General features: G+C 36.2%; 1 protein-coding gene and 1 pseudogene across 2 annotated transcripts; one reads left to right on the forward strand and one right to left on the reverse strand.

Moving 5' to 3' along the window:
- Nucleotides 1-38,045: 38,045 nt before the first annotated feature.
- LOC115966794 lies at nucleotides 38,046-38,630 on the reverse strand. The gene has a single exon (XM_031085951.1). The coding sequence runs from the start codon at nucleotides 38,628-38,630 to the stop codon at nucleotides 38,046-38,048; it is 585 nt and encodes a 194-aa protein (XP_030941811.1).
- Nucleotides 38,631-47,272: 8,642 nt separating this feature from the next.
- LOC115966795 lies at nucleotides 47,273-48,358 on the forward strand (annotated as a pseudogene). Its single transcript, XR_004086398.1, has one exon. The product of XR_004086398.1 is annotated as a probable long-chain-alcohol O-fatty-acyltransferase 1 (transcript).
- Nucleotides 48,359-72,089: the final 23,731 nt, after the last annotated feature.

Here is a 72,089-nt window from a genome sequence, read left to right on the forward strand (position 1 = left end):
TCAAAAATGCTTTAAAAATGATTGTAAGCGTGTATTCTAGAAGATGTAAGAGTTATAGGATGTACCTTGAAGGTAATAGTCCCCATCAAGCAGTTATAATTGTGTGTGAGTTAAAGTGATTTTCTTATATCTCAAATGGTCATAACATGTATACACTTTTGTAATCTTGCGATATTTTTCACACACAACATGCAATATTCTTTGCTATTCTTGATACATATGTAGGTATAATGTGATTTGGCCATCACAATGTTTACATGTGTTAATGTATGCTCACTAAACTGTTTTGACTTGTTTTAAAATATAAAATTGGTTAGACTTGTTTAGTGTGTGTGTGTGTTTTTAAAGATCCATGTGCTTAAAATTGTTATTGAGAGATGATTTTGAGAGCTTAATATGTTGATTGGATCATTGGTTGAGTTGCATGTTGGATTGCATTCATGTTTGTGTTTTTCACATCTCGAAAAACTGTTTTTAAAAGCTGGCTCGACACCTCCTCGATACCTCCTCGATACCTTGCTGTCTGTCAAGCTTCTTTAGCTTTTTCTTATCGCAATCCCGACAGCTTCTTGATACTTGGTGGATTGATCGAGAATGGGTCTGCATCCTCGATAGCTTTTTGACACCTGGTGGATCGATCGAGCTTCTGTTCTTGATTCTGTTGGGTTGTTCCTCAACACCTCCTTGATACCTCAACTGTCGATGACCTTTTTCTCGACACCTTCCTCGACAGATATCTCGATATCTCTTGACACCTACATCTGTCGAGATTTATTGCTAGCACTATTTAAGCTCCCTGTACGATTCGTAACTCATTTCACTCGATCTCTCTCTCGATACTTCTCTCTTTTCTCCCCCAAATGTTCTCATCTCACTCCAATCTTTGTTCCTCAAGGATTCTTCAAGCTTTTTCAAGAATTTCTTCACTTGGTAAGTTTCTAATCCTTTCACATTCATGCATTTCATGTTTTAAAACCTACATTTTGGGGTTTTTGAAAAATTTTGGGGTTTTTCAAAATTGATGAGTTATTATTGAAATTTTGGGATGGGTTTTCACTTAAATGAGTTTAAAACCTCATACATTGCATCACATTAGCATTATAATAGTATTGTCATGCATTTAGATGTATGCTATCTGTTTATATGCTGATAAGTTTGGATTGGGCTAAGCCCATGATGCAATTTCCTTTGCATGTCACATGTTTATGCATTTCCCATGCACATGTACTCTCTTTTCAATATACATGTTATATTTGAAATTGCTTGGGACTTTTTTGATTGTCTTTCTTTCTCTCCCTCTCTTTCTATTTACATTAGTCGTGTCTATGACACCTAAGCGTAAATCCACTCCAACCTGGAACCCTCTTCGTTCCGGAGCTTTTTCGTCCTTTGATCCTACACTATCTCATATTTGGTTTCGTGATGATGATGCCTTTAAGGCATTCTCGGAGAACTTTTCTAGATGAGGCATTCATTCGGAATGCCGACACCGACCTTCCTTCTGTCATTCACAGTAGGGGATGGGAGTCATTGTGTGACGTCTCGGTCACCTATCTTCTCATGCTTATCCAGGAGTTTTACTCCAACATGCACGGGATTGATCGTTCAGTACCTCTATTCTTTAGTTGCGTTCGAGGTACGCGCATTCCTATCACACCGCAACTTGTTGCGGATGTGCTTCGGGTTCCTAGGGTAGAGTTTCTTGACTATTCTAGTTGTGAGTGTCTGAGGACTGTGTCCAGGGATGAGCTCATGTCTGCTTTCTGTGAGCACCCTTCTGTTTGGGGTGAGCATCTATTTACACCATGTCGACCTTTTGCCAAAAGTCCTAGATTCATGAATATGGTAATGACTTTTGTTTTGCATTCACTCTCTCACTATAACTCCATTACAGAGCCTTGTGCTCGATTTTTGTTATCTCTTCTTGAGCATCTTACTATAGATTTCTTTTCTCATTTCATTCTCTCTATTATAGATGTTCATCTAGATTCAGCGTCTCGTGATAAGCTCATTTTTCCTTCCGCTATCACGAGGATCTTACGCCATTTTTCCGTTCCTTTTCCCTCTTCCGACCATTTCACCATCATGTGTGCAATAGATTACGCTACTATTAAACGTAGCGAGGCTCAATTTCGATCGCGGCAATCGGATTCAGTAGCTCCTCCCTCCCGTTTAGCTCTATCCCGTTCTGCTCCATCCACGTCTCCTTCTCCCTTTTCTTTGGGTGATGTGACTTTAGGAGACATCATGATGCAGCTGCAGCTCATGGATGCTCGCCTAGATACACTCTCTATGGAGTTGTATTAGGTGAACGTTCGTGTTGGTCGTATTGCACGATGACAGGCGTCCATGGGTGGTTTTTCTTCTGAAGCTACTCCTTCACCACCTTCTCCCGTGGCTTCTGATTCTGAGGATAAGGATGACGATGATGGTGATGACGATGATGCTTCGGATGATGCTGATGGAGATGCTAGTTCTATCGATGAGATGTCTACTTTACACTCTTACCCTTTGTCACTCGTGACAAAAAAGGGGGAATAGTTTTGGATATGAGAGTAGTCATTCTTAGGGGAAGAGTTAGTATAGGACCATTTTGTTAGGGGGAGTGTTCATATGTTCATTTGAGGGATGTAGTGAGGATATTATGTATCTTTTCTTTTCTTTCTTTTTAGATACATTATTCTTGTACATGAGGTCTTGTGACCATTTATTGACATACATTTTACTTATCTCCTTATTTATATTGATGTATGTTTTTCTTTCACCTACCCCTTCTTGTGTTGTTTCTTTTCTTTCTTAATACACATGTTTCTTAAACTTGTATGCAATCTATTATTTCTGTTTCACACAAAGATGCCTTGATGAGTTTTGTTTAAAGTGTTTCAGAAATACAGGTTGTCAAAGTCTACTTGCCATAAACTCTCTTCTTGTAAAATTTTTTAAGAGTTTGTGTTAGGATAGATTTTATTGTATTCAACAAGTGAATATGAGTTGAGTGATTTATGACTTCTCTCATATGCTCATTTGATTGTTGTAGTTTTGTCACGGATTGCCAAATGGGGAAATTGTTAGGACATATGTGTTTCACATGTTAAGAACATATGTCATGATTTTATGTAATTGGCTTATTCTTTGACAAAACGCACTTTACTTGTATTTGGATAGATTTAGGATGTGTTTAAATACTTCAAGAAACCATATTTCAAGATCAAGTGTTGAAACCTTCAAGTCTGTCCAAGAAAACAAGTTGATAGTGCAATTTCATTAAAACTTGACAGTTGGCTCGATAGCTGCATCTATCAAGTTTAAGAAAGCTGTTAAAAGTCTGGTGTGCTCGACATCTTCTCGACAGCTTCTCGACACCTCCTATCTGTCGAGGTTTAAGAATTTCAGAATTCTAATTTGATTTTCTTGGGATCCATGAATATGTCTTTGGGCTTTCTTTTCTCCTAACCCTACACATATAAAAGGATTGTTTTAAGAGCCGTCAAAAAATTCACAAGTTGCACAAGTTTTGAGTAAGCTCTGTTCAAGCAAATTGTGATCGGAGACGAAGTTCTTGCCCTAGTTCATCTCTTTCTCTTGAAGAAGTTGCTGTGTATGTGCATCGTAGGGTTTTGTGACCAAGCATCTTCTTGATCTTCATCGTGTGGATGAACTGAAGAACTTTGCAACCAACAATCTTCTTAGTTGGTGATTGAAGTTGCGTACTGGGATCCGTGCAATTGGTTAGTCACGTACTTTGGAGTCGTAAATCAGAAAGGGGAACTGTCACTATAGAACAAGTCCAATTGGGTATTGGGATAAAGGTTCAATTGTAGGTTGGTAAGGTACTTGGGATTCCTTTACTTGTAACCGCTTGTTGTGATAATAGTGGAGTTTTGGGAGTGATGACCTGAAAATCACCCGGTGGGGTTTTTGCCGTTAGGTTTTCCCCATTCGTAAACAAATCATCGTATTATTTATTTTCCGTTGCTTAATTAGTTTATTGGTGATTTGTTTGTGCTACTACGCGTTTGCATGATAAATTGATTAATTAATAACTTGACTAATTAATTAATTAATTTCTATCACAAGGGGTCATTCAGTTTGTGGCCTATCACTTTATCTTAATATATGTCTTAAAAAATGATGGACGAATGATTAAAATTTGAAAAACAATATGATACGTTACTTTTGTAGAGGATTTCAAATCCATGGACAATTGAAAGCAGTTAGTGAGCTCTTTTCTACCATTGATGGCTGATTATGTGGTCAATTTATTTCCTAAAAACCCCCGCTGATCCCGTGAGTTCTCACATGTAACTCCTATTACAAGTTTCAACCAATAATGGTTAAAAAGCTAGTTCTACTCAAACATATTATTGGGTCATTCTTGCCTAATCTGATTGGTCTATAAAAAGAAACTTATACTTAGAAAATCAAGCATGAAAAAGAGGCATGCGCATCCTAGCTTTTTGCTACCTAATTTGATTGGTCAATTAAAAGAAGAATAATGTTAGAGATACAAATTTTATAAAAATATTATAAAATAGTTTGTGTTTATAGCATTACTCTAAAAGAATTAGAGTAATGTTAGAGATACAAATTTTTTTACAAATTGTTGACGTAGTAAGTGGTTATTGATAAAAGTCTAATGCCAGACTTACTTTATTGGTAAATGAAAAAGTGATGTTAATGATGAATATAGATGAAAACCAATAAAAATTGATCAGATCTACGGTTTGTAAAAATATTGTAAAATATTTTGTGTTTGTAAAATATACTTTTAAATCAAGCAAAGCAAAAGATGCATGTCCCAGGCAAAATGATTGGGATTAAATAAAAAATTACGGATGGTTTGTTTTAATTAAGAGACTGTCCAAAGTTAACGGAAACCATTTGGATTGAATGGGTTTGACCATACCGTATTACCATATACTACATTTCTTTCTTTTTTTTTTGGTTTTTCCTTTCTGAGATGTTGTGTCATTTACTTCTTTCTTTCTTTCTTTTTTTTCTTATTTATTTATTTATTTATTTAGAGAGTTTCAATTTATGGCGTCTCCTCCTGATAATAGAACTTTATCATCAGACTAAAATGTGTCTTAAATTTACTTTTTTTTAAAAAAATTCTAATTAATGATCCAAATCAGTCTAGTAACAGATCATGACCAATCCGAATTTAATAACCATTCTCTTATCTTATGTTTAGCATGTAAATTACGGTTTTCCAAACATGCACCAATATACCATTTTCATTGTATTATTATTACAATTATTGTGTATTATTTATTAATAATTTATTTTTTGTCATTATTTATTTATTTTTGGATAAGGACCATGAAGGTTATGTTATTGATATAGATTCCATAATTTTTTCTACTTATTGTAGGACACTGACTCATTTTTCATATTTTTAGCTAACAACTTTTCGAAAAACCCATATTAGATTATCTATTTTAAACTTTATTTCATTTAGATATGAAAAGTACTACATTCACAATATTTTTTATTATATTTTCATAACAAATCCTAGTGGTAAATTGTTATTGGTTCTAACTTGAATTTACCACTGAAATTATTTTTTTACCTATTAATAACAATTACCACTAATGATTTGTTATCAGAATGTGGTGTACACATAATATTTATTTTTAAAGCAATATTGTAGCATTCTACTATAATGGAGAACTAATAGGAAGTCTAATGTGAGGAATTTACCACTGAAATTATTTTTTTACCTATTAATAACAATTACCACTAATGATTTGTTATCAGAATGTGGTGTACACATAATATTTATTTTTAAAGCAATATTGTAGCATTCTACTATAATGGAGAACTAATAGGAAGTCTAATGTGAGAGTACTATTTTGGGCTTCTATCCCTAAATTGGGATATTATCCTAAATTAGGGAACCTGATAAGATGCTCATGTATGTACGCATCCCACTTGAGCCATAACGACCACCGCTCTCTTGCCTATAAATATAACTAGCATATAGAACTTGTAAACACTGGATTCCATATATATTACTATATGGGTTTATGCATGGTCGAGCCTATATGGGTTTATGCATGGTCGAGCTTTTCTTTTGTAGTACGAAAAGAAGATAGGAAAATTTAAGATTAAAAAAAATAATGCATTATGTTCATGATCACGTGAATCAATAATGACAATATTGAGATATTAATTCCATTTCTAAGAGCATCTGTTCTCGGCAAATCTTGCCATTTACAACAATGTATGTCTTATTCTTTCTATACGAACTTTGCCATTGGTTCAGTCAGCCGCTGTCCAATATGGTAGAATTTTATGGAGCCATTTCCATGTTCATGGTTGATCAGCAAATTCAGCACTACTGTGAGCACATATATTATTGTCCACGTTACAAATAATTTGTTTCACATTTTGTGTTTCATTTTATGGTTTACCAATCATAACTTGTTATGTATTTGTGTTGATTTTTTTATTATAAAATAACCAAAGTTTAAAATACAAAAAATAAAAAATAAAAATCCAACACGTGGTAAGTTGTGATTTGTGTTCGTGTAGTTTCCCAACCCACTACAAGTCAAATAAGTGCATCAAAACTAGGGCTAGCCCAAGGCCTAGGCCTAAGGCCCCCACCACAAAAATATTTTACCCTTTACCAAAAAGGCCCCATATCATTGTAAAAGATCCAAAATTTTATAAAAAATATGAACTTTTTTAAATTGTTGTGCACTAGCTTTTTATTATTAGTGATGTTAAGGATATTATAAATTTTATTATAAATTTTCAAACTGACATGTTACCAATCATAAAAATGTATTTTAAATATTCATTAATTACACTATTGAATCTCATATTTCACTATTATTGTCATATTATATTGTGAACATTTTGTAGTACCTTTAGTATTTTCCTTTTTTTATTTCTAACAAGGCTTTAAAAAGAATTTTGCAAATGTATTAGATCATCAATGATGATTAATCTCCCCTAATAGTTTGAAACTTTAATATTAGTAAACTAATCTACTACAAAGCCACATATCAATTAATATCATAGATTATAAATGTAATTAACTATGTATCGTTATATATCCAAGATAAATTAATTTTCTTTTAAAAAAAATTCTTTTTGTTAAATTAATTTTTCAACTATGATATTCAATTCTCTATATGAAATTAACCTTAATTTTAGTTAGTATTATTCATTATATTATGTATTTAATACATCAAATTAACCTCAATTTGATTAATATTAAATAATTTTATTTAATTAATATTTATATATAAAATGTCCCATATATATATATATATATATTTTGCCTTAGGCCCCAAATTAGGTTGGGCCGGCCCTAAAAAAAACCATCTTTATTTTATTTTAATGGTCGGATTTGAATCACATTTGTAATTGCAAATAGGTGAGATTACGTCTAACATAAATGTGGTATAATCGAAGACTAGTTTAGGCTAGCCTTTCAGTTAACCTTAAACGTACTAAGAAAATCAATTCAAGCTCAAGCTCCTGCTTGATATATGATTCGTCCAAGGTTTTGAATTGGAATATAATGCACAGCCTATAAACTTTGGTTTGACAAGCATTGCCTTAGCTAATTGACTTGCTTCTTATCCTATGGTAATGTCGTTGCTAGAGTTTATTAGGTTAGCCCAAATTCTTAAAGCAATGTTAAAAAAAAAAGGGTTACATTGAACCTTTGAAGAGTGGGGGAAGAGGGGACAACAGAGTACTTTTAATTTTTTAGATTTAGAGGGCAGAGAAAATCGGTTAAACAATCAGTTATAGACTTATATATAGTCAGCTCTCAATCAAGCAAAGTGATATACTAGAAATTGTTTCTTTGAGCAATTACCTTATCCTATAAACGCCACAGGGAGTACAGTTGTTTAACTTAATTTTTTAGAATATATATAGCTTGATTGTTTCAGCAGCAAATTGCATTAAGGTTTGAACCACAGTTCTTAAAAAGTGGATGAGAGACTACACGTATAAAAATTTTAACAAAAATTTATAAGAAGCCTGTTTGGATATTATAATTTGGATTGTTTGGAAAGGCAAAAGAAGAAGCTCTCAAAGTTGTGGACGGCAAGGAATTTCCCTAATGGGACAAGGTAGTTCCATCCCTCTCCCTGAACAAGGTCATATAAACTGTTGCTAAAGATTGATTAACATATATGAATGACCTCGGCATTAGAGACTAGGAAGGGCGTAGTAAATGACAAACCATTTTGGAGAGTTGAAAATAAGCGTAAATTTGATGATTCTCGATTATGTGAACCCTTTGAACTATGGGATTATGGGCTTACTAGTCTTGATCGGTGTCCTCAAGATATATCAATTACAACCTGTCTTTGCTCAATGGATACAAAACACCTATGCTTTAGTACATTGGCGCAATGACTTACAAGCACTGGTTAGAAGTATTTAACATTTCCTAACCAAATTGATGTTATTAATTAAATCTTTGGTAGTTGAAACACATGCATCTTGACGCAATAGCAAGTTACTATTGATATGACACCGAGACAAAGTATAAAAATTTTGGGAAAAACTGACTTTTCACATTCCATCTCACCCTACTATATATATACCCTTATACCCACGATATTTAGAGAGTTTTCAAAGAGAATTTTGAGAGAGAAACCCTAGAGAAAACAAGATTAATTCATCCACAATCTTCACATTGAGACTCTTCAAATTCCTTTACTCTCTTCCTCTCCATTGTCAAATCCTTGAAAGGTACATTATCAAAACCTTTTCATACCATACCCATATCTCTGAAGAGGCCATTTGGTGTTTGGGAAGCAGTTAAGAAGAGACCAATTTCATATTGGTTGATACTATGGTCAAGTAGCAGAATCTGGCAAGTTAAAGAAGAAATAGGTTCGGCGTAACCTTGTTGGAGTAAGAGCTTGGAGGGCTTAGGTACATTGGATAGATTAGACTTGAAGGGTCTTCTACTGTTTATGTATCCCGACTACATTCTTTAGTGGATTGTTTACTGCTTGGAGGACGGCAGAGAGGTTTTATGCCAAGGGTTTCGGTTTCCTCTTCGATAACACATCGAGTGTTGTCCTTGTGTTTGCATCTCTCTTCTCTTAATCTTTTCCATTTAATTTCTGCTGTGGATATGATTTTATTTGGTTTAGATTGTTTATCAATTCTATATTAAGTTTATGTTCATTTTCCACACATTAATTGTTTGATATTAAGCTTGAATTGGTAATGTGTAAATTGAGGGTCTAAACGTTCAAGGTGTTTTATACACTTATTGAACTTTCAATAAATAATACCAAAAAGTACAGTGAGACCCATGAATAGTACCAAAAATAAGCTGAATAGTAAAATAAGTTGGTAAAAATAATCTTTGCCAAACGAACCCCCAGGATTAAATAGGGCTCGAATCCCCAGGAAAAAACAAATTAGTAGTTATATGCATCAAATTAGATATTTATGTGCAACTTTAGCCCTCCCTTTCTAAAACATTTTGACCCTTCTTCATTAAAATATAATCTTGGCCCCCCTTCATCAAATCAACCCAAACTTATTACCATAGTGCCGTAACAAGAATATCCTTTAGATGAAACAAAATTTCAGTTTAAACAAAAGAGCATACACTATGATGAAGCCAAATTCGTTAGTTGATAGATTCGTCTAGATGGAGTATGACCAAGCGATTCTAGATTCTTGCACAAGATCAAAGAGTTGTATTTCTCTCAGAATAGTCACTGGCGTGGTGTCAGCCAATAAGCCTCAAATAGTAAAGTCAAACACTGGGAGAGAAAGTGATAAAGGATTAATCGAGTTATAAACTGTGTCCGTACCTTTGCTTGAGGTTTGATGTAGTTTATATAGGACTTTGTCTTTCTAGCCGTTGGAAGCTTTCAATGGTGGCTTAAATGCCTTCTTGTAATGTCTCTGGTGATTTAATGAGGTGATATAAATATTCCTCCAACGGTCATATCTCTGTGTTCATCTATATGTAACGGCTCATGCATTAAATGCTCTTTTATGGTGCTTTGGTCATCCAGTGGCTTCCATGGATGATGGGAATTTCTTGGTTCACTACACCATATAATCACAAACCTAAAGTAAGTTTACAAAACAAAAATTACAAATCCCCAATTTTACCAATTTAAATCTCTCCCTCAATTTTACTCTTAGCAGCATAAGCGATGTTGTTTCATGTTTGAATCACAGAAATCCTCCTCTATTTTCTTCTTCTTCTTTGGCTTCAATTTCTCCACCAGCTCACTAAAATCCTCCTTTATTATTTTCTTCTTTCTTCTGCTTTGATTACTCCACCAGCTCGCTATCTCTTTGTTTTCTTGAGAGGCTCTTTACTTTCCCCTATATTTACTTTTAAGCTTTTAGTTAAAAAAATGTCACTATTGTGTTTTGTCCATGAGTCATCTACTCTACACGTGGAACTCACTTCTCCACATCTTTCTTTTTACTACCTTTTATGTATTTTGTTCTTTATATTAATGAGGTGTGAGTGTGATAGGAATTTAAGAATAATACTAGAAATACAAACTATTTTACAAAAAAAATTTACAAACTGCTGATGTGGTGAGTGATTATTGGTAAATGAAAAAGTGATATTAATGGTGGGCCTAAATGAAAACCAATAAGAGGTTGGCCGCATCAACATTTTGTAAAAATGTTGTAAAATAGTTTGTGACTGTAACATTACTCGGAATTTAAATGGGTCTTGTGCAATATATTATTATGTTAGATATATGAATTAATGGCTTCAAAATAGATATATGAATTTGAATTTTCTTAAAGCTCATATAAAAGTGGGGTTCTATAATATATATATATATATATATATATATAGTGATACAATGGGATTGACCAATATTGAAATATATCAGTTCTTTAAGACTTTAATTAAATTGAAATACCTTAGTACAAAATTGACTCATTTGCTTTTGGCCCCCTTAAGCTTGAATCCTAATTCTGCCCTGAATAGGAAAGAAAGAGTAAATTAAAAATTAATTAACATGTCGTCATTACTAATTGCTAAAGAGGTACGATGGGAACTTGCTTGCAATAATAATAAGTATGAAAAGCGCAAAAACTAAAGACTTAGGAAATAGAAGGAAAAGTTCATTCATTTATTCCAAAGAAGATGTGTTACAAGCAATGAAATAAGTCTTAGGAAAAGAGAACATAAGAAAGTAAAAAAAATCATACAACTACTTTTTTGTTGGTTGAGGATCCTCCTTAGTAGCAACAGTCTTGGACCTAGCATCCCCATCTTTAGGCTTCTTAGCTACCTTAGCTTGGGAGATTACATCCCTAATAGTGAGGGTGTCCTCAGACTGAGCATTATTGGCTAAAGAAAGGCCCTCTTTACCCGTACCTACTCTGGTAGAAGTCCCAGCATCAAGAGTAAGATCTTGAATGCTAGGAACCTACTCAGGAGGGGGCAAGGGCAGAGCGGTTGAGGAAGGATCGGCTGGAATCTCTCTTATGTGTTTAGGAAAGTACATGTTTTCTGCCTTTCTCAGCTCAGAGTCTGCAGAGACCCCTGCATTGTTAAGGGCCTCATTCTAGGTTACAGTGCAGTAGTCCCTGTACACTTCGGCTACCTCCTTGGCCAGCCTCTGCTCCGTTCCGAGCATCCCCGCTCTTAGGCTGCTATCTCCGCAGCTTTAGCAGCTTCTTTGACCGCCTGGGTTTTAGCTTTGGCCTTTTGCAGTTCAGCCTTCAGACTTAGAATCGTCGCCTTCTCTGTGGCTAGATTTAGCTCAGTTGTATAGAGAAGCTTGCGCTGGTCCTCAGCCTGGGTCTTAGCAGTTTTAAGCCGTGCCAAAGCGCTCAAACGCTTATGCTCGGAGGTCTTGAGCTTCTTGGCCAGTTGAGTTTTTTCCTCCTTCACAATCCCGAGCGCTTTCTCTACTTTGCGCCAGGAATGGGACTCAGCTTCAAATTTGTTATGGGCATTTCTAACACATTCCTTGGCCACATAGACTTGTTAAATGACCTGCATAAAGGCACCAAAGGGGTTACACACAAAAAATATATGCGAATGGAAAAGGGGAATGAATTAAGGTACTAATAAAATCGTACTCACCATTGCGAGGTCTCTTTTTAGAGACATAAACAAGTCAGGTTGCCTCATTCACCTAAGGGCTTCCATATCCTTCAGAAGGAGGAGAGGCTGCTCTAGCCAGATGCGTAGAATGCCCTCTACTAGATTCCCTTATCGTAGAATCACAAGGGATAAGGGATTTGTCCATATCTATTATGAGAGCCCATGTACGCTGCTGTCAGCGTACCTCAGCGTCATCTCAGCTATCCACAGATTTAGCCTTCTTGTCTTGAGGGTCTTTGGTCTTTTGTTGTTTGGTGCCCCTTTGCAGGAGCATCTCCCCTCTTCCAGCTCCTGAGGTGGTCTCTTCTTTTTCGGATCAAGATTGACGCGCGGACCTAGATCAGCAGGAGGAGGAGAAGGAGGAGGAGGAGGAAGAGGAAGGTTAGCAGAAGTCTGGGCCTTGGGAACTTCGGGTGAAGTTGCTCCGTTGTTCCTATTGGCAATCAAACCCCTCAAGCTTGGCCTCTTCTTTAGGTCCATGCTCTCTGCTTCTTCGGAACTTGTTTCAACTAGAGCAATGGTCTGTTTTGGCTGATGAGCTGTGGAAAGCCTGTTGGATTCGGTCTCAAAATCCGAAAGCTCTACAGGCTTCTCGGGGGTTCTCTCTTCCTCTACAAAACGAAATCTATCTATCTCTTCCTTAAGTGACAAACGTGAGGAGGAGGCTATCTCTTCCGCTACTGCTACTGCTATGAACGGAACTTGTTGGAGCGGTATCGCAAACTGTGGGGGGTTTTGTTGAGTAGGAAATACCATAGGTGGGAGATCCCGCTTCGCTAGGAACCCCGATTTGGAGACATCTATTCGAGCGAGCGAGGGGTTACCTGCTCTTAATGCTTGGCCTGCGTCCTGGTATATGTGCAACAAGGGCTCGTAACCTAGGATGAGGTGAGCAACCCACAACTGATTATCTTCACTCACGAATATCTTCGACCTCAGCAAAAAGTTAAGCCCGAGAACGTTGACCAAACTAAGCTTCGGAGATACGTGATCTTTATCAGCAAAAACATCCAAGAAGATAATTATGGTTAATCCAATAATGAACATTATCCGAGAAGACAAATTACCAAAAATAAATAAAGGAGAGCTCAGAAAACTAAGGTCTCGACCGAGAGACCTGATCCTAGGGTACCCCACCTAGTGTTCCTACCCTAACTGGGTAGTGAAGACCGTCGTGCCATTCCCCGGAGACGACTAGATAATCGTCCTTCAAGCCTTTGTTGGACTTAGGGAGGCAAGATATTAGTCTCACCTCATTGGACCAAGATTTGAGGTAATATCCCCCTAAAAGGGAATGACACTTGTACAAATGAGCAACGTTGTGCCATATAAGACTGAGGTTCATTTGGTCATTTAGAGCGTCTACACATCCTAAGACTCTAAACATATTGGCGGCGCACTGATGTGGACATAACCTATGGTTGAGCAAATAGTCCCTAGTTATCCTACCCATGGGAAGCGTCATTCCTTCCTTTATAAAGGCGATCATTGGAATGACAACTTCGCCTACCTCTCTATCCGTGAGTACACGGTCTGGGGGACAGTATTGTAGGCCTACTCCTTGGGGGATATGGTACTTAGCCCTAAAGCTCTGCATACTAGCCAGAGAGTCTACCAAATACTTGAATCTACCCATTTAAGTGAACGGAAATTATGCAGGAAGAAGTTTCTAAAAAAAAAGGAAAGAAGGCCGAGGAGGAAGGCCGAGAATAAAAAGGAGAATATAAAGAAACAAGGACTTACGAGAGTGAATATGTTTATTTCTGTTGCTTTTAAAAGATTTTCGAAGAAATCTTGAGGAAAAGGTTTGGGAAGCTTTGTAATTTGGGGAGTTCTGTGAGTTGGAGTGCTTGAAATCACTAAAGAGCTTGAAGATTGGTTAAGTAAAAAGAAAACAAGTTCCCTTGAGGCTTTATATAGGAAATGGAAATGAGTGGGAATTATCCCGCTCAAATTTCCAAGAAGGGCTCAATCGTTGGATCTGAGCTTCGCCATTGGATTTGGGGAACAACATGCCGCCTGGAGCAATTAATGATGCTTTGTGGGCTGCGAAACGTCAGAGATAATCATGAGGCATATAAAATGGAACTTCCATTCGTGCGAACAACAAAATCAAATGGTGTTAGCTTTTAAAAAATCAAAACCCAACCTTTCTCCTCAGATGGGAGGAAAAAACCGGGATTTTGAAGGGCTATTGTAGAGGTATGGGCTCAAGATCGTATATTAGGTCTTGGACTTTATCCAAGGACATAGATAGGTCCGAGGAGGAGCAAATAATTATTAGATATTCCCAGTTCAGGTTCCATAAGTAGGGAGCAAATGAAAAGTTGTCCGAGGAGTAGCTCCTCCTCAGACTTGATGAATATAGTTCAAAGTATGTAATCCAGCAATTAGAGTGATCTTCCAAGAAGCTCCAATGATAGGGACATGCCTCATGAACATACGAGAAGGAAGGAGACCTAGAAATATCTTAGGGAAAGCTGTCACCACCGCATTAAATGCACTGCAGCTACTTTTCTGGACGCATTTATGTGGAAAAGACCTCTGAACAGTGCTACCTTGGCTATCACAACTCACAGAGAACCAGAAAGGGTGTCTGATGGGACAAGTACTCAAGTAAAGGCTCGAATGATCAATACGTGTAGGATGAGGATGATTCGGAGAAGGATATATAATGTGAAGGACTCTTCATGAGAGGGGGGATGGGAAAGAGAGAGAGAGAGAGAACACTTTAGCAATCTAAATTGTCTCTGTATCCAATTGCGATCAATATATATAATTGTGACCTTCTCGTACTAAAAGTCCATTGATATCAATACCTCTTATCTGTGCTTGATTGTATTTAATTTAATACTAGCCGTTGTTCAACTCATTAGAGCCTAGTTCTTTGACCCACTCTCTACAAATTTATTGTATTGGGCTCATTGGGCCAAGATCCCATACAGTTTGGGCTTGGACCACAAATCGAGACTCTACAGTAAGTTTAATACATGTTTTTGAAACTTGAATGGTCTTAAACTTATTATTTTAATTCAAAAAATATGTGTGTGATAGTGTATGTGTATTAGACTGTGTGTAACAAAAACTACCTTTTTAAAAAATATGTATATATTTTTCCTTTCTTAGCACTCATTCTCTTTCACAATCTATTCAATGTTACAAAATTCTTCTTCTTTCTTTTTCTTCTTTGTTTTCGGTTCTATTTCAGTTTTAATTTCTATTTATTTATCTTATGATTTATTTATTTTTACTTAGTTGTCTAATCTAGTTGAATTTAAATTCTATTTAGTTTATGGTTAGTTATAGTGATTTTATTATATTTAATTTCTACGAATATTATTTATTGTAATTGTATATAAGTCTAGTTTTGTTATATACTGATATTTAATTTCTACGAATGTTATAGATTTATAATTTTTCATAAGAATTAAAGAAACACTTGATAAAAAATGACTGTAAGATGCTCAATTAGGTGTTTAGCTTGTTAGTATTTTTAAGTGTGGATAAAAATTACATTAATAAAATAACAACAATCTTGCGTATTATATATGAGTTATGACTAACTTAGGAATAAATTTTTTATTTTAAAACTAATGCACGAAGACATGTAATATGTATGTATATAGGTATATGACGGTTTGAGTTTTTCTTGAATTACAAATCAATATGATAGTTTTACTTCAGCCTCTCAACAAAATTTCCTAGTTGCGCCCTGACTACTACCCATTACTAGGGCTAAGCACAAACCCGACCTGACCCTAAGGATTTTGGGCAGGTTGGATTGAAACACGGGTTGAGTTCCGGTCTACTATATTCGGGTTTTTTTGGGTTTAGGGTCCAACTTGACCTGCCTATTATAAAAAAAAAATAGCATGGATCTTTTAAGCAAATCTAAAAACTTGAACATTGAGTAATACATTTTTGAGTTAGAGTTGATCAGAGGAGTCAGAGAGATAGAGAGTTGTTAAGGAAAAAAGCACAAGGTGGAACAAATGGTCCTTGTTCTTCTCCTTCTTCCTTCTCCAATTCCTATGTTTTACTTTGCTTTCTCATGAAAGTTTGATTTTTTTTTTTTTTTTTTTTGAGATAAACCTGAAAGTTTGATTGAGTAAAGCAAATGGATTCTGAGAATGAGTGGAAGATGAAGAGGTAGAATCATGGTATGTAAATGTCAGGAAATAATATTAATTAAAACTCTTAAAATTCATAAACAAGCAATTAAAAAGAGAGTATTTTGATATAGAAATAAGTGAAATTTGTAAATTCATTAATTGGTTTACAGTAGCATAAATTCCTAAACGGAAAATTAAAAAGAGAGCAATTTGATATAAAAATAAATTAAAATAATATCTATATTTGAGCTATTCCTTATTCTTTGATTCTCCCAAAAAAAAAAAAAAAGTCTACTATTCTTCAAGCAATTAAAATATTAAACAATTGTTTTAAAATGGAAAAAAAAATGTATTTAAGGATATATGATATTTGTTTTAAACATAAAACATGGCAATCAGTTAAAGAGTGGTAAAGATGGCAAGAGTAAGTTAATTAGTAATATTGCTCATTTATGGACATATATTTAAGGTTATCTATACTTTATAAGAGGATTCTCCTTTTTAAACTAGACTTTTATGTAATTTAAAAATACTCCTAAATCTTAAGTTTAATAGGGAAAATATTTTAGGACAGCTTGATAAAAATATATCTCCAATTCCAGTTAAAATGCTTAAAAAAATATGTCAAGAGGTACTCATCTTTGTACCTATATAATCTTCCACACAACATAAAAATGGTTTCATATTGTATTGATGGAAACATTGTTGCCTTTTTGAATTTATTGTATATGGCAGGAAAATAAGACTTGTCAGATTATTCAGAGGATGGTGTAGAACTTATTAGGAACTTCTGTTCATGCCCTACAACCGAATACTTTGTTGCCTGTATGGCAGAATCGATCCTTGAACAATGTGTTCTTGGTAATATCATCTTCCCCTAATTTTTCTATATATAAATTAGCCTTAATTTCTTTTTTTCTGCACATTTCTTCATCAATCTTATTCATGTCCTTTTACATCCTTTTGTTGGAAACATTTTTTGAGAATGCAGAGATTCTTTGGCATAGAAGTTTTTTTTAATCCAAAAATTTAACCTTAAAATAGAAACTTAAAGCTAAGTTTAAGAACAATCTCACCAAAATTAAGTTATAAAATGACATAAAAGTGCTGCACTTGAAGGTTAATTTGTGCCACCAAGAGTAGAACTCGGCGTAAAACAATTCCTTGGTTGAACAACCTCTTAGGATCAAACTATAGCATCAACCTTTGTGTTAGACACACCTCCACACACAAAAGTTCAATAACAACCACAAATATATCCTTTCCTTTCCACACAAAAGAGTATCGGTTCTAATGAGTGTATCTTACTGAATGCATTCCTCTTGCTAGCTCAATATCTAGTTAAGGAAATTACTGAGTAACCTTTAGGCCTAAATATGACATTTATTACATAGTAACTATAGCATAGATAGCAACTGAAAGCTCGAAAATGTGTTGAAAACACAAGAGCTTGTTTAGACCCCCAATTCAAATTACAGCTTGGTTGATTTTATACTAACTTAATACTAAGTGTGGAATAGTGTAAACACAAGCATACAAACACGAGAGCTACTCTACTTCATAATTAAAGCAACATAGCAATAAAATGAAATGAACAAGAGTAGGGAAGAGAGATGCAAACACAGATAACACCGAGATGTGTTATCGAAGAGGAAACTGAAGAACTCGGCGAAAAACCTCTCCGCCGCCCTCCAAGCGGAAATCGATCCACTAGACAATCAGTTGGGATACATGGGTAAGCAAGAGACCCTCCAAGCCTAATCTACCCTCTGTACCTAAGTCTTCCAAGCTCCTACTCCAACAAGGCTTCTCGGAACTGTGTCTTGTCTAGCTCTCCGGATCTCGCAACAAGCTTCATGTTGCATCCGTCAACCTTGGCATCTTCCAATGCTTCCCAACAACACCAAAAATACTCACTATACTCTGAAAATGTGTGATTGTGTTTGAGTACAAATCTGATAATGGGAGAGGGAAGGAGAAGAGGCTACAATTAATTCTCACTAAGGATGGATAGCTCTCTCTCAAAAAGATGGATGTGTGTGTTGTAGAAAACCTATCTATGATTTTTTTTCTCTCTGAATGGCCTCTCTTACATTTGTGAGTAATGAGGGTATATATAGTATGTGTTAATTTTTAGACCCCTTAAAACCACAATCAGATTAACCTAGGTAATTAGCCAAGTGATTATTTAGTCAAATTAACAAATCTAGGTTAACACAAATATATCATATCAATGTATTGCAGCGGAAAATAAAAACACAACGATATGATAAACTAGGAAAACCAAACCGGTAAAAAACCTGGGGAGGATTTAATCTAGCTATCCTCAAGGTAAAAAGCAAATTCACTAGAAAGAATCAAAGTTCATACAATAAGATTTACAAGCCCCCACACTCGACTTCTTATTGCTACCAACCAGTAGAACTTACTGACACGACCACGTGCAAACTCCGAATCCACGGACTCCTTCTTTCTTTGGCCTTTGCAAAACACAAACACCCCTGTTTGTGACTTTGAGATCCCACTCAAAGGTTTAGCAACACAAACTCTCCTGTTTGTGACTCCAAGACCACCCTTGAAGGTTTAGATCATCAACACCTTTGATGACTAGAGAAGGCAGCAACGTCAACAATATCGGATCTTGAGATTCTTCAAGGAATAGTACCGGTAGAAGACATAAGAGAGCTTTTTAGGAACAAAACCCTAAATACAAAAGAGGTACACTCTTTTCTCTCTGAAAAGCCACACAAAAACGTGCTTAGGGTTTCCTTTATATGCTGGGAGAAGTAGATTAGAAACCCTAATCTTAAATGGGCTTGAACTGCTGTTTGGGCTTAATTAAAATTTTGCAGATACGACTTTCGATCGATCGAGCCTGTCTTTCGATCGATCGAACCAGACAGATTGTGAAATCTTCTTTTGCAGCTTGTATGTTCTTGAATCTTGACTTGAATTACCTTGAGCATTGTCTAATAATACCTATAGACTCTAAGATCTATATCTAGACAAGTTTGTGTTCACGAGTTGCCAATTGTTCTAAATATTTAGAACCTAACAAACTCCCCCTTTGGCAATTCGTGACAAAACTTTCATACAAAATGAAATGCTCAAATACAAGAACAACCTAATACAATAAAATGTTCAATTACATCACAAATCCCAATCTAAGACTCCTAACCTAGAAGTTGCAAGAAGAGGTAAAAGGTCTTGATCAGAATGCACCTGTCTTTCCTGAAACACTCAACAAACACATCACCGCATGTGTGGAAAGAAAGACATATAAACAATAATATGAAACAGAATATAAAAAAATAAACTAACTCTCCCCCTAAAAAAGTTTTTTTATATTCTCCTCCTAAACAAAACAAATAGTTCATCTATGTTTCCCCCTTTTTGTCACGTATTGACAAAGTCTACCTAATCAGAAGGTAGACAGAAAACATACGTAACAGAGTAAGAGAAAATAGAGACAACTCCCCCTATGAAGAGCAACAACTCCCCCTAAGAATCACAAAGGTTAAAAAAAATTTCTCCCCTTATAAAAATAGGAAAAACAAAACAAGTTTTGGGAAAAACAGTTTTGGGGAAAAATAAAGGGGATGGGGATAAATAAAAAGACACAAACCAAGTTTAAAAAAAAAACTAAGTTGAAGATACACATGAAGAAAAAATATTATCTCTTTCAATAAAATGCAAACATGGCAGTATGTGACCCATAAACAGTTGCATGAGTAGAGAAAATATTTGCACATTGATTATCCATCATAACTCTTAAGAAAATAATTTTCTACAATTCACACATAAAAATAGCATATACTAGAAAGTACATAACTCAAAAATTAATCAATCAATTTTTAAATCAAGTTGAGTACCCAATTTAGCAAAGTGTATGCATGTTATGTGTGAAAACAATGAGAGATATGACTTGCAAAACTGCAAGATGGATACAAAAACAATGCAATGCATGTGAATCCTAAACACAAATGATGCATGAAAAAAAAATCAAAAATTTGGAAAAACAGAGCAATTTAATGCAGAAACTCCTCAAAGCACAATATTTCATGAATGAAATGCATGAGTATGAGCTTAAAAGTTTTTCAAAAACACTTGAATTCAACCCAGATCTTCCAAAAACAAGTTTTTCAACCAATTGTCCTCAAAAACTCAAACATTAAGCACATTTTGCTTCAAAATCAAGAAACTTTAATCTTGGATGGCCACAACAAGATCACACACAATATAATGTACCAAGTTTAGTAAAGAGTAATTTGTATAGTGTGTGCAACTAGTAAAAGCTTGAGAGACATGTGAGGTGATATGTGAATAGTAATCAGTTACAAAGTCTTCAAAATTCATCACGTTGAATTTAAAAGAGACTATTACCTAAAGAGTTACATCATATAACTCCCACATCTCCTAGATCATAAGCTTGCAATCATATAAGTTTCTTGAATTTATGCCTTATAATATACACATCAATTTTAAGTCATGTGATTTTGGCATCAAACCTGATAGTACACACCAATTTTAAGTATTAAGCAATTAAACCGAGGCTTCACCTTATATTCTTTTTGTGCATGTGCTACACTTTCTCGAGCACAAAATCTTACGATATGCACTAAGGTGTTCATGATTGGTTAGTGAACAATGGTGAGATGGTTATTTATGCTTTTCTCTAAAGGTTCAAGTCTGACAGTTAAAGACATGTGACTTCAAGATCAAAACAAAGTGATCAAAACCATAAACATCTTTCCTACACAACATGCACTACAAAACTTCAACTAGTAAAGTGTAATAAGTAAGCTCATCAAGGCTAAACAAGGTACATAAACTTGTTATGTAAAAATAATATGGCCAATCCTTGATTATAAATCCAAGATGTGAAATACAAAACACAAAAATCTTTTTGGTTTTAAAAAATTTATGACCAAAAACAAAAAGCACACATTATGCTAAATGAACAATGCAAATACAATGCATGACAGTGCTTAACTAAGTTACAGAGGGTACACAAATAAGAAATATCAATTTCTTAATTAACCCTTAAGTATATGTACAAACTAGTACATACACAAACTAGTACATACTCACATGAAATCGAAAATAGCTTAGCACTTATATAACACATACTATTCAAGTTTCTCCACAATGTCAAGCATGTTCTAAATCAAGAGAGAGATATCATAACTCATGTAATCCTCAAGAAAAATAAAACTAGACACAAAATAAAATATTTTTGTCTTTCAATGTTTTTGGATTTTTTTTTTTTTTTTTATAAAAAAAACTAAAAAAATAAAACAACAAAAACAAAACATGTCGACAAAAAATTGAAAGAATTAAATCAGAGACAAGTCAGCAACACTCACCTTAGAGAATTTTTTCTCACCCATATAGCACGAGTCTTCGACTTTGTAGGTGAAAATCCATGAGACACAGAGTGTATTTGAGGAATTACACCAATCTTCTGAGAAAGACTAAAATCTTGCAAATTCCTTTCACAAGCCAACAAGCTTAAATTTTTCAAAATAATATGAAACAATTTATATGGACTTATGGCAGGAGAAATATCATCAAATATCCTAGATTGAAACACTGAATGCTTAAATTTCAATTTATGACAATTAGGACGAATGTGACCACAAACACCACAAAAGTGACAGACATGAACAAATTTAGGAACATTAGTATTTCTAGTGGAGTTTCCGGTCACAGGCTTTGGTTCTTGCCTCAACAAAGAACAATTTGGTCTAATATGACCAACAACACCACAAAGGTGACAGGTAGGCACAAAAACAGATTTATTAAGCTCTCTAACAATAGGTTTAGACATAGATTTAGAAACTTCAGCATCTACATCAGAACTTTTACCTTTGTCTAACCTAGCAAAATAAGCATTCTCTTTATTATTCCTCTTAAAAGGAGGGATATAAACTTTCTTAGTTTTAGGCTTAAGAGAAACAAAAACACTTCTGTTATCAACAGCAGGCTTGGTACTAATCAAATTTTCAATTTTAGCTTTAGATTCAACTAACTCTTGTTCCAAACTTTTCATCTTCTCATCTTGAGAGGAAATTTGATTTCTCAAAAATTTATTCTTTTTATTAGATTCATCTAATCTAACAACCAATTCCTCTTTTTCAAGATTAGCCAATTTTAACTCTTCCTTGAATTTCTTAGCAATTTTCATAGATTTCAATAATTCCTTACGAAGAGTTTCACAAGTATCAATAAAATCAACAAAAGTATGAGTAGAAACATGATCAGAAAGACACTTCAAATTATCCATGACAACATGGGTTAAGGATCAGCTTTTAGATCAAAAGATCTAAAACAAAAGAGCAACCCACTCTGATACCACTTGTTTGTTTTTAGACCCCTTAAAACTACAATCAGATTAACCTAGGTAATTAGCCAAGTGATTACTTAGTCAAATTAACAAATCTAGGTTAACACAAATATATCATATCAATGTATTGCAGCGGAAAATAAAAACACAACCATATGATAACCCAGGAAAACCAAATCGGTAAAAAACCTGAGGAGGATTTAATCTAGCTATCCTCAAGGTAAAAAGCAAATTCACTGGAAAGAATCGAAATTCATACAATAAGACTTACAAGCCCCCACACTCGACTTCTTATTGCTACCAACCAGTAGAACTTACTAACATGACCACGTGCAAGCCTTGAATCCACGGACTCCTTCTTTCTTTGGCCTTTGCAAAACACAAACACCCCCTTTTGTGACTTTGAGATCCCACTCAAAGGTTTAGCAACACAAACTGACTCCAAGACCACCCTTGAAGGTTTAGATCATCAACACCTTTGATGACTAGAGAAGGCAGCAACTTCAACAATACCAGATCTATAGATTCTTCAAGGAATAGCACCGGTAGAAGACATAAGAGAGCTTTTTAGGAACAAAACCCTAAATACAAAAGAGGCACACTCTTTTCTCTCTGAAAAGTCACACAAAAACATGCTTAGGATTTCCTTTATATACTGGGAGAAGTAGATTAGAAACCCTAATCCTAAATGGGCTTGAACTGCTGTTTGGGCTTAATTAAAATTCTGTAGATACGACTTTTGATCGATCGAGCCTGTCTTTCGATCGATTGAATCAGACAGATTGTGAAATCTTCTTCTGCAGCTTGTATGTTCTTGAATCTTGACTTGAATCACCTTGAACATTGTCTAATAATACTTATAGACTCTAAGATCTATATCTAGACAAGTTTGTATTCACAATTTGCCAATTGTTCTAAACATTTAGAACCTAACAGTATGGGTGAAGGGTAAGGAATTCACACATAAAAATCCTCCTGGCAGAATGTTTCGCGAATGTCTTGCGGGAAGGCCTTACCCGCGAGACACTCGCAAAAACGACAGCCTGGCACGACTCTTTAGCTTCTAGTCATGTGCTCCTCACATGCTCTTTCGCGGCTTAGCTTCTCGCGAGCTTCTCGCGAAATCCTCTAATTCTTCATTTAAGCTTGAGTCTTCACCAACTTAATATTAAATCCAATACAATAAAATCCCACAAAATACAAGGAATAAAATTAGAGCAATTACATCACTTTTTGTCATGGAATAAAGCCAACATTAAACATAGTTGTAAATCACAAGTTTACAATCTCTCCCTTTGGCTATTCCGTGACAAAATACCCTATAACAGACTCCAGACTTAAACGTGAGTTTGGGAACAATGGAAAAACTCACTCACACCTAAATCTAGAAGCTGTGTAGCACTTGGAACATATATACCTGTAACCTGAAACACTTGCACAAAACACATTAGACCCTCAAGGTAAATCAAGTGATAAAATGACAAGTATAATGTAACAAGTAAAATGCGATCAAGTAAACATGTTGTGAAACATATGAACAACTTGATCAAACACATGATAGTCATATGGAAATGACCACAATGATCATATAGCAAAGCAAATGATCATCTGAACATGCAATCAAAAAAGCACAATAGCATAAGGATAAATGCATGTCCAACACTCGACCAATGCAAAATACATGAAGTATATGCATCTAGGAATAAGATCCTACCAAGGCACAAGAGTAATATAAACCAAAACAAAAACAAGGAAAATGTCTTCTCCTCCTTAGTATATGCATCTCCCCTATAGCTTTCTCCCCCTACAAATGTGCACGAGATAGAATTACTCCCCCTAAGAGTGTGCACATGAGTCATATAGAAATGACGATACAAACCTGTATACTCTCCGGTATACTCTCCCCCTTTTTGTCATGAATAGACAAAACAATCAAGAGGAATGAGGGAAAGAAAAGAAGATATGAGCAATGGTATGATGCATGAAGGGTGCAAGATGAATGAGAAAATGAAGCTCAAACATAAGACAAAAACATTAAAAAAAAAAAATGCTACAAAGCATAAAGAATATGACATGCTAAGGATGATGGAACATGATGTAAACCTAGGCATGACAAAGACACAAGAACATGTTAAGTGCTAAAAGGTCTAAAAAGACTTGACTAGCATGAGAGAAGTGCAAAACATGTCAAGTATTAAAGTGTGTGCAGCAAAGGTACATCTAGTGTGCATGTGAGATGCATGACCAATGCATGAATAAGCACTCACGGGGCAAAGTGTATAAAACACACCACCAATGATCAAAACATGATAAACATGAATAATTATGGTGATCCCCAAAGTTTGGTACTCGTTGGAATCCAAAACAACGAGAAAATGTCATTTGGGCATTTTATCAAATACTTAGAGTGCACACACTACACATGCATGTTAAACAATGCAAGAACATATGAAAATCTTGCCTAAATACATGTTATTTTTTCCACAAGGGGCCAACATCCAAAGCAAATTATCATTTAAAACAAAACTTAATAAAAAAGATTGACAAAAAATAAGTTTTCCAACTCTCATTTGAGAAAATCCCAACTATGAACATAAAACCCCCAAAAACATAATCTAAGGATCAAAATCAATGAAAAGTGTTAAAAATTACCTTAGAGATGTTAATGGAATGAAAAACACTTGAATTTAGTTGGGTTTTGATGTAGAAACATTAAAACAGAGGTTTGGGAGAAGATGTGAGACGTTTAAAACAAATGACCCACGAAATGACCTTTAAAAAGCTGATCTGGAAATTTTTACTGGTATCTCACTAGTTAGCTTCCCGCGAAAATTTCGCTGGTATCTCGCTGGTAAGCCTTACTCGCGAAACAACCGCGAAACAGTTGCGAAACTCTCTGTGTAAAGCTGAAAAACTTGAGAATTGGACCATTTAACTCCCAGCTAAGCTTACACGTGAAATGAGTCACGAAAACACCCAGAAAACATGTTTTTCACACAAACATAATTTGAAAAACTTTGAAAAACATGGATGATACAAATCACTTCCAAAAGCAAACAAAAAGAATAAAAATCTTTTTGGTTTGATCCACATATGGTTGAGCACACACACATCACATTTGAACATGTACAATCACACAAATGAAATAGACATTCATAGAACATTAGACTTGTGTGTTGTGTGTGTGGATCAAGTGTGGAATAATCCTTAGACTAGAGTGAAGTTTCAATGATCAATTCAATCAAGTCATACACAACTAGTACTAAATCAAGTGGTCTATCTCGATTATAGAAATGAACATATATGACCTCCCACAAAAATGATTACAAAATATTTGAAGCTTTTCATTTGACTTCTTTACAAATCATAACATTTAATCATTTTTGAACAATACATCTCATTTTGAGATTGGTTCTTGAAATTTTTGATATTTCAATATTAAGAATAAGCCTTTGGCTTCTTGAGCACCATACATTTCAATACAAGAGTCACTTTCCCTTTTTCCTAGTCAAATACTAGTATGTGCGATAGGCTTTTGCAGCTCATTATCTCTTTTCATTTTGAGATTTACATTTGGTGAGCTCTTTTGTAAAAACATAAAAATAAAGTGGGAAGAGATATATGTACAAGTCTATGCAAGTATCAAGACCATCAAGATTATTGACCAATCATTCATGCCAAGCTTGAAGATCTATTTACAACAATCACACATAGTTTTCAAGATTTCTCCCACAAAGATATATGTGCATACAAAACAAGCTAAGCTCATAAATGCACTACGCCATTAGTACGAAGGTACTAGGCCAAACTCACATGTGAAATGTGCACAAACATATATGATCAAACTTTTTTGAATTTTTCACGTATTATGTGGTTTTGGATTTTTACACACACAAAACAAAGACATAAAAGTAAGATCAAAACAAAAACAAAACAATGCATATAAAGAGATGCATGATGCACAAATGCATGACAATGAAGCATCTAATGCATGAAGGGTTCTACAAAGATCGAAAGAATTAGATCAAGGAGCAAAGAAGCAAAAGCTCAACCATAGGAACCCTTCCTCACCCAAATAGAACAATTGTTTGGAATGAGTGCCTCATGAGAAGTGAGACGAGTGTTAGAAGAATGAGAACCGAAGATGCACATAGACAAGGAGGTAAGAGCATTAACCACTTTGTTCAACAACTTATCATTTTCCATCCAATCCGGTTTAGCTTTCAAAGCACAACTTCCAAAAAGCTCAAGTTTTTCTTTTCTTTTGATTCTTTTAAAAGCATGAAAATTAGAGCATTGGGGTCTTAGATGACCAAAGGCACCACAATGGTAACAAACAATGTGTTTAGGTCCACTAGGCTTTTTGGGAAGGGATCTAGCAACATGGTTTTGTTCTCTCTTCAACTTATGACATTGAGGTCTTATATGAGCAATCACACCACAATGGTGGTAAGTTGGAACAAACTTAGATCCATCCAAAACCTTAAGTTGAGACTTAAACGGAGGCTTTGACTTAACAGTTTTTCTCTTCACTTTTTGATTTCTTTTGTATGGAGGAATGTACACCGATTTGTCCTTTGAGGTAGAACACACAATAGGCATACAATCGGGTACCACAACATAATTGCAACATATATTTTCTTCCATTTTAACAACAGGTTCAGCAATCAAACACTTGACATGCATATTAAGAGATTCATTTTCAGATTTAAGATCATCAACAAGTTTGTTAGACAAAACAAGTTTAGCATCCAAGTCCATATTCAAATATTTAAACTCTTTCAGCTTTTCAAGAGAAATTTCAGCAAGATTCTTATATTTCTCAATCAATTTGTTGGATTCATTGAGCTTAGCAATCAAATCATCATTTTCACAAACTAACTTGCTCAAATTCTTTTGAAACTTCTTAGCTCCTTTCTTCAAGAGTTTGTCAACAACACCCATAGACTCAAGTAACATGTCATCACAATCATGTGGATAAATACTCATAGAGGCATTTTCACAAACACATGGCATGTTACAATCAACAATATCCATAGAAGCATACAAAGCATTATCCATGGCAAAACACACAAGGGGTCAAGGATCACACTTAGGTAATAAAACCAAAACAAGTGTACCCGTTCTGATACCAATTGAAAGTTCGAAAATGTGTTGAAAACACAAGAGCTTGTTTAGACCCCCAATTCAAATTACAGCTTGATTGATTTTACACTAACTTAATACTAAGTGTGGAATAGTGTAAACACAAGCATACAAACACGAGAGCTACTCTACTTCATAATTAAAGCAACACAGTAGTAAAATGAAATGAACAAGAGTAGGGAAGAGAGATGCAAACACAGATAACACCGAGACGTGTTACCGAAGAGGAAACCGAAGAACTCGGCGAAAAAACCTCTCCGCCGCCCTCCAAGCGGAAATCGATCCACTAGACAATCAGTTGGGATACATGGGTAAGCAAGAGACCCTCCAAGCCTAATCTACCCTATGTATCTAAGCCCTCCAAACTCTTACTCCAACAAGGCTTCTCGGAACCGTGTCTTGTCTAGCTCTCTAGATCCCGTAACAAGCTCCATGTTGCATCCGCCAACCTTGGCATCTTCCAATACTTCCCAACAACACCAAAAACACTCACTACACTCTTAAAATGTGTGGATTGTGTTTGGGTACAAATCTCCTCTCAAAGTATGATAATGGAAGAGGGGAGGATAAGAGGTTACAATTAATTCTCACTAAGGATGGGTAGCTCTCTCTCAAAAAGATGGGTGTGTGTGTTGTAGAAAACCTATATAGGGTTTTTTTTTTTTTTTTTTTTTCTCTCTAAATGGTCTTTCTTACATTTGTGGGTAATGAGGGTATATATAGTATGGGTGAAGGGTAAGGAATTCACACATAAAAATCCTCCAGGCAGAATGTTTCGCAACTGTCTCGTGGGAAGGTCTTACCCATGAGACACTCGCGAAAACGACAGCTTGGCACGACTCTTCAGTTTCGAGTCATGTGCTCCTCACATGCTCTTTTGCGGCTTAGCTTCTCGCGAGCTTCTCGTGAAATCCACTAATTCTTCATTTAAGCTTGAGTCTTCACCAACTTAATACTAAACTCAATACAATAAAATCTCATAAAATACAAGGAACAAAATTAGAGCAATTATAACACTTTTTGTCATGGAATAAAGTCAACATAAAATATAGTTGTAAATCATAACTTTACAGCAACAAACCAACAAAATTCATTACTAAATATTAAATTCAACAAACATGTGAGCATCTGCTCAAAAAAAAAAAAAGAACAAACTAACTAACTAATATGAGAACAACATGGCCGAAAATCTTAAATTTGGTCTAAGTTAAGTTTTCAACTCTCAAAATTAAAATTAAACCAAATTGTCCAACATTTATTCATTATTATTATCAAGCACTAAATTGAGAAATTGTCTTTGTAAACCAATCAACTAGCTCAAACTGCTTTGCTTTGTTCAATATCCGACTGGAATTTAGATCTTAGCCTTCCAGTTTGTTGCAATTCCAAAAATTTCCTATATGTCATTTCAACATATGCAGGTTGATCACTTTCATTGTCAACTAACTCTAGTGCTGGCCTCATAATTGTGTCTAGTGCTGGTCCATGTGCCAGAGCTATGGACATCCTTGTAGCTTTGTTATTCACAAGTGCCCGGTATGCAATACTCTTGTACTTGCCATTGCTCAAAATCTTGCAGGGAAACATTATATTCAGAAAATTTAGATTTTAATTCAAAAAATTGTTCATTTAGTTAAATATTCATATGTCAAGAACATGATAAGTGAAAAACATAAAGCCAATGATATTTTAATAAAAATTTATATAATTACACACACACATATAAAGAAAAAAGAAAACAATCAACTCTCATTCGTGTATTTGCTTCACTGTTATGATCATTTACCTATTTTTAATTTTTTTTTTTTTAATTTATAGGGTTAGTTCTTCATTTTGGCCATTTAGGCTACTTAACACAGTTAACTCTTCCTTTCAGGTATTTAGAAAATTTCTTTATGTCCCAAATGGAAGAAAACTATATAATTTTAATTTTGTGTGTTCATAGTCCTCATTAAAAAAAAAATTAAATTAAATTAAATTCAGAAGGTAGTACAGATTTTGGTAGAAGTAAAAATATCTCTCTCTCTCTCTCTCTCTCTGCAACATTTTTTAACAAATCAACATCAAAGCACTATTTTTCTCTCTTGCCTTTAAACTTATTCACGCATGTCACGTGTCACATTTAACTTAAATAAGTGTTGGGTAATTTCTAATTTCCATTATGAAATTTGGTGTAAGTTTAATCATGTAGTCCTTCAAATTTAAAGGGATTTTATTTAGTCCATGAAGTTATACAAACTGAACAATTATTTATTTATTTTTTATTTTTTTACACAACTAATGGAATGTTGAAGCAACCCATATTTACGAGACTAAAATCGAACCAACCACATGTTTAAGAGTGCACAAATTTAAGTAACAAAATTAAACCAACCTCATAAACAGAAGAACAAAATTACTCCCCCCCACCCCCTCTCTTTTAAAAAAAATTCAAGGATAATATATATATATGTAGGGACAAAGTTTGGAGCCCAAGCCCACACTATATGGAATCCTGGTCCAAAAAGCCCAATACAATGAATTTTGTAGAGTATGGGTCAAATAACTAGGTTTAGATGAGTTAAGCGGTGGCTTGCATGAGATTAAGGAACACACAGACAAGAACAAAAGCTATTATGATTAAATGACCTCCGGTCCGAGGAGACTTAGAATTTTATTTATGAATACAGATCACTACATTAGGGTTCTTTTGCATGCTACAGTATTCTCCCCTCTTTTTCTCGTCCCTTCTTTATGGGGGCTTCTATACATTATATAGGCTCTTCCTAATCATCTGGACTTTACACTTGTTGATCATCTAAGCCCCCACTTGAGCATTTATCCCATCAGACACCCCTTTCAGTCCTTTGTGAGTTGCGGTAGCGAAGGTAACACTGTTCAGGGGTCTTCTCCACATTAATGCGGCTAGGAAAGTAGCTACAGTGCATTTAATGTGGTGGTGGTAGATTTTGCTTAGATATTTTGGGTTTTCTTCCTTTTCATGTGTTTAGGGGGTGCGCTTTAGCGGTTTGAACATACCTCTACTTTGGATTTTCAGTTTCCGAGGAGGAGTTCCTCCTCGGACCCTCTTTCTTTGTCTCCCGTGATAAGGCTTATAACGTAAATCATCTAAGTCACGTTGTCTCCTCGGACTCGCTAGTGTCCTCGGACGGGCCCAAGGCCCAACTCGTTACTTTAGGCTATGGCCCCCACAATAGCCCCTCAAAACTCCGATTTTTATCTCCATCCGAGGAGAAAAGCGGGGTTTTGACTTTTTAAGGGATAAGACCAATTAATTTTTGGTTCACACATGTGGGAGCGGTTGCTTCTAACGCGTTGTAAGTTACGAGGCGCTATTAATTACTCCAAGCGGCTTTATGTTCCCCACATCCAGGGGCGAAGCGCAGATCCAACGGCTAAAATTCCTCCTAGAATTTTGAGCGGGAGTGACCTTCCATGTCCTCTCTTGCTATATAAAGCTTGGGGGAAACGCCCTTTGCTTTTCTTTCTTACTAACATACAAGAACTTCAGAGAACTCTAGCACCAGTCTTCATAAACGTTTCAGACCTTTGAATTTCCATAGCCATTTCCGTGAGGAGTCTTTCCCTGAGAAGATCTTTGAGGGCTTCAGAGATTGTTGTAAGGATACTCGTAAGTTCTCATTCCTCTACACTACTCCCATTTTATCTCGACCTTCCTCCTCAGCCCGTCAGTTCGCCTAGATGGGTAGATTCAAGTATTTAGTAGATACTCCTGCCGCCATGGAGGCCTTTAGAGCAAAGTACCGCATTCCGCTAGGGGTGGTTTTGGAGTATTGCCCTCCAAAACGAGTACTGACCGATAGGGACGTGGGTCAAGTCGTTATTCCAATGATCGCTTTTATAGAGGGAGGAATGACGCTTCCCATACGTAGGATTACCCGAGATTATTTACTTAATCATAGGTTGACACCACATCAGTGCGCCCCCAACTTGTTTAGGATCTTGGGTAGCGTAGATGTTCTGAATAAGCAGATGGGTTTAGGCCTTACATGGCACAACGTAGTTCATATGTACGAGTGCCACCATATTGCCAAAGCGGGGTACTATCTTAAATCTTGGTCCGAGATCGTCAGGCTAATCTCCTGTCTTCCTAAGTCCAATAAGGCTATGAAGGATGACTACCTCATTGTCCCGGGGGAGTGGAGCGACGGTCTTCATTGTCCAACTTGGGCAGGAGATCCATATGCGGTACCTTTAGGATCAGTCCCTTAGGAAGGGGATTTAACCCCTTATTTTTATTTCCTTCACTTGAAGATTCAAAAAAGAGAATTTTTTTTTTGTAATCTAACTACAATTTCCTTCTCGGCTGTTTTGCAGATAGGGCACATGTTTCTCCTCGGCTGAGCCATACAAACGTTCCGGCCTTGAATTACCTCATGAGGTCAGAGATCTTCGTTAATGAGGACGGGCAACTATGTGCTGCTCATTTGATCTTGGGTTACGAACCCTTGTCCCGCGTTTTCTTGGACGCCGGCCAATCCATAAGAGCCGATAACCCAAGGTTGGCTAGGATCGACGTGTCGAAGCCGAGATTTTTGGCTCAAAGGGATCTTTGGCCGGTTGTTTTGCCCGTCCTTTAGAATCCTCAACCAGTTGCACAATCACCTCCACAGGAGGATCCTGGAGTTGTAGAGTTTGTTGAAGGGGAGACTGAATCGTCTCATCTTTCTTTGGAGGGGGAGATAGACGAGTTCTACTTTAAGGAGGACATTCCAAAAGCCCCTCTGATCGAACTCTCGGACGCTGAGGGTGAGCCGGATAGAAACTCTGTAATCAGCGCCCCTCCTCTTGTTATTGCCTGCTCGGATGATTCTTCCGACAAAGAGGTAAACAACATGGCCAAGGTGGGTCCTCGCCAGGGCACTAAACAACAGAAGATGACTCGGGAGCATCGGGATAAAAGGGCTCCATCTGTGGAGAGCCGAGAAGAGCTGGACCGGGCTAAAGTGCACATGCCTCCACGCACTTGGAGCCCTCGGCTTGAAGTGAACGGAGCGGCAATTCCTTATAACGCTTCAGTCTGAGAATACAACAGGGGCCGAGTAGGGTACGTTGCTGCGGCCTTGGAGCAACCTATGCTCTTTCCCAGGGACATGGAAGCTTACAAGCGATTTTAACAGGGTGAACTCTACCTGTCCCTGAAGAGGGATCTTGCAATGGTAAGGCAACTCATTTCTTATCAACAGGATCATTAGGTCATATTATATTCTAACTCTGTCATCTTGTCATTTTTGCGCAGATTACTCAGCAGGTCTTTGTGGCCGAGGAGTGGTGCTGCAACAACCGCAATTTGGCTGACGTCGAAGCCCTTTCTCGCGCCGAGGTAGAGAAGTCTCTCGGAGCTCTCAAGTAGGAGCATCATAAGCTATTTGAAAAGCTCAAGAAGGCAGAGACAAGCCGTAGGAGTGTTGAGGCTAGCTTGAAGACTGCCGAGAAACAAGCTGAAGACCAGCGCCAATTATTGCACGTGACTAAGGTCAACCTTGCTACTGAAAAGCAAGCCGTTTTGGATCTTAAAGCTGCGTTGCAGAAAGCCAAGGACGAGGTCCAGCTAGCCAAGGAAGCAGCCGAGGCCGAGAAGAGGGCTGTCTATCAGCTTGGAGCGGAGGAAACGGAAGCGAGGCTTACCGAAGAGTTGCCAGAAGTATGTAGGGACTACTGCAGTATTTCTTGGGCTCAGGATCTTAACGCTGCTGGGGTCCCTACAGATTCTGCTATGAGGTTGCCCGAGAATGTCTTCTACCCTCCAGAGATTTGGGAGGTCCCTGTTGATGCTCCTGAAGCCTCCAAGCAGCTTGTGGCTATTCCTGATGCCATCCCCTTAACTAAGACTATCGGGGGCTTTGGTCAGGTCATCGTCTAGGTTGAGGATGTGGAGGGAGAAAAGGGCAAAGGCAAGGGTAAGGGGAAGAAACCCTCCTCCAAGGCCAAGGATCTCTCTGAAGGGACAGTCACCGAGGCGGAGGGTCATGGGGCCGGTCCCAAAGTTAAGGATATTCCACCTCCTCAGCCAGAACAAAAAGAAGATCCCCCTACTGAAGCTTAGCTCCTAGGGTTCTTATCTCCCTTTTTCTTTTTGGATGGAAGTTGTATTACATTTTTGTTCTTTTTCAAAGACTTCTCATTTAAAAGCACTGTATTATTTCTGGTTATTAATATAAATGTTCTTTCTCTCATTTTTTATCTTTCTGCTTGATGTTGATGGAATTTTATTGTATTGTTCCTAGTTAATGCGACTGTTTCTTTAGTTGAAGTTAGACAATAATACTTTGCCAATACAACTAAATAAGAAGAATAGGACTGTGCAATGAACTTTAACCAGTAATGAGCTTGGATAGATATCATAAGTTGTTAATTTCCCCCAAGCCTGTGGTCCAAGGAGCCATGCAGGACTTAGGTTCTGTTTAAAACTTGGATAGGCGTCATAAGTTGTTAATTTCACCCAAGCCTGTGGTCCGAGGAGCCATGCAAGACTTAGGTTCTGTTTAAAACTTGGATAGATGCCATAAGTTGTTAATTTCCCCCAAGCCTGTGGTTTGAGGAGCCATGCAAGACTTAAGTTCTGCTTAAAACTTGGATAGATGCCATAAGTTGTTAATTTCCCCCAAGCTTGTGGTCTGAGGAGCCCTACAGGACTTAGGTTCTGTTTAAAACTTGGATAGACGCCATAAGTTGTTAATTTCCCCCAAGCTTGTGGTTCGAGGAGCCATACGGGACTTAGGTTCTGTTTAGAACTTGGATAGATGCCCTAAGTTGTTAATTTTCCCTAAGCCTGTGGTCCGAGGAGCCATGCAGGACTTAGGTTCTAGATGCCCTAAGTTGTTAATTTTCCCCAAGCCTGTGGTCTGAGGAGCCATGCAGGACTTAAGTTCTGTTTGAAACTTGGATAGGTGCCCTAAGTTGTTAATTTCCCCCAAGCCTGTGGTCCTAGGAGTCATGCAGGACTTAGGTTCTGTTTAAAACTTGGATAGATAGAAACGAGCCGAAAGACGCGCAGTGATCATGAGATATAATATAGGCAAAGCTGCTTTCATTAATAACAATACCTTATTAGGTTATTTACATTCCATGGGTGGGGTACAGCTTTCTCGTATAGGTCTTCGAGATAATATGCACCTATTCCTGCCACTGAAGTGATGCGATATGGGCCTTCCCAGTTGGGTCCCAGCTTCCCCCAGGATGGGTTCTTGGCGCTACCAAAATTTTTTCTCATCATGAGGTCGCCTGGCCCTGGTGGCCTTAGTTTCACATTAGTATCGTACCTCTGCTTTAACTTTTGGTGGTAATAGGCCAATTGGATCATTGCCTTTTCTCTTTTCTCCTCGGCTAAGTCTAGACTTCTCCTTTAGCAACTCGTCATTATTTCTTGGTGTAAAAGTGCTGGATTTCAAAGTTGGGAAGCTAGTTTCCAAGGGGAGCACAGCCTTGGCCCCGTAAGTCATTGAAAAAGGAGTTTCTCCCGTTGACCGTCGCGGCGTGTGGTATTTCTTCCACCCATCTTCCTTTTGCATCATCCAGTCTCTTTTTCAGCCCGTTGACTATGACCTTATTCATAGCCTTGGCTTGCCTGTTTCCTTGAGGATAGGCTGGAGTGGAATATCGGTTCGTGATTCCATAGTCACAACAGTATTTCCTAAAGGTTTTACTATCAAACTGAAGGCCGTTGTTTGAGATGAGGGTGCGAAGAGTTCCAAAGCTTGTAATGATGTTTTTCCAAATGAATTTCTTTGCATCCACGTCCCTGATGTTGGCTAAAGGCTTAGCCTCAACCCATTTGGTGAAGTAATCTATGCCGACCATTAAGTATCGCTTGTTCCCTACTGCTTTTGGGAAAGGGCCGACAATATCCAGACCCTATTGAGCGAACGGCCAAGGTTTGGAAACAGGGTTAATTATTCCTCCCGGTTGGTGGATATATGGGGCGAATCTCTAGCATTGGTCGCATTTCTTTGCTTATTCTTGGGCCTCTTTTTTGCATGCTCGGCCACCAGTACCCTTGAGTGAGGGCTCTGTGTGCTAGTGATCTTCCTCCCATGTGGCTTCCACAAATTCCTTCATACAGTTCCTCGAGTGATGTCTCTGATACCTCTGGGTGTACGCATAATAAATATGGCCCAGAGTAGGAGCGCTTGTATATCTTGTGGTCCTCTGACAACCAGAACCGAGGAGCCTTCCTTCGTATCTTCTCAGCTTCCAATTTTTCTTCGGGCAATACATCATCTTTGAGAAAACTCACTATGGGATCCATCCAGCTCGGACTCACTCTGACCTGATGGATTCGAACTATATCCTTTTTTATTGTATCTATCTTGCATAAATCCTCAACAAGGATAATTCGTGGTAGATCCTGCACCGAGAACGTGACAAGAGTGGCCAATGAATCCGCATGTGTGTTCCCGCTTCTAGAGACATGCGTCAAGTTAAAAAATTCAAAGTCTGATTGTAAGCATTTGACTTGACCAAGGTATTCCTGCATTCTCACATCTCTAGCCTCCAACTCGCCTCTCACCTGGCCTACGACCAGTCTGGAGTCCGAGAACGCTTTTATCGCTTTTCCGCCCATTTTTTGCCCCATGACCATTCCTTGCAGCAAAGTCTCATACTCGGCTTCATTGTTTGTAGCCGAGAACCTAAGTCTTAATGATTTTTCAATGGTAATCCTCTCGGGTGATATTAGAACCAGCCCTACCCTAGATCCCCTTTGGTTTGCCGCACCATCAACATAAACTTTCCATCGTGAGGTTCCTTGTGCAGAGATTGTGCCAACCGATTTTCCATCCATGTTTTCCTTCTCTGCTATTGCTTCTATAGAGGGTTCAGCAAATTCGACAATTAGATTAGCGAGGACTTGGCCCTTGACAAAGATCCGAGGCATGTACTTAATATCGAAAGCCCCTAGGAGTGTACTCCACATGGCGATTCTTCCTGTGTAATCGGTGCTCCAGAGCACCAACTTGAGGGGAAGTTGAGTTAGGATAATGACCGTGTGTGCCTGGAAGTAGTGGGGGAGTTTCCGTGTGGCATGCACTACTGCAAGGATTGTCTTCTCCAGTGGTAAGTAACGCACCTCAGCCTCATGTAACAATTTACTTACATAGTACACTGGCTGTTGTATGCCGTTATCAACCCGTATTAACACCAAGCTCACAGCGTGAGGGGCCACCGCTATGTAGGCGAACAGAACTTCGTCAGCCTCAGGGCTAGACATGATAGGTGGCCGCGACAAGTATTCCTTAAGTTGTTGGAAGGCTAGGGAACAGTCCTCGGACCATTCAAATCCTTTCCACTTGTTCATCCAGAGGTAGAAATGTCAGCATTGGTCTGTAGATTGGGAAATAAATCGATTTAATGCTGCGATCATTCCAGTGAGTTTCTAGACTTCTTTTGGGTTTCGAGGAGCTTGTAGGTTATGAATCGCTTTGATTTGGTCCGGGCTCACCTCTATTCCCCTGTGAGTTACCATATAGCCCAGAAATTTATCGGACTTGACACTAAATGAACACTTAGAAGCATTGAGGCGCAACTTGTGCTCTCTTATGATGCCAAAAATGACTTCAAGATCTCTCACGTGCTCGGATACTACTTTACTTTTTACTACCATATCGTCTATGTAGACTTCAATAACCTTGTCTAGTTGTGGTTCGAACATTCTGGTCATTATCCTTTGGTAGATAAACCCTGTATTCTTTAAACCGAAAGGCATCACCTTATAGTGGTAGTTTCCGACAGGTGTCATGAACACTGTTTTCTCCTAATCTTCTAGGGCCAGTGGTATTTGATGATAACCCTGGAAGGCATCCAGGAAGCTCATTCGGGGGTGGCCTACAGTTGCATCTACCAATCGGTCTATCTGAGGCAACGAGAACGGATCTTTTGGGCATGCCTTGTTCAAGTCTGTGAAGTCTACGTAGACTCGCCACTTCCCCATCTTCTTTCTTACCACCACTGTATATGCCAACCACTTGGGGTAAAAGACTTCTTTGATAGCCCCTGCCTTTTTCAGCTTCATCACTTCATCCCTAACAGTGTCGGCATACTCTTTCGACGGGCGCTAGGGTAGCTGCTTCTTGGGAATAGAAGATGGGTTAACGTTTAGGTAGTGACAAATGAGATTTGGGTCAACCCCCGAGGCATCGTAGGCGTCCCATGCAAATACGTCAACATTTCTTCTCAGAAACCCAATTAGTTCCCCTCTTTCTTAGAGAGGTAATTCTGAGCCGACTTGGAAGAATCTTTCTGGATCATTGTCAACAGTAACCCTTTCTAGACTTTCACATTTTATCTCCTCGGCTAGTTCACCGACGGGTACTGTCGAGGTGGCTGATTGCTATAAGTCCTTTTTCACAGATGCCAAGGGTTCTGTACTGGACTGGTGTGAGATGGTGGCTACCATGCATTGCCTAGCCATGGCTTGATCTCCCCCAATCTCCTCCACTTGGCCCTCTGAGGGGTATTTTACCTTTTGGTGAAGTGTAGAAGAAACGGCTCCCAGGGTGTGGAGCCAAGGTCTGTCTACTATGGCCTTGTATGGTGAGTAGGCGTTGACCTCGATAAAATCCACCTCCACCACCTCTGATCCGGTCTGTATGGGCAGTCTGATTTGTCCTTTTGGTGTGATAGTCTTCCCTTCGAAACTTACAAGAGGGGAGTCATAAGCCATTAGGTCCTCAGGCTTTAGGTTTAGCACCTTGTACAGATCAGGGTACATCACTTCCACAGCACTGCCTGGGTCTACCAGTACTCTCTTCACGCCGAACCCTCCAATCCTTAGCGTAACTACCAAACCATCATCATGAGGTTGGATGGTTCCAATCTTATCCTTGTCCGAGAATCCCAGCACAGGTGAGTTCCCATTTTTAGATCTTTTGGACTCCCTCTCACCGTCCTCGGTAGAGAGCCGAGCCACAGACATTACCCTGGAGGGAAAAGAGCTGGTCCTCCCTAGAGCGGCGAGGATGACGTGTATCGTACCCATGGGAAGGTCTCAAAGATACGTCTTTCCGGGGTTCTTGGACTACCTGGCCTAGATGACCGCTAAAAGGGTGTAAGAGGTGGTTCAACTTTCCTTCTCGGACTAACTGATCCAGGTGGTTCCATAGATTCCTGTAATCCTCGGTGGTATGTCCATGGTTTTGGTGGTATTGACAATACAGATTCTGGTTGCGCTTTGAGGAGTCTCCGACCATTTTACTCGGCCATTTGAAGAAAGGCTCGTTTTTTACTTTCTCCAGAACCTGTTGCACCGGCTCTCTGAATACGGCATTAACCGCTTGCATGTTGGTTTATCCAGCCTGTCTCGCAAAATCTCTTCTCGGCTGGTTACTGTTGTATCGTTCCGACCTGTAATCATTCCCCTTGTGAGGGATGATCTTCTCCTTTCCTTTCCCTTGTAGCTGGTCCTCTTCCACCCTTTTGTATTTGTCAATCCTGTCCATCAGTTGGCAAACGCTGGTAACGGGTTTACCAGTTAGAGACTTCCTTAAACCATGCTCAGTGGGGAGACCACTTTTGAACATGTTGATGGCGACGTCATCGTGGTTTTCATCCATCTCGTTGTACATTTCCCAATACCTATCCGAATACGCCTTTAAGGTTTCCCCTTCATGCATAGATAATGATAATAACGAACTCAGGGGCCAAGGAACCCTGCTGTTCGTAATAAAGCAAGAGCAAAAAACTTGAGTAAGTTGCTTATAGGAAAATATGGAGTTCGTCTTCAAGTTGTTGAACCATCTCATCGCTACGGGTCCCAGGCTGGACGGAAAAACTTTGCACATCAGAGCCTCATTTCAAGAATGGATAGCCATTCTTTGGTTAAACTAGCTCACATGTTCCACAGGGTCTGTTTAGCCATTGTAAATGGTAAACATAGGTTGATGGAAACGCCATGGTAGTTTAGCCCCCTCGATCGTATGTGCAAAGGGTGACCTAGAGATCTGATCCAAGGCTTTGTTCATGGCATCATTACCCAGACCCTTACTAGATGGACTTTTATGTCTCCGTTCATAGGGCTGCTCCTTTTCATAGGAAAAGGTTTCACTTGGGGGAGTTCTTGATCTCCGCCTGTAGCTGACATCTTCTTCCTCATTAGAGGATATGTCTGAGCTGGAAGGGGACCGCCTTTGCTGTGCACGGCGCAACCTCTTTTTCAGGTCGTCTATCTCTCACTGCATGGCCTGATAGTTGTTTCGCCTTTGGGATATGCGACTGCATACTTGGGAGTGGCTTTGGCTCGTTTGAGTAGTATGTACGCTTTCCTCTCGGTTCTTTCCATTACCTTGATTTGGCTCAGGGTCAGGAGGATTATTTTGCCGCTGAGGCCCAATAGGTTCTATCTGCTGAGGATCAACTTGGCGTGGATTTTCTTGGTGTGGACTCCTGCCATGCTTAACCGTTGTACTCATTAACACTCAAGTTCTCCCCACAAACGGCGCCAATTGTAGGAACAAATTTTGGAGCCTAAGCCCACATTGTATTGAATCCTGGTCCAAAAAGCCCAATACAATGAATTTTGTAGAGTATAGGTCAAAGAACTAGGTTTAGATGAGTTAAGCGGTGGCTTGCATGGGATTAAGGAACACACAAACAAGAACAAAAACTATTATGATCAAATGACCTCCGGTCCAAGGAGACTTAGAATTTTATTTATGAATACAGATCACTACATTAGGGTTCTTTTGCATGCTACAGTATTCTCCCCTCTTTTTCTCGTCCCTTCCTTATGGGGGCTTTTATACATTATATAGGCTCTTCCTAATCATTTGGACTTTACACTTGTTGATCATCTAAACCCCCACTTGAGCACCTATCTTATCAGACATCCCTTTCAGTCCTTTGTGAGTTGCGGTAGCCAAGGTAACACTGTTCAGGGGTCTTCTCCACATTAATGCGGTCAGGAAAGTAGCTGCAGTGCATTTAATGTGGTAGTGGCAGCTTTTACTTAGATATTTTGGGTTTTTTTCCTTTTCATGTGTTTAGGGGGTGTTCTTCAACGGTTTGAACATACCTCTACTCCAGATTTTCAGTGTCCGAGGAGGAGTTCCTCCTCGGTCCCTCTTTCTTTGTCTCCCGTGATAAAGCTTATAACGTAAATCATGTAAGTCACGTTGTCTCCTCGGGCTCGCTAGTGTCCTCAAACGGGCCCAAGGCCCAACTCGTTACTTTGGGCCATAGCCCCCACAATATATATATATATATATATATGTGTGTGTGTGTGTGTGTGTGTGAATGGCAATTAATGTTTTGTCTTTTATCACCTTAAACCTAAAATTGTATCAAACCGATCTTACTAGTTAACTTTAGCTGGCTTAGTTGCTTAATAAAAAGATTAATTGAGAAAGATAATGAGAAGATGAATAACACATGGGGACAAGTAAAAATGGAGTTCAAGAAGCGTGATAGAATGTACCTCCAAGTGATCAGCAACTTGAACAAAGAGTACATTGGCAGGGATATCGACATTAAACCATTTTTCGTTATGCTTTACTTGAAGGCCAGAGACGCCATTATTTACCAAAGTGGTTAACAGACCATGGTCATAGTGAGCGGGGATGCCAATTGCTTTCTCTGGCTCTGGACAAGTTGGATAATAGTTAGCAGCGAGCAATTGAAAACCCAACTCGAAATTGGCAGCCTTTTCTACGTAGCTCTCTTCTAACCCCAAGCTCTTTGATATAGCTTTCAGTAATATTATTACTACTTCCCGATTTCTTTTGCCGAACTCCCTTGCAATCTCACTGTGTCAACAAAAATATAAATAAACCATTCATTATAAATTGCATTGGCCATGACCAAATTATTATTATTGAAATTTTAATTGAAAAATAAATTTATCATAATTAAAAGAAGGAAAATTCTTAGTTTAAGTAGATTGAACAAATTGCATATAACGTTGTATACAAACTTATGGGTAGAACTTACCCTTGAAAAACTCTTACACATATTTAAACTTAAACTTATGCAATGTGGAACACTCCAGCCTCTATGTCAACTCTGGTGGTTGGTTTTGATACTAAATATTACAAACTCATGGATAGAACCCATCTTTGAAAACCGATTTTTTTTTTTTTGAGAAGGCTTTGAAAACCGATTTGCAAGAAAAGTGTAGAAATTTTTTTTTATACATATGTTTGAACTTATACTTAAGCAAAGTAAGACATTAGAATCATAACAGATTCTTAATACTTTAGAACTTGATTTTTTTATTCATAATATGTGATATGTGATATGATTTAGGAGGTTAAATCTGAAATGAAAAGAAATGTACCTGAACCCAGCTGGTTTGTTGGGTTTATGAAATTCAGGATGGGCGAAGCACTTGAGAAAATCTCTCCAATAGTTTGCTTTATCCATTGTAGGATTAAAGCCTGTACCACACTTGATTGGATCCATGACATGGTTTCCTTGATACTTTCTTCTCCTCCTCTGGCAAGTCGAAAAATTCTTGAAACGAAGCTATCATTGCCTTCGTCAGACTCTCCGTCACATCATGATTAATCACCTAATAAGACCCTCATCAAATCTCAGTAACATGCAAAAACTGAAGACACGTAAAGAAAAAATTAATAGAAAGCTCAAAACAGATAAGATAAACTGTACCATGAAGCAGCCCCAGTCTGAGCAGGCTTTCCTGTTTGTTCAGGAGTACCAGAAACAAGAAGAGAGATGTCGATAATGGGGACTGAATCTTCTGCATCACCGGCTATTGGTTCATCACGGAGATAAGGGGTGAAGTAAAACGAAGGGATGGAGGAGGAGCCAGTTGATTCAACTAGTGCTTTCACGGTTGTTATCTTTGGTGGATGAACAGGTGATGCATTCATGAACATTGCTGAAGCCATTGATGAGGAGAAACTAGAACACTAGAAACAGAGAGAGGGAGAGAGAGAGATAGCCGAGTAAATGTGGCAATATTGTTATGTTGCCTACAAGCTATAATCACGTTAATATATACTAGGAAAACATACACCTCGTTTTGGACGTTTCTCCCATTATTTGGTGCGACCTAACATTAATTTTTATTTATTAATAATTATTCACCAGAAGTTCGTAAGTTTATATCTAAGAAAAAAATAAATTTCTCTTGCATTATTTTAGAGCATTATTATCATATACCAATAAGATTGTCGAGCGGCTGTTGAGAATATAATAATGAAAGCCTAGAAGGGGCGGGGTTACAAGTTCCAACATTTTGCATTATGCTGTTCACATGTCGCACTGTACTTCTAAATTTGTATAGGTAATAAAAAATGAGTAGTGTTAAGTTAACAACTTTTTTGACTTCTGTTTAATAACTTTTTTTTTCTTTTTATAGTTTTATATTTTTTTAAGCTTTATAAGAGCATCATCAGTAGGCTGGCTAAATCTATTTTTTGGAAAGAAAAGCCATTGTTCACCCCCAAAAACTCCTTTCAACACCTTTCCGTCTCCAATTTTTTTTTTTTTTTTTTTTTAGATTTGCTACAGTAGCTCTCCAGGCATGGAGAGCACTGTAGCAATTACTGTAACTCTTCTAAACAATATCCTATCTTAAAATATTACCCGGTTGAATAAAAAATTACTTTTTTCTCTTTCCTCCACTGCTCTTTCTTCCTCACTCTCTTTCTCTCTTCTTTATCTCAACAACTACAAAACTCAAAATACAATCCAAACACGAAAATAATTTTTCTCATAAACCAAATGAAAAAAGAAAAAGAAAAAAAAGAGAGAGACCTGTTCATGAGCAAAAGAATTAATTCAGTGTCAATAATCACAACCGATTAAAATATTTATTTTTCACTCAATAATCACAACGGTAACAACATAACTATTCTTGATCTTTTCTCTCAAACATCTCTAAACTCAGTCTCAATCAAACATTCACAACAACTACAAACACAACAATCATTTCTCTTAAACATCTCTAAACTCAAGCATAATCAAAATACAAACTCAAAAACACAATTTTAAAATTAATCAAATCAAAAAAAGAAAAAGAAAAAAAAGGATAGAAGCCATCTGACCCACAGTGGAGCAAGCAAGCAACCCACGGTGGAGCAAAAAAGAGACAACGCTTGCCTATGTCCTTCGATCAACAGTGGAGCAAGCAATCTCTTGTTCTTAATTTCTCTGTTTCTTAGCACTGTAGAGAGTGATCTAGAATCAAGTAGAAATAGAGAAAGAGAGAGCTAGAGAAAGAATTAGAGAGCTGGAGAAAGTGAAGTGAGATCTGGAATGAACTAGAAAAGAAAAGGAAGGGTAGATAGAGTTGGGAGTGGGATAGGTGTGTGGTGGAGAAAAAACAAAGAGAGAGAGAGAGAAAAAAAAACGTATGGATGTAATTAAGTTTGGAAAAATAATACAAAAAATAAGAAATGGCAATTAAGAAATGCTACCACAATATTTTCACAATAAATTTTAAGTAATAGATTTTTATTAGCTAATATTGGTGAGTAAAAAAATAATTTCAGAGGTGGGTTCAAATTAGAACTAGTAACAACTTTCCACATAAGATTTTAATGTGATTCTTGTAAAATTATTGCAAAAAATATTGTAGATATAACATTTTTCATTGAAAAATATAATTGTTGGGAATGAATATAGGAAGAATAAATTATGATAAAAAAAAGAATAAAGAATGAATGAAGAAATAATATTTAAATGAGATGGGGATAAGGATAGAGAGTCTATTGAAAAGTGTATTTAAAAAAGTAAATAGGCAAAAGGTAAAATGAACTGTTCACCCTCCAAATAGAGAAAAATTTGAGGAGGCTGCTGGTGATGCTCTAAATACTTTTATGTTCTTTTCTTTTATTTATCTTTTATTTATTATTATTATATATGACTAACACTAGGGAATCCTTAATAAGCATCACAATTCTACTGGTTAACATCTCCCATAAAAAATCTTATAACTATATAAAAAGCGGCTATGCCGCTAGAGTGATTTTTGGTTTTGTGAGTCACTTACCCCCTTTTTTTTTTAAGTCTTCCGTTTGTACTTTTTTCATTTTATATATATTGTTATTTTGACACAACAAATTTCACAATATTTTTACAATTATTGAGGTATCAATTTCTTATAAGTCAAAATAAAATAACAAAATATGAAACTATGACCAACCACAACTGAAAATAAATATTTTGTGAAAATGTTGTGACATTTGTTGGGTGAATATGAAAAAGTTACAGTACTTTTGGTTTGTATAATATGTACTGTTCATCGCTTTTTTTTTTCTTTTTTTTTTTCCTAGTCATCGATTTGTGCTCTTTTTTTCTATATATAAAAAGAGCAAATAGGCTCATGAATAGTGTTATGAACAATATTTTTGGTTTAGTGACTTGCCTTTTTCCCCTTTTTTTTTCCTTCAAGTTCACCAACTTGGTTTGAGCTTGTTTTTCTCTTTTAAAGAATCTTTATATGTTTACTTTCTACTTGTAATGTAAGCTTACATTGTATACACACAAAAAGTAGCAAATATTATATATATTTGCAAAAAAAAAAATTGTACAAATTTTGCAAATGTGTATAGCATTTACCAATTTTTATGTGTTTACAATATGAATTTACATTGTAAGTGCAACGTGTATATATATATATATATATATATATATATTATATAAAAAGAGTGAATAGGAAAAGTTATAGTAATTTCACTACAGTAGTTTTGGTTTATTTAACTTTTACTGTTTTGCTGGCCATATATATATATATATATATATTTTTTTTTTTTTTTTGTGAATGCATAAAGTTGTAGTATATTTGCTATATTATTTTTGGTTTGACCCCAATAATTTTCACAACACTTTCATAAGAAATCAAATATGGTAAATGTTATTCGTTCTAATTTAAACTTACTAATGAAACTACTTTTTTGCTCACCAATAACAACTTATAGTAACTTACTACTTATAATTTGTTATGAAAATATCATGGACATAACATTTTTTGTGTGAAAAATGTTAAGGCATCTTAATGTTGTCACAATATTTTCAAATCTGCTGAGCTATCAATTCTTTACAAATTAAAATAAAATATAACAAAATTATAAAGGTATTATGAAAATGTTTCATCGTTCTGTTGTGTTTTTAGAAATTTTTTGTTGGTTTAATCAACTTTGTTGAGCCAAAATTCACTATTCCACATACAATTTTCTTAGGTTGACTTTTTGTATATTTTTTTCTTTACACACTATTTTAAGTAAAAACACATAGTTTTGCACACAAAAACAAAAACAAAAACTTAGGAAAAAAACATTTTTCATCCTTTATGTTTGGGGTAGTTTACAATTCTTCCTTAAACTTTAAAATCAAACAATTTTTACCTTAATATTTTGGAAATGAACAAATATGTCATATTGTTATTTTCTCAGTTAAACCCTAACGAAAGCTTATGATTTTTAAAATATTTTATTATGTAATGTCTAAATTACTTCTGCTAAAGACCAATGGCTTGGAGGAGGACCCTCATGCCCCTCTTTTGAATATTTTTAATAACTAAGAGAGTCCAATAATTTGTCATTTGGTAGTTATGGAGATGATACTACTAACAAGAGAGAGAGAGGGAAACTTTTAAGGATTTTAGAACCATTTAAGAGATGAATCTAATTTTGTGTAGATTTTAAGAACCACATGTGCCACAAAAATACACTTGTTGCTCCTGGAGTTAATGGAAACAAATTCACTGATCCAACTAAAGCCTTTGTTCTTGGCCAAGAAGAAAGTATGGGACAGCGTAGGGTCAATTAAGAAAGACCAATGGCTTGGAGGAGGACCCTCATGCCCTTCTTTTGAATATTTTTAATAACTAAGAGAGACCAATAATTTGTAATTTGGTAGCTATGGAGATGATACTACTAACAAGAGAGAGATGGAAACTTTTAGGGATTTTAGAACCATTTATATATGAGATGAATTTGATTGTGTAGATTTTTTTTTTTTTTTTTTTTTTTAAAAATCTAATGTGGCAGTACAATTGGCAATTGATGTCGTATGGAAAATAATTTTTTACTATTCCATTTGACACATCAGTTTTTTCCATTTAAAAAATAACGGTAAAGACTAAATTAATACAAGACTAAAAAGGTTAGGGATCAAATTAATACAATTGAAATGTTAAAAACCAAATTGACATTTAATGTAAAAGATAGGGATTAAATTTGTAATTTATAATTTTTATATTGTTGTTAGTTTTCTATTTTATTTTGGAATTGAGTCATCTACCCCATTTTATTGTAAAAAAATATTTGATTTATTGGTGTATAAATCTAAAAGAAAATCTATACTGTACCATACTTTTTTTTTTTTTTTTGAGGGGAATACTGTACCATACTTAATGAGCTAAAAAGAATATTTAAAAAAATAAAAATATATATAAACATTTAAGCATCTTGCGTAATGGTATAGGTTGTGGACAATGGACACGATCTTCAATACAGTTGCCATGTTGACCAAACTTATCATAAAATAAAGGAGAGAAGGAAAGAATTGGAGGTTGAAATCAAGAGCTTCATCAAGGTATATATCATAGTCATCATCACAGCTAAGTCGTTGCTAGAGAGAGAGGCAAAAAGAGAAATGGATGCTAAAATCAAGAACTTCATAAAGGTATGGATCACAGCCATCACATCTCTTTGTTATTGTTACTACATAGTTGCAAGGATCCCAAGAGGAATGATGAGGCTCCTCTTCCTCCTCCCCATCTTTTACCTCTTCACCATGCTCCCTTGTAACCTCAACTCTGCCCATCTTGGTGGCTCCACTGCCTTCTTCCTTGGTTGGCTTGGTAACTTCAAGCTCCTCCTCTTTGCTTTTGACCAAGGCCCTTTATCACCACCCCTACCAAAACTTCTTCATTTCATATCCATTGCTTGCCTTCCCATTAAACTCAAACAAGACCCACCTCCAAACACCAATAAAAATAAAAACCCATCTCACCAAAACACCCCAAAATCCCATAATCTTACAAAAGTGACTAGATCTATGTTGTTGGTTATAAAAGCCTTGTTTCTTGCCATGATAATACATGCATATGACTATAGGGCAAATTTACATCTATATGTTATTTTATCTCTCTATTGTTGCCACACCTACCTTGCTGTGAAAATTGTCCTAGCCTTAGCTGCTGCCCCAGTTCAAGCCATTTTTGGGTTTGAGATTGAGCTACAATTCAATGAGCCCTATCTTGCTACCTCGCTATAAGACTTTTGGGGCCATAGGTAGAACCTTATGGTTTCAAGTATTCTACGACCTACCGTTTACATTCCCATCCGTCGTATTTCTGCTAATGTAATTGGGTCCCGTTGGGCTGCTCTACTAGCCATAATTTCGACCTTCATAGTGTCTAGCCTAGCTCATGAAGTAATATGCTTTTACTTCACACGTGTGCATCCCACGTGGGAGGTAACATGGTTCTTTGTCCTACATGGCGTGTGTACAGCTATTGAGATTGTGGTGAAGAAGGCAGCGACCAACAAGTGGCAGTTACATCAGGCGATTTCGGGACCGTTGATAGTTGGGTTTGTGGCGGTGACCGGTTTTTGGTTGTTCTTTCCACAATTAATAAGAAATGGTGTGGTTGAGAAGGCAATAAAAGAGTACTCAATTTTGGTTGATTTTGTCAAAGTCAACCTACCATTGCAATTGCCCTTAAACAAAAGTTAGGGGCCGTTTGGTAATATTATTTTAGAAACGTTATTTGTATTTTTTGGAAATACGTGTGGGTAAAAAAGTGTGTAGAAATATGTATGTTATTTAAACATTGGAAATATGTGTAATGTCTTATTTTTCAAAGATGCATACCACACTTTTATGTTGTAACTTCATTTGTCCCTACCTTACTCCCTGCAAAAGTCACATTTATTTGTTTGTTTAGTCAATAGCTTAAGATGAAAAATATTTTTCACAATGGATGAAGCTTGGTATAATGAAACAAAATAAAGATGGCAATCTTTTAAAAATGCTCTTAAATGGTTCACACTTGTGTTTATAACTTCATTGCTTGATGTTATGTATTTTATGAACAAAGTTTCCCTCTAGTAGTGAAAAAAAAGGTAATGACTCCTATACAGTACAAAGTACAAACAGTCAAACATTTAGGTCTCGTTTGGTAACAGTGTTTAAATATTTGGTAACAGTGTTTAAATATTGAAAACTGTTGTTTACCAAACAAAACATAAATTCACACACTTTTCACCCGCACATATTTCCACAAAAATTAAACAATATTACTAGAAGTCTCTTACCAAACCGTCCCTTACACTTTCATGAATAGTTAAGCTGCTGATTGCTTTCCCCTGTCAATCTCAGTCGCACCTTTCTTCACAAAAAACTTGAGAAATCTCACTGTGCTGCTGCTCTGAATTCGTTTCCCTTTCTTCTTCTCTTCTTCAATACAAGAAAGAGATAAAATGAATCAAGGCAGTGGCGTGTTGTTCGTGGAATCATTCGGCCATGGCTGGGGGCTTTAATAAGTGGTGAAGAAGGAAGTAAAAAATAGAGAGAGATCCTGATGGGAATTTAATTTTTTGCTGAAAAGATCCTAATGGGAAATGGGAATTGGAAAGAGAGAAAAAGGACAAAATGATAAAGCTTGAAACCCAATTGGCTTGAGAAAATATGGCTGGGTGGATTTTTTTTTGCATAAGATTTGTTGATTTAATATTGAATAATATCAGAGGTATAAACTATTTTTTTTTTATTTTATAGAAATAATTGATGTGGTGAGCGGTTATTAATAAGTAAAAATGTGATATTAGTGGTCCGATTAATTGAAAACTAGTAAGAATTTTTCACATCAATATTTTGTAAAAATGTTGTAAAATAGTTTCTGTCTTTAACATTATTCATTGAATAATGCTATAAGCAGAAACTATTTTACAATATTTTTACAAACTATTATTATAGTCAATCATTATTAGTTCTCATCTAATGTCATTATTAATATAATTTTTTTACTTACCAATAACCGTTTTATAATTTTATTTTCTTTATAAAAACTGATATATACACATTATTACACATTCAATTATTTTTTAAACTAAAATCGTAAGTTTAATACATGTTTTTAAAACTTGAACAGTCTTAAACTTATTATTTTAATTCAAAAAATATGTGTGTAATAGTGTATGTGTATTAGACTGTGTGTAACAAACACTACCTTTTTTAAAATTTAAAAAAAAAAAAATTCCTTTCTTAGCACTCATTCTCTTTCACAATCCATTCAATGTTACAAAATTCTTCTTCTTTCTTTTTCTTCTTTGTTTTCGATTCTATTTCAGTTTTAATTTCTATTTATTTATCTTATCATTTATTTATTTTTACTTTAGTTGTCTAATCTTGTTGAATTTAAATTCTATTTAGTTTATTGTTAGTTATAGTGATTTTATTATATTTAATTTCTACGAATATTATTTATTGTAACTGTCAATAAGTCTAGTTTTGTTATATACTGACTTTAAGATGCTCAATTAGGTGTTTAGCTTGTTAGTATTTTTAAGTCTGGATAAAAATTACATTAATAAAATAACAACAATTTTGCATATTATATATGAGTTACGACTTACTTTGGATTAAAAAATTTTTATTTTAAAACTAATGCACGAAGACATATAATATGTATGTATATAGGTATATCATGGTTTGAGTTTTTCTTGAATTACAAATCAATATAATAGTTTTACTTCAGCCTCGCAACAAAATTTCCTAGCTGCGCCTTGACTACTATCCATTACTAGGGCTAAGCACAAACCCGACCCGACTTGAAGGGTTTTGGACAAGTTGGATTGAAACACGAATAGGGTTCTGGTCAACCATATTTGAGTTTTTTTTTTTGGGGGGGTTTAGGGTCCAACCCGACCTGCTTGTTATTAAAAAAAAAAAAAAAAAAATAGCATGGATCTTTTAAGCAAATCTAAAAGCTTGAATATTGAGTAATACGTTTTTGAGTTAGAGTTAATCATGGGAGGGAGAGAGATAGAGAGTTGTTAAGGAAAAAAGCACAAAGTGGAACAAATGGTCCTTGTACTTCTCCTTCTTCCTTCTCCAATTCCTATGTTTTACTTTGCTTTCTCATGGAAGTTTGATTTGTTTTTTTTTTTGGTCGAGATAAACTGGAAAGTTCGACTAAGTAAAGCAAATGGATCCCGAGAATGAGTGGGAGATGAAGAGGTAGAATCATGGTATGTAAATGTTAGAAAATAATATTAATTAAAACTCTTAAAATTCATAAATGAGCAATTAAAAAGAGAGTAATGTGATATAGAAATAAGTGAAATTTGAAAATTCATTAAATTGTTTATAGTAGCATAAATTCCTAAACATAAAATTAAAATAATATCTATATTTGAGCTATTCCTTATTCTTTGATTCTTAAAAAAAAAAAAAAAAAAAAAGTATCTACTACTCTTCACGCAATTAAAATATTAAACAATTGTTTTAAAATGGAAAAAGAAATTGATGTATTTAAGGATATATGATATTTGTTTTAAACATAAAACACAGTAATCAATTTTTTTTATATTTTTTTTAGAATACTAAGTATTTTTAACACATACACAAGAAGAGGAGAAAATGTTTTTTTAAAGAAACTTACAGTGATATATATCCAAAAGAGCCTAACTTTTGGGTACACAGCATAAATTTTAAACCTCTTTTACTCATACTCATTTTCTAATGTGAGATTAACCCACTATTTTTTCTTTTGAGAATACTAAGTATTTTTAAAACACACATACATGGGGAGAGGAGGAAATGTTTTTTTTTAAAGAAACTTACAGTGGTGTATATTCAAAAGGGCCTAATTCTTGGATACACAGCACAAACTTTAAACCTCTTTTACTCACATTCATTTTCTAATGTGGGATTAACCTACTATTTTTTCTTTTGAGAATACTAAGTATTTTTAACACACACATGGGGAGAGGAAAAAATGGTAATCAATTAAAGAGTGGTAAAAAGGGCAAGAGTAAGTTAATTAGTAATATTGCTCATTTATGGACATATATTTAAGGTTATCTATACTTTACCTTTTTAGACTGGACTTTTATGTGGTTTAAAAATACCCCTAAACCTTAGGTTTAATAGGAAAAATATTTTAGGATAGCTCGGTAAAAATATATCTTTAACTCTACTTAAAATGTTGACAAAAATATGTCAAGAGGTACTCATCTTTGTACCTATATAATCTTCAACACCACATAAAAACTGTTTCATATTGTAGTGATGGAAAAATTGTTGCCTTTTTGAATTTATTGTATAATGCAGGAAAATAAGACTTAACTTGTCAGATTATTCAGAGGATGGTGTAGAACTTATTAGGAACTTCTATTCATGCCCTACAACCGAATACTTTGCTGCCTGTATAGCAGAATCGATTTTTGAAGAATGTGTTCCTGGTAATATCATCTTCCCCTAATTTTTCTACATATAAATTAGCCTTAATTTCTTTTTTTCTGCAAATTTCTTCATCAATCTTATTCATGTCCTTTTACATCTGTTCCTTTTGTTGGAAACTTTTTTTGAGAATGCAAAGATTCTTTGGCTTAGAAAATTTTTTTAATCCAAAAAATTAACCTTAAAATAGAAACTTAAAGCTAAGTTTAAGAACAATCTCACCAAAATTAAGTTATAAAATGACATAAAAGTGTTGCACTTGAAGGTTAATTTGTGCCACCTAGAGTAGAACTCGGCGTAAAACAGTTTCTTGGCTAAACAACCTTTTAAGATCAAACTATATCAACACTTGTGTTGGACGCACCTCCACACAAAAGTTCAACAACAACCACAAATATATCCTTTCCTTTCCACACAAAAAGAGTATCGGTTCTAATGAGTGTATTTTACTGAATGCTCTCTTGCTAGCTCAGTATCTAATTAAGGAAATTACTGAGTAACCTTTAAATCAATCGTGTATTATGATTTTGATTTTCCTTCTTTAAGGGTCATTTTGTTTTACTTTTTTTTATCTTGTTGCTGAGACTGGATTTACTTTACTATTTCCAAGATGATTAATTGATTATATTCTAATTGCTATTTTGAGTAGTTTATGTGTCACTTTGCAGTTGTCTCGTTAAGCAACCTTGATTTGCCATTCAAAAATATTCTTGATTGGTCGAAATATTCTGTGACAGCCCTCGAGGGAGAATTGCATTCTGTTAAGAATATTACAGGGGAAAAATTCATCAACTTGCATTACAACTTACTGATGGTAAAATAATATTCTAACTTCTTCCCCCATTGAAAAATTTATGCTCCCATGGGCCATGTCTTCATTTGATATAGTTTATATTTAACCATTTGCTTCATTTTACTCTTTTTTTTTCTTTTTTTTAATTCCAGCATGATGTGTTGCTGTGGAAATGTTCATTCCTTGGTTGAAAAATTTTGTTTATGGCACAAGAAAGTCTATAAATGAAACATAATTACTATGAATTTTGGGTTATGCATTATGACATTATCTATTTCTTATTTCTCCGATGAACAATTAAATATTTAAATTACTGTTCCCAACATTGATTTAATTTCTAGAATGCATTTTAGCAAAAATAATCTTTTATTTTCCTTTTACACACAACCTAGTAACTTAATGTAAGTTTGCTAATTTATTTAATTTGCTCCTAAAAGAAAAGGTTACTAGATCAATTATATTATCATAATTGATTTAAAATAATGTGTTGTGATGGTCACTTCACAAGTACAAGTTATTATAATGCAGAGAGTAAGAGTTAGAGTTCAAGTCTATAAAAGGGAATTTCACATATATACACTTAGATTAAGTTGAAGTAGAATTTCTATTTCAACTATATACTTAAAAAGAAATAAAAGAATAAGAAGAGAAGAAAAGAGTAATGTGAGTTTAAGTGTTCATCTCTTGAGAAAGTTTGATCTGGAAAATGCTTCATGACAACGTGGAATATGATATATTTGCCTAAAAAATGTTTTCGACCTACGATTACAAATTGGCTTTTCTTCTAAGTTTTTATTTTCTTTGTGAATCAGGTGCAGAAGTACTTTAAATGGAATTCACCTCCAATTAAATTCGATGCTTTTCATATGGCCATGTACGAGCTCTGGGTGCGCAGAGATGTCTCTATTATTGGAAACTGTTCGAAATTTTTGGGAACATATATATCAGCATCAGGTAAAAAGACCAATAAAAGTTACCTAAAATTGTGTCAAGCAAAATTATATTTTTAATACCTTTATTTATTTATTTTTAAATCTGACATGACGAGTCATGTCATAACATCACTTGACTGCACATTTTTCACATTTCAAATTCTTCTCACACACATAAAAGTGATATATACTGCACATTTGTTCATTGAGATAAAGGTCTGTACATTGACACAATGTTTCTAGTAATGATAAATGTTTTTTTTTTTTTTTTTTTTTTGGAGAATCTAGTAATGATATATGTAAAACCATAAAGAAGTAGAAAAGAAACGATTCTTGCTCTTTTTAAGACTTACTTGTTTGTTTTTATTTGTGAACTATCGATGATCGCAACGTTTGCTTAAGCAGTGATCAATAGCAATCAACTAAATGAATCACCTAGCTGCACGTACTACCATCGTATCAATTACAAAGTCAAATTATTGAGACGAAAAAAAAAAAAAAAAAAAAAAAAAAAGTCTCACTACAATTTACTGATAATAGCCATAACACAATTATATAGGTCTGCATTAATCTTTTTGGTGTGACCTTTTCACCAAAAAATAGAAAGTTATTTTATTAAAATTTATTAGAGTGATGATAAGGATATACTATAAATTTTATTACATAAATCTTATTAATGGGACGATATCCTCTTACACTTTGTTTACAATTACAACAATTATTTTATATCGGGTAATTCTATGGTACCCCCAAAAAAAGGGATACTGTATTCACTAGTAGGTAACTTGCTATACTAGGTTATTTTTTTTTTCACATTTGACGATTTCATCATCATATTATGCAGTTCCAACATCATATGTGATAGTTCTTTTCTCACATTTAACGGTTACATTCTCACATTGTGCAATTCCAACATCACATGTGACAGTTCTTTTCTCACATTCGATGGTTCCCTTATTGTTTTTCTCACATTTAACGGTTCTATCATCACATTGTGTAGTTCCAACATTACATGTAATAATTCCTTTTTTACGTTTAGTGGTTCCTTTACTTTTTTATCACATTTAACAGTTTCATCTTCACATTGTGCAGTTTCAATATCACATGTAATAGTTCTTTTCTCACATTTGGGGGTTCTCTCACTTTTTTCTCACATTTGATGGTTCCATCCTTGTATTATGTAGTTCCAACATCATATGTGATAGTTCTTTTGTCACATTCTGAAAGTTCAATAAGTGTATAAAACACTATGAAAGTTTAGACCCCCAATTTACAAATTACCAATTAAAACTTAATGTCAAACAATTAATGTGCGGAATATGAGCATAAGCTTAAAACAGAATTGATAAACAATCTAAACCAAATAAAATCACATTCATAGCAGAAATTAAATGGAAAATGTAAGGTTGAATTTATTCAACCATCTAATTGGCTTTATTCCGTACCAAATTTGCTTATAATTCAGCATTTAGTAACCCTGTATTTAGGTGGGTTTGATGTAAGGGTAGTGAGTGAGATAGAGTGAAGTTTGCTCAAGAGTGTGCAAGAAAACAGAGTGTCGCGGCTGGGACTCGCGGGTGACTCGCGGCTGCAAGCCGCCAGAAGCTGCACACGTGCCAAGCATGCTGGAAGATGAACAGTCATGCTAGCTGGAGCACTACAGGACAAAACAGGACAACTGGCCATACGGTTATCTCGTGACTGGATCTCGCGACTTAGTCAAGCCGCGAGGTCAAGCCGCGAGCCACTCCTGTTTTGTAAAATCCTGACGTTTCACATTCCTCTCCACTCCAGTATAAATACCCCTATTACCCACGATTGAAAGAGAGCTTCCAGAGAGAATTTTGAGAGAGAAACCCTAGAGAAAAACTAGATTGATTCACACACAATCTATACCTTAGAGACTCTTCAAATTCCTCAACTCTCTTCCTCTCCATTGTCAAATCCTTGAGAGGCTTTATACCAAACCAGGTTCTCACCATCATCATCATTGTGAGACTGCTGTTTGGATTTCTGGGAAGTAGTTAGGAAGGAACCAATCTTCATTGGTTGATGCTACGGTCTAGTAGCGGAATCCGGAAAGCTAGAAAAGAAAAAGGTTCGGCGTAACCTCGTTGGAGCAAGAAGCTTGGAGGGCTTAGGTACACTGGGTAGATTAGGCTTGGAGGGTCTATTGCTGTCCTTGTATCCCAACTATATTTTCTAGTGGATTGATTACCGCTTGGAGGGCGGCGGAGAGGTTTTTCGCCGAGGGCTTCGGTTTCCTCTTCGATAACACATCGCGTGTTGTCTTTGTGTTTGCATCTTCCTTCCTATCTATCTTTGCCTTTTTATTTATCTGCTGTGGATATTAATCTGTTATGGCTTAGATAGTATTTAATCAATTTCGTTTGATAGCATATGTTAAGTTTCCGCACACTAGTTGTTTGACATATTGCTTGAATTGATTAAGTTGTTATTTGGGGGTCTAAACGTTCAAAGGTGTTTTTGTACACGTTTTTGAACTTTCAATTGGTATCAGAGCGGGTACACTGATATTGGTTTCATTACCATTGTGTGATCCTTGACTCCCTTTTGATATGGATAGGTCTCAATCCCTAAATGCACCTCCATATTTTGATGGTAGTAATTATGCTTTTTGGAAGGTTCGAATGAGAGCTTTTCTGTGTTCTATTGATGAATCCGTTTGGGATGCTGTTGAGATTGGTTGGACCAAACCAGAGGCAGCAAAATCCACATGGGATAAGGCAGCACTTGCTGCATCTAATGCTAACAGTAAAGCACTCAATGCTATTTTCTGTGGTGTGTCTCCAGATGAATTTCACAGGATTTCTCATATTACCGTGGCCAAAGAAGCATGGGAGATTTTGGAAACTACCTATGAAGGCACGAAGAAAGTGAAAGACACCAAGTTACAAATGCTGACCACTCGGTTTGAGGAGCTCAAAATGAGTGAGGATGAGTCTTTTGACTCTTTCTATGGGAAGTTAAATGAAGTGGTTGTCAGCAAGTTCAACTTGGGGGAGAAAACGGAGGACTCGAAGATTGTAAGAAAGATCCTTCGATCATTGCCGGAAAGTTTTCGAACTAAAGTGACAGCAATTGAAGAGAGCAAGGACCTCGATGACATCAAAGTGCAAGAGCTGGTGGGTTCTCTGCAGACTTATGAGATGTCGCTGCCCAATCAACGGAAGAGTAAATCTCTTGCTCTAAAGACCATTAATGAGAAGGTGGAAGATCAAGACTCATCAGGAGAAGATGTGGTTGACAAAGATGTTGCATACCTTGTCAAAAATTTCAAAAAGTTTTTGAAATTCAAAAATAATGGCAAATTTGATGATAAAAGAAAATTCCAAAGTTCTGGAAGGGAAAAAAGGGAATTCAAAAGGAAAGATGGAAAAGAATCCCAACCTACACAAGGTGTCACTTGTTTCGAATGTAACGGGCATGGACACTTCAAAAAGGAATGTCCGAATTATTTGAAATCGAAAGGAAAAGTGTATGCCACGACCTTGAGTGACTCGGATTCGTCTGACTCAGAGTCTGAAGAGAGCTGTGATGGAGAGGGGAACTATTCAGCATTTATGACTATTGCTCATGTTGAGTCGTCAGATGAATTGAATCAACTTGTGCAAGACCTTGGAGAACATAGTGATGATGAATCACTAGGAATTGTTGAAGAATCGGATGCTGAAGAAGATGGAAGCAACGCGAATCTTCAGGAGAATTATAACTTACTTTTGGAGAAGTCCGGGGAATACACAAGGGTGGCCAAGGCTGCTGTGAAAAAAATGAAGAAGGCTGAGGAGGACTATAAAAGTCTCCTAATCCGATATAGGGAGGCTAAGTGTGAGATAGAAACTCTGAATGGAGAGTTGTCCGAAGCTTACACAAAAGTAAGGTTTCTTGAGAGTGAGGTTGTGCAAGCTAATGCTAAAGTAGAGAGGGTTACCACCAAGAAGCTAGATGATGTTATCTCATCTCAAAAGAGCTTTTCAGACAAATCCGGATTGGGATATACCGGAGGAGGTAGTTCGTCTGGAAATATCACAAAAGAAGTAAAGTTTGTAAAGGCCAAAGATCCAGTTGTAGCTGACTCTACTGGTGAAAAGCTCGAGGTGAAGGAGAAGAAGAATTTGGTGAACCAACGGATGTTAAATCCTCAAAATCTGTTTGCAGGCAGGTCTGAATCTCGTGCCAAGTCACGTCCTCGACCACAAAGAGGTCCTAGAGGAACTTATGTGTGCCACTACTGCGGACTTCAAGGGCATACTCGACCAAATTGCCAAAAGCTGAGAGTAAAGAATAGTGCAACCCCTCAAAGGTCAGGAGGACCTAGAAATGAGAGAAGAAGTTGGGCTGGAGATCAATCTAGAGATCAAAATGGTGATCCCGGAATGATGAACGTGATGAAGATGATTGGTGCTTTCACCAACTGCTTGGAAAGCTTCTCACGAAGGTTTGAAAGCTCTAACTCCCGTACCCAATCCTATAAGGAAATCACCCCAAACGCAAGTGACGTGAGGGTGAATAAGGGTACTCATGCATAAGCATTACAACATGTCAATGCATCAATACTTCCTATGCTTTGTGACTATGTTTGTTTGTTTTGCTTGCTATTTTTGCTGTTGGTTGTTTGTTTGTCTTCTTGTACATTTCTTTAATTTTGTCTTATCAATCTTTTTGTTTCTTGTGTCAAAAATCCAAAAAACACATAAAAATAGAAAATCAAAAAGCTTGATTGACGTTGTTGAGTTTTTGTCTCAAAACTTGTTTTGCCTTGTACCTTTGTGCTAATGGCTTTGTGCATTTTCGAGCATTGCTTGTCTTTATGCACTTATATCACTGTGGGAAAAATCTTGAAATCTTTGTGATTGTTGTAAATAGATCTTCAAACTTGTCATGAATGATTAGTGAATGGTTTTGTTGATCTTGAGACTTGCATAGACTTGTGTCTATATATCTTCCCACTCTTTATTTTTGTTTTGCTAAAAAGAGCTCTCCAAATGTAAATCTCCAAATGAAAAGAGATATTGAGCTGCAAAAGCCTGTCGCACACTCTAGTATTTGACTAGGAAAAAGGGTAAGCGACCTTATATTGAAGTGATTGTTCATTCAAAAAGCCAAAGGCTTATTCATTAAAGTGAAATATCCTATATCACTCTCACAATGAGAGGTGATTGACTCAAAAGATCAAAAAGGTCAATTGTTATGTTTGAAAGTGGAGTCAAATGTAAAGCTCCAAATCATGTTTTCAAGTTTTGTGGGAGGTCATCTATACATACTTCTATAATTGAGATAGGTCACATGATCTAGTGCTAATTGTGTATGCCTTGGTTGAATTGATCATCGAAGCTTCACATTAGACGAAGGACTATCTCATTGTTGATATCCACACACAACACACAAGTTTATGTTCAATAAATGCCATACTCATTTGTGTGATTGTACTTGATGAAATGTGTTTTCACATGCTCAATCTTTGTTATTTCAAGCACAAAAAGATTTTTGAGTGTTTTAGGTGCTTTTGGAAAGTATTTTTGTTGGAAAAATCTGAAAATTTCGAAAAACCAGTTTTGCCCTGTTTTGGCGGCTCAGTCGCGGGTATGTCAAGTCGCGAGTCTCAGTCGCATCTTCGCTGGTCATTTTTGGCGACTTGTTCGCGAGTGGAAGGTCCAGTCGCGAGGTTCACTCAGAGATTTTCGCGGCTCAGCTCGCGACTCGCTCGCGGGTAGACCTTCCAGTCGCGAAAAACACTTAGAAAAATTTTCAAAATTTTGTTCTTGAGTGCTTTGGCGGCTTGAGCTGGCGACTATGTGGCGACTTAATCCAATCGCGAAAATCGCGTGTTTTACAGAAATAAGAGCAGTTTTTAAATCATTTTCAGTTTTTCCCTCGAATTTTCGTGACTGTTCATCTTCTCCCTCCCAAACACTCCGTGCTCCCATTTCCAATCTCCATTGTTGCACACTTGTAGCTCAAAATCTTCACATCACAGGTATGGGTTTTCAGTTTTGCACTCTTTCCTACTTGATTTTGTGTTTTTCCCTTTGATTTTTCGCATATATTTGTGCTTTAGAAATGGGTTTGTGTTTCGGACTTTGCTCCTTGTTCATGCTTAGATTGCGAAGGCTGCTACTAGAATATGATTTGTTCTGAGCTGTTTCACTATTACTCTTCATTCTGCGCTTAGCTATGTGATTCTTTGAGTTTAACTGAACTTTGAGTTGTTAAGTTGTTTTCAAAATTTTTTTTTGGTTGTGAGTTTAATGTGCTAAATATGCCTGTTTTGTTTTGTGATAATCTTTTGGGGGCAAATGTGTACTTCACAATACTGTTTACGTGTCATATCATTTTCCAGTTTTTGTCTCATTGACTTATAACTGCCTTTAAGTTAGTGTCTATATCTGATGCTTTTATGTGTATTTCCTATCTTAGGCTTGTTTTTTTCCATGTGATTGATCTAAGTAGCTTGTGTTTAAATGCTTCAAGTTCATTCGTATGAATGATATCTCTTTGATAAATACATGTGACTGACTTGTTTTTACACAAAAATTGCTCTGTACTGTTGTGGCCTCTTCTGATTGATCACAGATGGCTCCCTCACCTCCTAAGAAGAAAACTCCTACAAAGAAGGCTGACAAAAGGTTGAAAATGGATTCTAAGCTATTTAGGTCAGTTCATCATTTTGAGAGATACAAGGATAACTTCATGAGTGCAGGAATTATTCAAGAAAGATTTGTAGATTTGGAGGATTTGAAACAAACCTTTATCCCAGGTTGTTTTGAAGGAAGAGGATGGGAAAAACTTCTGAGTGATTTCCCTGTAGTTTGTGAACCCCTGATTAGGGAGTTTTACTCAAATGCTGTGATAAAGGAGAATGAGTTAAGTTGCTGGGTTAGAGGGAAAGAATTCATTTTAGATGCTCATGTCATAGATGATGCATTAGGACTTGAAGGATTAGATGATGAGGAATTTATCAACTACAAGGATAGGTCTGTCTCCATTGAAACAATCCAACAAAGGATAGGTGGGCAGAGAGAAGGAAAATGCTTGAATACCACTGCCTTTCCAGTGGACATGAGGTGTTTAACAATCATCATGATATTTAACCTCTATCCCATTAAGAAGTTGACTACAATAAATTGTGCTAGAGCAGTCTTTTTGATGGATCTCAAAGAAAAGAACTTCATAGACATAAGTTCCCACATATATGACACTATTGTGGATGAGACAAGAACAACCTCTAGGCCAAAACTGATCTTTCCCAGTTTGTTAATGAGGATTTTTAGAAGGAAGGGTGTTCCTATTCCACAAGACATCAGTCCCATGTCCACACCTTCTGCAATTAACAAGCTTACCTGCAAAATGATAAGTGTTAGACTTCCAGGAGAAGAAGATGAAGGTGATGAAGGAGAAGGTGTCCCAATGGAGACTGAAGCAGAGGCAGCAGGGCATGCATCAACCTCAACACCCAGGAGGAGTGGCAAAAGACCCAGAGCATCAACTTCTTCAGATACACCTCTAGATGCTTTCCAAATCATTCTGGAAAGACTTGATGGGATCAGAGAAGTCCAGACTGAGCACTCTGAGAGGATGAAAGCTATGCAGGATCAGATTGATGTGTTGTCTGCAAAACTGGACAGCTTCACCACTCAGCCTGAACACTGACCCTTTGGCCATTCCTGTCAAAAAGGGGGAGATGTTTTCTGTTGATAATGACATTGATGATCGATTGAGAAGCAGAAAAGCAGCTCTTAAGGGGGAGCAGCCCTTAAGGGGGAGTAATGTGTTGAGGGGGAGTCATGTCAAACTCTAAGACCTTGTTTATATATATTTATGTTTTGAGTACTCTTAGTGGTTTTATGGGTTTGAAAACATACTTTTAGTGGTTTTATGGGTTTTGATACACTATGTTTTTGGTGTATTGTTTTAAACTCTTAACTTATACTCTTGGTTTAAAGTTTAATATATTTTGATGATGTTATTCAGGATGTTTGTGTTTTGTACCCATGTGCTTATGTAAGCTTTTAGGGTTTATGTTTTATGCATAGTTTGTAGGCTTGATGGTATGTACCTTGCCTAGTGCAGCCTTTATGCTATGTTGAAATCAGTACTTTAATCTAAATGGTATACATTTTGGTTTATGTACTGTCACTCTTGTGCCCTTGTAGGATTGTTCCTAGATGCATATGACTTGTGTGATATGCATTGGTTGAGTGTTGAGCATACAAGTGTCTTGCCTTGTGCTTGTTAACTTGTATGTCCTTGTGTTCATTCCAAGTGTGAATGAGCACTGTAATCACTACCTTGTGGTGTTCACTTAGTTGATCAAGCCATGGTTTGTTTCATAACTCCATCTTTGCTTGATCACTTATTGCCTGTTTCATATGCATTTTATAATTTTCTGCTTACAATGATCATGGTGTATTGTTGTGTTTCAGGAGTATTATGTTCATATGATTCAAGTGCTTCACAGCTTCTAGAGTTAGGTGTGAGTGAGTTTTGTTCAACTGTTCCCTACTCACATGTTAAGTCTAGAGTCTGTTTTAGGGTTTTGTCACGGAATAGCCAAAGGGGGAGATTGTAAGGTTGAATTTATTCAACCATCTAATTGGCTTTATTCCGTGCCAAATTTGCTTGTAATTCAGCATTTAGTAACCCTGTATTTAGGTGGGTTTGATGTAAGGGTAGTGAGTGAGATAGAGTGAAGTTTGCTCAAGAGTGTGCAAGAAAACAGAGTGTCGCGGCTGGGACTCGCGGGTGACTCGCGGCTGCAAGCCGCCAGAAGCTGCACACGTGCCAAGCATGCTGGAAGATGAACAGTCATGCTAGCTGGAGCACTACAGGACAAAACAGGACAACTGGCCATACGGTTATCTCGCGACTGGATCTCGCGACTTAGTCAAGCCGCGAGGTCAAGCCGCGAGCCACCCCTGTTTTGTAAAATCCTGACGTTTCACATTCCTCTCCACTCCAGTATAAATACCCACGATTGAAAGAGAGATTCCAGAGAGAATTTTGAGAGAGAAACCCTAGAGAAAAACTAGATTGATTCACACACAATCTATACCTTAGAGACTCTTCAAATTCCTCAACTCTCTTCCTCTCCATTGTCAAATCCTTGAGAGGCTTTATACCAAACCAGGTTCTCACCATCATCATCATTGTGAGACTGCTGTTTGGATTTCTGGGAAGCAGTTAGGAAGGAACCAATCTTCATTGGTTGATGCTACGGTCTAGTAGCGGAATCCGGGAAGCTAGAAAAGAAAAAGGTTCGGCGTAACCTCGTTGGAGCAAGAAGCTTGGAGGGCTTAGGTGCACTGGGTAGATTAGGCTTGGAAGGTCTATTGCTGTCCTTGTATCCCAACTATATTTTCTAGTGGATTGATTACCGCTTGGAGGGCGGCGGAGAGGTTTTTCGCCGAGGGCTTCGGTTTCCTCTTCGATAACACATCGCGTGTTGTCTTTGTGTTTGCATCTTCCTTCCTCTCTATCTTTGCCTTTTTATTTATCTGCTGTGGATATTAATCTGTTATGGCTTAGATAGTATTTAATCAATTTCGTTTGATAGCATATGTTAAGTTTCCGCACACTAGTTGTTTGACATATTGCTTGAATTGATTAAGTTGTTATTTGGGGGGTCTAAACGTTCAAAGGTGTTTTTGTACACGTTTTTGAACTTTCAGAAAAGATTATGGGAAAAGAGATGCAAACACAAGGACAACACACGATGTGTTATCGAAGAGGAAACCGAAACTTTCGGCGTAAAACCTCTCCACCGCCCTCCAAGCGGTAAAAAATCTACTAAAGAATGTAGTTGGGATACATGAACAGCAGAAGACCCTCCAAGCCTAATATACCCAATGTACCTAAGCTTTCCAAACTCCTACTCCAACGAGGTTACGCTGAACCTATTTCTTCTTTAACTTGCCGGATTCCACTGCTTGACCATAGCATCAACCAATATGAAATTGGTCCCTTCTTAATTGCTTCCCAAACACTAAAATGGTCTCCTCACAGATATGGGTATGGTAAGAAAAGGTTTTGATAATGTACCTCTCAAGGATTTGACAATGGAGAGGAAGAGAGTAAAGGAATTTGAAGAGTCTCTATGTGAAGATTGTGGATGAATCAATTTTGTTTTTCTCCAGTCTCAAAATTCTCTCTAGAAGCCCTCTAAATATCGTGGGTATAAGGGTATATATATAGTAGGGTGAGAATGAATGTGAAAAGTCAATTTTTCCCAAACAAGGTATTCTGGCGGCTTAACCTCGCGACTGGGTTGAGTCGCGAGTTCAAGCCGCCAGTTAACGACCTGGCCAACCTGGGATTTTTGTCCTGTAGTGCAACAGTTGGCGTGACTCTTCAGCTTCTAGCATGCTTGGCACGTGTGCAACTTCTGGCGACTTGCAAGCTGCGAGACACCTGCGAGATCCAGTCGCGAGTCTCTGCTTCTTTGCACAATCTTGAACATTTCTTCACACTTTCTTACACACTACCCTTACATGATTCCCGTCTAAATACAGGGTTACTAATTGCTAAAATACAAAAAAATTTGGCACGAAGTAAAGCCAACAAGATGGTTGATAAAATTCAACCTTACAATCTCCCCCTTTGGCCATTCCGTGACAAAACCCTAAAACAAACTCTAGACTTAACATGTGAGTTGAAAACAGTTGAACAAAACTCACTCACACCTAACTCTAGAATCTGATAAGCTCTTGAATCATATGAACAAGAATCTCCTGAAACATAACAACACGGTATCATCATTGTATGTAGAAAAACTTGTAATAACATATGAGACAAGCACAATGTGATCAAGTAAAATGGAATGAGAAATAAATCATGGCTTGACCAAATAGGCAATCACTATAAAATAGTGACCACAATACTCATTCACACTTGGAATGAACATCTGGACATACAAGTTAATAAGCTCAATGCAAATCACTTGCATGCCCAACACTCAACCAATGCACAATACATAAAGTATATGCATCTAGGAACAAAATTCTACGAGGGCACAAGAGTGAGAATACTTAAAAAAAATGCAAAACATTTAGCTAGAAGTATTAGGCAACAGAACATAAAGGCTGCATAGCAAGGTACAAACAATAAAAGCCTACAAACACATGGAAACAAACCCTAAAAGCTTACAAAAGCAACATAGGCACAAACTAAGACATTTTAAATAGTTAAGCATAAACATGAACTATGAGCAAAGCAAAAACATAGTTAATATAACACAAAACTCTTTCTCTTTTTCTCCCCCATCATATCACTCCCCCTATCATAAATCATAAGAACTGTGATAAACTTGGAACATATATACCTGTAACCTGAAACGCTTGCACAAAACACATTAGACCCTCAAGGTAAAACAAGTAATAAAAGGACAAGTGTAATGTAACAAGTAAATTGTGATCAAATAAACATGATGTGAAACATGTGAGCAACTTAATCATATACCAAAACAGTCATATAGAAATTACTACAATGATCACATAGCAAAACAATTGATCATGCAAACATGCTTTCAATGAAGCACAATAACATAGGGATATATGCATGTCCAAAACACAAACACGATGCAATACAAGAAAACAAACATAAAGAGAATCAAACAAAATAAAGTTTTATTGTTAAATCAAAGTCTTCTCTCCCTTGGTATATGCATCTCCCCTATGGAATATCTCTCCCCTTACAAATGTGCATGAGAAATAGAATTTCTCCGATTTGCACAATAGTCATATAGAAATGACAAAAACACTCCGTTATACTCTCTAGAGTATACTCTTGCCCTTTTGGTCAGGAATAGACAAAGGGTTAAGGAGAAAAGAGGGCAAGAGGGCAAGAGATGAATGACCGAACAATGATAATGATGCATGAAAGGTACGAGATGAATGAGAATATGAAGCTCAAACCTAAGACAAAGTAAAATGCTACAAAGTATAAGGTAAACATGATATGCTAGGATGAAAAAACAAGGTATAGACCAATGCATGACAAGAGTAGCAAAGGTGTGTGCAAAAGGTGGCTATGTGCAATGCATGACCAATGCATGGAAAATGCATATGTGGGGCAAAGTGTGTTAAATACACAACCAATAAACCAAACATATTCCTAATGAGGAAATATGAGAAACCCCAAAGTTTGGTACTCATCAGACTCCAAACAAGTGAGAAAATGCCTAATAGGCATTTTATCAAACTCCTAGCATGCACACTATGAACAACAATGTGAAACAATGCATGAACAACATGAAATCCACCCTTAATACATGTTCTTTTTGCCACAAAGGGCCAACAACCAAAAAAAAACATCAAAAGAAACCAATCCCATGAAAAAATTTGACAAAAATTAAGTTTTCCCAACCCCTATAATGAAAATCTCAACCAAGAGAACAAAACTCTTCAAAACATAATCTAAGGATCAAAATTAATGAAAAGAGTTTATAATTACCTTAGAGATGTTAAAGGAATGAAAAACCATTCAAATTGATTAGGTTTTGATGTAAAAATATTGAAAGAGGGGTTTTAGAGAGGATGGGAGAAGTTTAAAACAAGTTTTCCACGAAAAAGCTCTTTAAGAAGCTGATTTTGGGCGCTTCGCAACTGGCAAGTTGCGAGCTAAATCGCGAGTGAGTTGCAAAACCCTTTTGTGTAAACTCACGGCTTGTAAGTTGCCAAAACGAGTAGCCAAAATTGGCAGCTCACGCAAGTAACCAAAATGAGTAGTAAAAAATTCTAACAATTGTTTTTCAAAACAGAACATGTTTAAACAATAAAAAACAAAATAAGCACTAAACATGAACACAAAGAGTGATAAAAATCACTTCCAAAAACATATAAAATGATCAAAAATCTTTTTGGATTAATCCATATATGATTGAGCACACGCACATCACATTTAAACAAGTACAATCTAATAAATGAATAAGACATTCATTAAACATTAGGCATGTGTGTTGTGTGTGTGTATCAAATGTGGAATAGTCTTTAGTTTAGAGTGAAGTTTCAATGATCAATTCAATCAAGTCATACACAACTAGTACTAAGTCAAGTGGTTAATCTCAATTATAAAAATGAACATATATGACCTCCCACAAGAAAATGATTACATATCTTTGAAACTTTTCATTTGACTTCTTTATAATTCATAACATTTGATTATTTTGAATCAATACATCTCATTTTGAGATTGATGCTTGGAATTTTTGATATTTCAATTTGATGAATAAGCCTTTCGCTTTTGGGTATCATACATTTTCAATACAAGTCGCTTTCCCTTTTTCCTAGTCAAATACTAGTATGTGCGACAGCTTTTGCAGCTCATTATCTCTTTTCATTTTGAGATTTACATTTGTTGAGCTCTTTAAGCAAAAACAATAAAAAGTATGGGAAGATATATAAGCACAAGTCTATGCAAGTATTAAAACCATCAAGACTATTGACCAATCATTCATGACAAGTTTCAAGATCGATTTATAACAATCACACATAGATTTCAAGATTTTTCCCACAAAGAAATAAATGCATAAAGAACAAGTTAAGCTCGTAAATGCATAAAGCAATTTGTATGAATGTACAAGGCAAAACTCATATGTGATATGTGCTTAAACATATACGATCAAACTTTTTGAATTTTTCACTTTTTATGTGATTTTGGATTTTTACTCACACAAAACTAAAACAAAAAAAATAAGATCAAATGCAAAAACAATAAAAACAATGCATATAAAGAGATGCATAATGCACAAATGCATGACAATGAAGCATCTAATGCATGAAGGGTCCTACAAAGATCGAAAGAATTAGATCAAGGATCAAAAAGGGCAAAAGCTCAACCATAGTAACCCTTCCTCATCCAAACGGAATGATTGTTTGGAATGAGTGTCTCAAGAGAAGTAAGACGAGGATTGGAAGATTGAGAACCGGAGATGCACATAGTCAAGAAGTTAAGAGCATTAAACATTTTCTTTAATAACATGCTATTTTCACTCAAAACCAGTTTACCCTTATTAGCGTAGCTTCCAAGAAGCTCAAGTTTCTCTTTTCTTTTTATTCTTTTAAGAGCATGAAACTTAGAGTAATGAGGTCTTAAATGACCAAAAGCACCACAATGGTGACAAACAATGTGTTTAGGTCCACTAAGTTTTTTGGGAATGGATCTAGCAACTTGGTTTTCTTCTCTTTTCAACTTAGAACATTGAGGCCTTATATGACCAATCACACCACAATGGTGGCAAGTTGGAACAAACTTAGATCCATCCAAAACCTTAGGTTGAGATCTAAACGGAGGTTTTGACTTAACAACCTTTCTCTCCACCTTTTGATTTCTTTTATGTGGAGGAATGTACACCGATTTGTCCTTTGAGGTAGAACCCATAATAGGCACGAAATCGGGTACCACAACATGCTTGCAACAAATATTATCATCCTTTTTAGCAATAGATTCAGTAATCAAACACTTGGCATGCATCTTAAGAGATTCATTTTCACATTTTAACTCATCAACAAGTTTGTTAGACAAAACAAGTTTAGCATCCAAGTCCATATTTAAACATGCAAACTCTTTTAGCTTTTCAATAGAATTTTCAGCAAGTTTCTTATATTTTTCAACCAATTTGTTAGATTCATTAAGCATAGTAATTAAATCATCATTTTCATAAATTAACTTGCTCAAATCCTTATTAAACTTTTTAGCATTTTTCTTCAAGAGTTTAATGTTAGGAATATCAATAACATCCAAAAATTCATGTAACATAGCATCACAATCATGAGGATTATCACTCGTAGAGGCATTTTCACAAACAAATGGCATGTTACATTCATCATTAACCAAATCATACAAAGAGGCATACAAAGCACTATCAATGGCAAATAAACAAAAGGGGTCAAGGATCAAACTTAGGTATTTAAACTACAACAAGTGTACCCGTTCTGATATCAATTGAAAGTTCAATAAGTGTATAAAATACTATGAACGTTTAGACCCCCAATTTACAAATTACCAATTCAAGTTTAATGTCAAATAATTAATGTGTGGAATATGAGCATAAGCTTAAAATAGAATTGATAAACAATCTAAACCAAAATCACATCCATAGCAGAAATTAAATGGAAAAGATTAAGGGAAGAGAGATGCAAACACAAAGACAACACACTATGTGTTATCGAAGAGGAAACCGAAGCCCTCAGTGTAAAACCTCTCCGCTGCCCTCCAAGTGGTAAACAATCCACTAAAGAATGTAGTTGGGATACATGAACAGTAGAAGACCCTCCAAGTCTAATCTACCCAATGTACCTAAGCCCTCCAGGTTCCTACTCCAACGAGGTTACGCTGAACCTATTTCTTCTTTAGCTTGTCGGATTTCGCTACTTGACCATAGCATTAACCAATACGAAATTGGTCCCTTTTTAACTGCTTCCCAAACAGCAAATGGCCTCCTCAAAGATATGGGTATGGTGACAAAAGGTTTTGGTAATGTACCTCTCAAGGATTTGACAATGGAGAAGAAGAGAATAGAGGAATTTGAAGAGTCTCTATGTGAAAATTGTGGATGAATCAATCTTGTTTTTCTCTAGGGTTTCTCTTTCAAAATTCTCTCTGGAAGCCCTCTGAATATCATGGGTATAAGGGCATATATATAGTAGGGTGAGAAGGAATGTGAAAAGTCAGTTTTTCCCAAATAGGGTGTTTTGGCGACTTGGCCTTACGACTGGGTTGAGGCTTGAGTTCAAGCCGCAAGCTAACAGTTTGGCTAGCCTGGAACTTTTGTCTTGTAGTGCAACAGCTGGCGTGACTCTTCAGCTTCTGGCATGCTTGGTATGTGTGCAACTTCTGGCGGCTTGCAAGTCGCGAGATACCTGCGAGATTCCAGTCGCGAGTCCCTGCTTCTTTGCACAATCTTGAACATTTCTTCACACTCTCTCACACACTATCCTTACATGATTCCCACCTAAATAGAGGGTTACTAATTATTAAAATATAAGAAAATTTGGCACGGAATAAAGCCAATAAGATGGTTGATAAAATTTAACCTTACACATTCAGTGGTTACCTTATTTTGTTTCTCACATTTGATGGTTTCATCATCATATTGTGTAGTTCAAATATCACATGTGACAGTTTTTTTGTCACATTTAGTGGTTTCCTTACTTTTTTTTCTCACATTTGGCGGTTTCATCTTCACATTGTACAGTTCCAACATTACATGTGACAGTTATTTTCTCACATTTGGTGGTTATCTTACTTTTTTTCTCATGTTTGACAGTTCTATCCTCACATTGTGCAGTTCCAACATCACATATGACAATTCTTTTGTCACATTCGATGGTTCCTTTATTATTTTTTCTTACGTTTAACGGTTCCATCGTCACATTGTGCAATTTCAACATTACATGTGATAGTTCTTTTGTCACATTTAATGATTCCCTTACTTTTTTTTTTTTCACATTTAACGGTTCTATCTTCACATTGTATAGTTTCAACATCACATGTGACAGATCTTTTCTCACATTTAGTGGTTTCCTTACTTTTTTCTCATATTTGACAGTTTCATCCTCATATTGTGCAGTTTCAACATCACATGTGACCTTTTCTCATATTTGGTAGTTCCCTTACATTTTTTTTTCTCATATTTGACGATTTCATCCTCACATTGTGCAGTTCCAATATCAAATTTGACAATTTTTTTGTCACATTCAGTGATAGTTCTTTTTTCACATTTGGTGGTTCCTTTACTTTTTTCTTACATTTAATAGTTTCATTCTCACATTGTACAGTTCTAACATCACATGTGACAATTCTTTTGTCACATTCAGTGGTTACCTTATTTTTTTTCTCACATTTGACGGTTCCATCGTCACATTATACAGTTCCAATATCACATATGACAGTTCTTTTGTCACATTTAATGATTCTCTTACTTTTTTTTTTCACATTTGACGGTTTTATCTTCACATTGTGTAGTTTCAACATCACATGTGACAGATCTTTTCTCACATTTAGTGGTTTCCTTATTTTTTTTCTCATATTTGACAGTTTCATCCTTATATTGTGCAGTTCTAACATTACATGTGACAGTTCTTTTTTCACATTTGGTGGTTCCCTTACTTTTTTTCTCATATTTGACAATTTCATCCTCACATTGTGCAATTTCAACATCACATTTGAATTCTTTTGTCACATTCAGTGGTTCTCTTATTCTTTTTTCTTACATTTGATGATTCCATTATCACATTATGTAGTTTCAATATCACATTTGACAATTCTTTTGTCACATATAATGGTTCATTTATTTTTTTTCTCAAATTTGATGGTTCCATTATCATATTAAGCAGTATCAACATCACATCTACTCTATTTTTGTCGCATGTGACAATTCTTTTCTTACATTTGGTGGTTCCCTTACTTTTTTTCTCATATTTGACGGTTTTATCCTCACTTTGTGCAGTTCTAACATCACATTTGACAATTCTTTTGTCACATTCAGTGGTTCCCTTATTTTTTTTTCTTACATTTGATGGTTCCATTATCTCATTGTGTAGTTCTAATATCACATTTAACAGTTCTTTTGTCACATATAATGGTTCATTTTTTTTCCTCAAATTTGATGGTTCTATTATCATATTAAGCAGTACCAGCATCACATCTACTCTATTTTTGTCACATGTGACAATTCTTTTCTTACATTTAGTGGTTTCCTTACTTTTTTTCCTCATATTTGACGGTTTTATTCTCACATTGTGCAGTTCTAACATCACATTTGACAATTCTTTTGTTACATTCAATGGTTCCCTTATTTTTTTTCTTACATTTAATGGTTTCATTATTATATTGTGTAGTTCCAATATTACATTTAACAGTTCTTTTGTCACAATAATGGTTCATTTATTTATTTTCCTCAAATTTGATAGTTCTATTATCATATTAAGTAGTACCAACATCACATCTACTCTATTTTTGTCATATGTGACAATTCTTTTGTCACATTAGGTTGTTCCTTTACTTTTTTTTTTCTCACATTTCGCAGTTCCATCCTCACATTGTGTAGTTCCAACATTACAAGTGATAGCTCTTTTCTCATCTTTGGTGGTTCCCTTACTTTTTTCTCATATTTGACGCTTCCATTCTCACGTTGTACAGTTCCAATATCACATGTAATAGCTTTTTTCTCACATTTGGTGGTTCCCTTACTTTTTTCTCACATTGTGCAATTCCAACATCACATTTAATAGTTCTTTTGTCACATTCAGTGGTTCCCTTT

The sequence above is a fragment of the Quercus lobata genome, chromosome 11 (genome assembly GCF_001633185.2).
Source record: "Quercus lobata isolate SW786 chromosome 11, ValleyOak3.0 Primary Assembly, whole genome shotgun sequence".
Taxonomy (NCBI): Eukaryota; Viridiplantae; Streptophyta; class Magnoliopsida; order Fagales; family Fagaceae; genus Quercus; species Quercus lobata.

Bases quoted from the DNA above. Each gene is read 5' to 3' on its own strand.
- LOC115966794 (XM_031085951.1), bottom strand. From the start codon at position 38,630: ATGTCTGTGGCTCGGCTCTCTACCGAGGACGGTGAGAGGGAGTCCAAA.